Source organism: Onychomys torridus, chromosome 3 (assembly GCF_903995425.1).
Source record: "Onychomys torridus chromosome 3, mOncTor1.1, whole genome shotgun sequence".
NCBI classification, from domain to species: domain Eukaryota; kingdom Metazoa; phylum Chordata; class Mammalia; order Rodentia; family Cricetidae; genus Onychomys; species Onychomys torridus.
The window spans coordinates 126620633-126692721 of NC_050445.1; the positions used below are offsets into that span (position 1 = coordinate 126620633).

Sequence of the window (72089 nt, forward strand, 5' to 3'; positions counted from 1 at the left end):
AGACCAGGCTGGCCTCGAACTCACAGAGATCCACCTGCCTCTGCCTCCCGAGTGCTGGGATTAAAGGCGTGTGCCACCACCGCCCGGCCAGTCTTGGCCTTTTTATGTGTGACACAAGAGGAACATGAAGAAGAAAGCAAGAGGTCTACTCTACATACATGACATGCTTCATTAAGGTCATGGCTGAGCTTGTCCAAATACATGCATCACCCCATACTCACCCCAGAACTTTCTATACTCCATCTAAGGAGGAGTACAGGCTCTGTATTCCCGTAGCTCCCAGTTCCAGAAGCATATGAACAGACAGACCACATCTAGCCCTCTAAGTTGTTCAAACACCAGTAATTCCGTGAGTGTGAGAAGGGACACAGCTGCATGCCTTGAATGCTGTCTTGAAGATGACGGTGGGACTCCTGTTACTGGAAGTCAACCCATGATAGCCTACAGAGGGTCTGTTCCCTGACAGACGGGTATGTGTGTGTGTATGGGGGTGGGGTAAAGTGGGGGTCAGGGCAGGGGTATACTTGAAAGCAAAGCAGAAAATTTCCACTCTAAAATGCTGCAGTGTTGGGGGCGCTGAGAAGATGGTTCATCAGTGAGGTTTTTACTGCATGAACATGGTTGAGCCCCCTCCCCTCCAAAAAACCCATGTGAAAAAAGCCAGGTGTGGTGGTGCACTCGTGTAATCCCAGTGCTGGGAAGGCAAGGATAGGTAGTGTGGTGATATGAATGGCATGCCCCTCCTAAGTCTTGGGCATTTGAATGCCCCTTCCCCAGCTGCTGATGCTGTTTGGGTAGGTCTGGATGGTGTTGCTTTGGTGGAGGAGTATATCACTGCGGGTGGGTCCAGTTCTGTTTCCTGCTTGCAGTTTGGAGAGGAGCCCTCCCTCAGCTGCGGTTCCAGCTGTTCTGCTTGCTCCCTGCTGTGTCGCTCCAGGATGACAGACTCTTAGTCCAAAATAAACCCTTTCTTCTGTAAGTTGCCTTGGTCACGGTGTTTAAAGAGTAATTAAATCAGATGGAGAGATTCCAGGGGCTCATTGGCCTGCCAGTCTGACCTCCTTGGCAATTCTCAAAAATTAAAAGGTGCGTAGCAAGTCCCTGAGGAAACACTCCCTGAGGCTGGCTTCTGATCTCCAAATGTACCTGTGTACACACACACACACACACACACACACACACATGCACAGACACCATGACCATGGCAAATTTTTTATTTTTTTTGGTTTTTGGAGACAGGGTTTCTCTGTGTAGCTTTGGAGCTTATCCTGGAACTCGCTCTGTAGACCAGGCTGGCCTCGAACTCACCTCCCTCTGCCTCCTGAGTGCTGGGATTAAAAGCATGCTCCACTGCTGCCCCGCAGTCCATAGCAACTCTTATAAAGTAAAACATTTAATTGGGGATGGCTTACAGTTCAGATGTTTATTCCATTATCGTCATGGTGGGAAGCATGGCAGCATGCGGGCAGACATGGTGCTGGAGAGGTAGCTGAGTTCTACATCTGGATCCTCAGGCAGCAGGAAGAGACAGTGACACACTTGCCAGGCTTGGGCTTCTGAGACCTCAAAGCCTGTTCCCTAGTGACACACTTCCTCCAACAAAGCCACACCTACTCCAACAAGGCCACACCTCCTAATAGTGCCACTCCCTATGGGACTATGGGGGCATTTTTATTCAAACTATCAAATACATATACACACACATATATGTGGTTGATATTATTACAGGCTCTAGAATAACCTTAGAGAGACACCGGGGCATGTCTGAGGGCTTTTCTAGAGTGGGTTGAGGTAGGAAGAGTCACCTTAACTGTAGGTAAAGCCATCCCACAGGATAGGTCCTGGGATGCATAAAAATAAAAGCTAGTGGGCTGGAGAGATGGCTCAGAGGTTAAGAGCACGGACTGCTCTTCCAGAGGTCCTGAGTTCAATTCCCAGCACCCACATGGTGGCTCACAGCCATCTGTAATGAGATCTGGCGCCCTCTTCTGGCCTGCAGGGATATGTGCAGACAGAACACTGCATACATAATAAATAAATCTTAAAAAAATAAAAGCTAGCTGAGTGGCAGCATTCATCTCTTCTACTTCCTTTCCTGACTGCAAAGGAGTTGGTCTTCTCCTCCCATTATGTGGTCCTGGGGATTGAACTCAGGTCCAGGCTTGGCAGCATACACACCTTTACCTGCTGAGCCATCTCACCAGCCCATACACATCTGGCTTCTTTGCCCTGAGTGTAGGGGTGGGGCTGTGCGGTATCTGAGCTAGAGTGTTTTCAAGTAAGTCCGTAGAACTGTGTGTTGAGAAACAGTCATATATTCAAACAGTATCTTCCAAAGTAGAAGCCAGGAGACAGAGAGAGAGAGAAATACTATTTTGCTCTGCAGTTCTCATGGGCTTCAGCCTACAGTCCTGGAGATGGGATTTTGGGTTGACAGCCTTGACTTGTTCCCTTTCCCCATTCCTGCACTGGGGACGTCTCCCTGGGGGTTGCAGGGCAGGGGAGTGAACAGAGGGGGGCGCCAGACAGCATGCGCGAAGAGGGACCAGGGAAACAAAGGCATGGCAGATGGACACACTTTCTGACACCAAGCCACTAAAAACAAGCTACAGCTTTGGGGACAAGGCAGTGGTGTCTGCATGAGACCGGTCCCCATAGGTTCATTATTTGAATGCTTGGTCCCCTGTTGGCCGAACTGTTTGGGAAGGACTAGGGGCTGTGGCCTTGTTAGGAGGTGTGTCACTTGGAGTGGGCTATGAGGTTCCCAAAGCCCCCTTTCCCAGTTAGCTCTCTACCTCATGTCTGTGGATCAAGGTATGAGCTCTCAGCTACTGCTCCAGCACCATGCCTGCCTGCTCCAACGTTCTTCATCATGATGGTCATGGACTCACCCTCTGGAACCCTGAGCCCCAAATTAAAGCTTTCTTTGAATAAGTTGCCAGAGATTTTCCTAAAGATGAACGAATGATGGAACAAACAAAGTAACTAGATCACAGAGGTTCCTCAAAAGCTTTTATTCTTTACTTTTTTTTTTTTTTTTTTTTTTTTTGACATTGCTTGATATACACAGTCAGGCATTTGAAAAATCTTTTTTTTTTTTTTTTTTTTTTTTTAAATGAGCAAGTTCTAACAATGGGAAGATTTCACTCCAGTGCTTCAGAAATGTGATCATCCATGGAAAGGGCTCGTTCCCCATGGCTCTGGACAACTGAGACTTTGTCACAGTTTCGATGTGCTGCCTCAGACAGTGTCTTAAGTAACACTTAAGTGCTTTGGAAGGGCAGAAAAAATTTTTCTCTTGAAGTTGAAAAGTGTCCTGACAGTGTGGGAAGACATGGCTTCTGCAGCCTGAGGCAACATCACAGTATGCAGCAAACAGTAGCTCACCGACCAGCAACCTCCAGGCTGCTGCTCGCTCTTGTTGGCTGCTATGACTTTTCTGGCAGAAGAAGGAGCGCAGAAAGGGGTTATGAGCTTGTCTAGTGGCTCCCAACTTCCTATGCCTGCCAGTGGTGGTGAGTAAGCCCTCATCCAGGAAGCAGGAAGTTTCTCTGCCATCAGTTCTACCAAATAGAGTAGCAGAATCCAGAATCGGGCATCCAAGGGACAGAGGCCCTCTCCTCCCACCTCGTCACCTACTACTCACTGTGCAGATGACATGCGTAGTTTCTGCAAATTAAAATTACTTCCTTAAAATAATAAAGTATCATTCCATATGATTCTCTTTGAAGTCTTTCCAATCCCATTCTTAAAATTAACTTATAAAAATGTACAAAACCCAACACAGATTCCAAATAAATAGGGCAAAACAGTGGGAAGAGCTAAACCATTTTGTTGTTGGCTTTTTGTTTTTTTGCTTTTGTTTTCTTTTTTAATTAAAAGTTTAAAAACAGCAGCTGCACATCAAAGTAGCTGCAGGCTGAAATGCAAGTGGGGGTTGTTCACCACAGTTCTCTGCATTTCTAATTGAGGTTTGTTGTGCTCAAAATTCACAGTGGATGCCCCCACTGAGGTCCTTCACCACACCCTCCTTGATCAACTTCAGGAGGAAATCGGTCTCTGTGGCCACATTGTGCATGGCTTGTGAGTTCATGGCGCCCATGCACTGACTGTTGAAGTAATGGAGAGGAATCCTGGGTCGACTGAGGTCATATCCAAAGCCTGCCAAGCTGACTTCATCACACAGATGTGTGGCTAAGACAATAGCAATGGCGCCCATCGTGGGAATGTTCTGAAAAGAACACAGACCGATTATTCCATTTATTCATTTTAAAAAATACTTTAATTCTTTGTTAATTTTTATTTTTGTCTAGATAGAATTTCACTACGTAGCTCTGGCTGTCCCAGAACACACAGAGATCTACCTGCCTCAGCCTACCAAGTGCTGGGGTTAAAGGTGTGCGCCACTCTACTCAGCTACTTTAATTTTTGAAATTGTGACAATGACAACAAACCCTCTCACAACCCTTCCCCACTCCCCTGCAAACTCACAGCCTCTTTTTCCTGTCTGCATATGTGTACACATATACACATATATATTCCTAATTATACCCTGCTGGGTCTGTGTGTTACCTGTATGTACGGTGTAAGGATCTATCAGGTCTCTCCATGGTCCTTCCCAGGGCATGGTTTCTAGAACCCATCCCTCTGTGGGACACACCCTCCCTTATTAAATTCTCTTTTCTCCCACATCCCTACTTGTTGCTAATGTCCCACTTAATGTTAACCATTTGCTGTTCCTAGACCATTTTTATATACACAGCAGCTAAGCCAGACCTGAATTAAGGACATTTGTTCTTCCTTGATTTTTAAATTTTAATTAACTAACTTGTCTTTTTATATTTTTAAGGGGTGTGTGTGCGTGCATGTGCACATGCACACATGCCACTGTGCATGCTTGGAGGACAGAGGACAACTTTCATCCCAGTCTGATTTTTTTTTTTTTTTTTTTTAAAGATAGGGTCTTGCCATCTAACCCAAGCTGACTTCTATACCATGACCTCGTGCTTCAGCCTCTGGAGTGCTGGATTACACATGTCACTCTCCCTGGCTATATTTATTCCTTTCAAAATAGATTCAACTAACTCTTGTTTAAGAAGGATTTCCATACAGGTCTTAAAAGTTTTAAAGACATGGGTCAGGCTACAATAAAAGCATGCTCCACACCACCCTCTTCTGGCAGCACATGCTAATTGCAGGTTAACAACCCACACAATGGAAACCTAGAACACAAAGGTTCTCAAGTTAGGCTGGAAAGTAAATCATCTGGGTAATTTTGAAAATCTCCATGTACAGACCACCACACTGATCAATGAAGTCTGAATGTCTGGGGTGGGGCCAGACTGAAAAGCACTTAGAGGTCTGACTTCATTCACCATCATTTGTAAAGTGTTGGTAAATACCAATTCTTAGTATCTTGTAGAGATAAAATATCTACAAAGGTTCTGTATTAATAAAGTGCCTCTTAGTGTCTGGCAGTTGAATGTAGCCAGGGCAAAGATACCTTAATTAACATCTCGGTAACCTAAGTGTCACTATACCAAAGAGTACATCTAGGAAGAAGGCTAATTAAACCACAAGGAGCCCTGGCTCCAAGGGGTGTAATGATAATGGACTTGTCTAGTCAATAAATAGGTTTCCCTACTAGAGATGTTTCTAGGGGTGTAAGATAAGCCCACACAAAACTTAAACATTTTTCTTGTACACAGAGAATAGTTAATTGAGTAGTAACAAAAATACCTTATCTTGGCCCCAGAATCTCAACTGAGGTTCTGAGTACTGAAGGATGTCAAAGGCAGTTTCTTTGATGATAACTGGGTTCAAAATCCTGAAGTGTTTTGCCTGGAGTGGGATTTTTTCTGCCACCTGCTTCCAGAAGAAGAGCCGAACCCAAAATGGCTGAGGAAAGAATGCAAGCAATCACTGGGGATGATTGGTGACATCATCCTGTCACTGGAGGGTGAGAAGGCATTCACTGTGAATCATGCTAAGGTCATGGGCACAACTCCAACTGGCCTTGGACCCTGCACCCTAGTGTGCAGTCATCTATCTAAATGCATGGAAATCCAGTACATCTACCCAATAATGTAACCCTGAAACTTGCAATTTACAAAGGTGGTGCGGACCTGAACAGAAACCACAAAACCAGCTTGTTTGCTTGAGGAAGAAATTCCCCAAGGACGACCTGAGTCTACAGTCTACAGCCACCGTGTTCCCAGGGAAGGCCAGTTAACAGGCTCAATTTAAGGGTGGTAAGTGCTGTGAGTGCCTTGCTGAATGGGTTCTCACCTCACACCCACTTCCCACTGATTTTATTTCCTAGTCCCATAAAATTGCTTAGCAAATGACTATAGGTCACTTCATTTTCCCATTAGAAATTCTATGCAATAGAAAATCCAGAAGGTTACAATAATCCACAGAGAATCAGGTTCTGGACATATAAACTGCTCCATCACGTAGAATGGCCTACTAGTTTTAAAAAATGTGGATTTTAACCATGTATTGCATGTGTGCGGAGGATGATCTCTGGGAATCATTTCTCTCTTTCTACCAGAGCTCCTAGGGATTGAAGCTGGGTTGTCAGGCATGGTGGCAGGCACCTTTACCCTCTGAGTCATCTCCGTGAACCCTATCTTGTTAGTTTTGGAGATAACTACTTGTGATCAGCTTGGTAACTGAGCTCTGAAAATTATTTCACTTTCATGGACAGAACTACAAAGTAGCATTAGTTGATTACTGGAAAGGCCGACAAGAAGAACTTGACCAAGGGGAAGCCTCTGCCCTTCCAGAATGCTTTGGACTTATTTATTCCAATGAGAGGACCCTGCCTGCAGCATTTTGGAGAACATCTTTGGGATGATTATATGTATAATCTTCAGCACAGTTTACATTCATCCAGGAAAATCTCACTTCTTGAACTAACTAAAAGTCATTTAAGTCCATGTCTGGAGAACAAGGTAATCAACTTCAGAATAGAGAGCGTAGTCTAAAGTTGATATTCTCTTAGTAATGACCACCATTTTCTTGTTTTGTTTTGTTTTTGTTTGTTTGTTTGTTTTTGTTTTTCGAGACAGGGTTTCCCTGTGTAGCTTTGCGCCTTTCCTATAACTCACTTGGTAGCCCAGGCTGGCCTTGAACACACAGAGATCCACCTGGCTCTGCCTCCCGAGTGCTGGGATTACAGGCGTGCGCCATCACCGCCTGGCCGACCACCATTTTCACATAAAATTCTTTTTCTAGTTTTGGTCTATTTATTTGTTTGTTTCTAAGACAGGGTCTCATGTAGCCCAGGCTGGCCTCAAACTCTATGTAGATGAGGATGTCCTGGAGTTTATCCCCCTGTTCCACCTCCCAAATGCTGAGATTATAGGTGTATACCCTGTTAGCCAGTTTTATGTGGTCCTGGGGATTGAACCCAGACCTCATGCATGCTAGGCACGCATTCTATAGACTGAGCTACATTTTCAGTTCCATGTGCCAATTCTTAATCAGGTTCTGAAATCAAAGGTGCAGAAGAGTTCTGAGGGGTTCCTACAGAAAGGGAGAATATTTCAAAGACAACACTAAGTATGTATGCTATTGTGTCTATTTAAAAATAAAAGTCCATAGTTGCAATTCAAGATGCTCTCACTTTGTACCAATGCTGGATTTCCAGAAGAATTCTGAATGCTTACCAGGGTTTCATTTTTTACCATTGCTTGAAGCCACTTAAAATCAACACTCTTAAATAAAACGGTAACAAACAAGTCATTGGCGTAGTATTCCACATCCGACAGTGGCGCACCCTCTGGGTAAGTCATCCTTATAGTAGTTTTATTTCCAACATGTTCGGAATAACCTTCGACTGGTGCACTGTTTAACCTAGTCAAACAAAAAAAGAACAATTGACAAAGGAAGTCATCAACCATCTTGTCACACCATATGACATCCCAATACCCTATGCCATGTCCTCCATGAATCAGGACACTGTTGGAGTTGGCGTCCCTCCCAGGGCCTCGGTGCTCTACACACCGCTGTCCTTCAGGGCACTGGCTGAATACAGCCTGAAGCCCATGATGGAACACCAGATCAAACCCTAGACTGTCAACTCAAGCAGTTCTGTCATGCCCTAGTATTTCAAGCTTAGTCAACCCTAACATGGGGCTTTCCTGGACATTACTTCCTTTAAAAATCTCCTGTTTGCTCAGATAATTAAGAGTTATTGCCAGAACTCCAAAGTCTCCTGAGTACTTGGGGTTACAGAGCTATGCCACTGTGCCTGGCTAGTTAACGGTCTTCTGAAATCTCATAAAAGCATCAGACACAGCTGTGTCAGCCTTTCTATCTCATGCTACTTTCTCTTCCAGACCTTAAACACCTAGTCCCCTGGTTATTAAAAGCCAAAGCATGCCACTGGCCGGATGTTTTCTTTCTTCTGTTTTGAAAAGGTAGGGCATCATTGCTATAAATAGATAGTTGTAGATTAGATACAATTTACTAATTTATCATGTTAACTTTCTGATCCTGAGTATTGTTTTCCTATTCTCAAGAGAAGCATACTCAAGTTCTTAGGGTTTGCTATTTGCAACTTTCAAAAAGGGGTCAGCAGAGTAACAGTACAGATGGTACCCGACTTTCAACAGCTCGACTTCAAATCCTTCCATTTTATGATGGTTCAAAGCAATGTGCATTTGACTGAAGCCTAATTCTGAACTTGGGATTTTGGTCTTTTCCTGGGCTTGTAACATTTGTGGTGTGAAACTTTTTAGGGTTCCACAGAGTGATAGCCATGTGGACAATGAGGGGAATGCCTGGCATTCTATACTAAGCTGTCTAGTAGGTTAGGGGTAGTCAGCGCATCCCCACTCTTCCCTTCCCCTTACATGCATGAATGGGTTGATATGGGGAATCTTCCTCAAATGCTCTCCAACTTGAAACAAGCTCTCTCTACTGAAGTTATACTGACCAGTATGGCTAGTTTAGTTAATCAGGCTGTCCATGGGATCCCCTGCCTCTGCCTTCTGAGCCTGGAATTCACAAGCACAGAATTTACAGGTGGGCCATCACACCCGCGTGACATTTACTCAGGTACTGGAGACCTGAACTCCAGTCCCACAGCAAGAGCCTTATGCACTGAGCTACCCTTCTTGCCCGCTTAATGCATTCCTGACTGAAATGTATGCTGGGTGTGCAGATGGAAGCCTCCACAAAAGCTAAGGAACATCTGTATAGATACAGGGAAAATAAGCAAATGGATGAAGTGTGGTCAACCAGGGAATCTGGGAGAAGGTAAATGGGAATTATTTGTACTATTCCCACAAAATTATGAAAATAAAAATGCTTCTTAACCAATCTTTCTAATTAGGCTCCAAGGACCCTTCACTATTCCCGATGCACAGAAACCTCCCTGCCCTTGAAGGCCCCTGGAGTAGAAATCTTGGCATCACCTGACATTAGTTTTCAAACCATTAAAAGGGGTTGTCAATTACTTTTCAATATGTCGCTCAGATCCAGTCCTCTGTGACTGTTTCTACTTTCTGTGTGTGACCCCCAATCACGCATGTCCCACCTTCATCCCTAGGCTCTGTTCCCACTCTCTTGTGGTTAATTTACTGCAGTGTACCAAGGGTCGGAAAAACAGACCCAGGCCTGGAAGACATCGATTCTACTCTAAACAACTTGTTTAAGGAACTAATCAGAGCTGGACAAAGAGACATGTCAATAAAAATACACAAAGCAGTTTCATATTAAAAGGTAAAAAGATGGGAACATTCTAATGTCTGGCAAGAGGGTCACCAAATAATTTATCTTCTTCTAGAGGAGTTTTAAGATATGACTTCAGAAACTAATCATAAATGTAAGTTCAAAATACTCTGTAAGGCAGGGCTAGGGAGATGGCCTAGTGGTCAAGAGTTCTTGCTGTACTTCCAGAGAACCACGATTCAGTTCCTAGCCCCCACATTAGGTGGCTCACAAGAGCCTGTAACTTCTGATGTCCTCTTCTGGCCTCCATGGGCACTTGCATGCATGTGCGTGCGCGCACACACACACATACACACACACAAAAAAACAAAAAACCAAAATCAGTCTTTAGAGAGACAGAAACACAGATGCAAGCACATGTCCAGAGCAACAGTGAGAGGCAGCACAGCAAATCAGCAGTGGCTGCTTACTCTTGCTATGGGGAGCTATTGTTTTCTTCCTAATAATGGGGACATTTGACATTTGCCATTGGAACCCCTTTTTCTTTCCTGCGCTATCATGGACTCCAGGGCCTTGTGTATTGAAAGCAGGCGTTCTTCCATTCAGCTACACCCTAGCCTAAGAAAAGAACTTCTGGGCACAGTGGTGGAGCACACCTTTACTCCCAGCACTTTGAGTTCAGGGCCAGCCTGGTCTACATAGTGAGTTCCAGGACAGTCAGAGCTATCCAGAGACCCTGTCTCAAAAAAACCAAAACCCCAAATTCAAACCAACAAGCAAATGAACAACCCCCTTCAGTAGGCATGTCAGAACTCTAGGATAGCTGTCTACTGCTTGTGTTGAGTTCTGACTACCCTAGAGGCTGTCTATCCTTGCCATCACTGCCTCCCAGGGCTCACTATGCCTAGACCCTGCTCCCGAGCAAGGTGTCCCCCATCATCCTCTCATCCTGTACCATCCTGTAGCCCCTGCCTAACAAACAGTACTGTTTACCAAGCGCTCCCATCCCTCCATACCTCCCTCTTCTGGAAGGCTTAGCAAGAAACTCCAGCCCACAGCATATTCCTTGAATCTAGGATAACCAATAAATAGTTTGGGACACCTGGCCATTTGTGGTTTTGTTTCAAGACCCCAAGAGCTTCCAGGGTTCCTCTCTGTCCCCAGAGCTGCACTGGCCCAGAGTACAAGACCAAAGTCTAGACAAAGGCTGGTTTTGAGAGCAGATACCTTATTACCACGTCAAACCGGTTGAGGGCGTGGCCCAGCTCCAGTCCATGTAGGATGCCCCCATTCCCGATAACCACGCAGCGCTGGCAGTGTTTGGCTCTCAAGTGTTCAGGAAAGTCATGCTCAGGCAGCAAATCCAAGAGGCTCTGGACTTTACTGGAGAACTTCCGGAATCCAAAAGGAGGGTCATACTTGAGCTCGGCTTCATTGGCCCTGGGAACCTTCTGCACAAAAGGCTCCAAGTTCATGCTGTATCTGTGCTCAAATAACCGAGCCATGGCTTTCTTCGCAAAGCTGGGCCTGCATTCGTTCTCTAAGACTTGCTGAGCGTATCTCTGAGCTCTCTGAAAGGGGATGATCAACATGAGCTTTAAAACCTCTCCAACATTAGAAATAACACCGTGGAGACACTCAGGCCTGTGATGCCTGGAGGCTCTCCCTTGTTGATTACCATCTGGTAATACAGAACATTTGCCTTCCAGGGTTAGTTTTTGCTCAGGAACAGGAAGGGACCAGGGGCCACATCACATGACAAGGACAGAAACTGTACAAAGGTATTGATTTCCTTATGCCAGTGAGACAAACCAGTCACATGTAGATGAGCTCTAAGAAGACCGCACTTACCTGCAGTGTGTGCAGTGGTCAGATCCACAGAAGCACAAAGCAGGATCGGGGGACCAGGGGCTGAGGAGATGGAGAGGCCATGCATCTAGCAGGCATGGTGCTTCAGTTTTGCACACTGAAAAGTAGCTCTGGAGGGCCAGCAAGATGGCTCAATAGGTCAAGGTGGCTGCTGACAACCCAAGTTCAGTCTCTGGGACCCACATGATGGAAGGAGAGAGTTTCCCAAAGATGGTCCTCTGACTTCCATACTATGCTATGGTGTACACACACACACACACACACACACACACACACACACACACACACACACAAGTTCTAGAGGTCTGTTTCACCATACTGAATTGAGATTGGTAATGTAGCTCAGTGGTATGTTTACTTGGCCTGTTGCAAGGCTTTGGATTGTTTCTTAACACTCCACTTCAAAGGTTAAGATGGAGTGTTACATAGTTTTTGGCTTGTCTTTTTACCACAACAATAGCAAAGAGCTTCATATTTTCTACCTAGCAGGGTAAGAAACAGTCTTGTTTATCAGTAGGGTTAATCGACTTTGGGCAGTCTGGAAGACAAATGACCTCCAGTGTTATCAGGGAACAAGTATCCTGACACACAGGACTTGCTGGTTCATGTGCATTTCCCCAGAGCTAATGGCTCCTATCAGCAAAGAACAGCTGCTGAAGGTGGAGCCTGAGGACTCCCCACGTGCTGCCCCTGCATCTGCATGCTCTCTGTTTTGTGTTCAGCAGCCCTGCCTGCCTCACCTACCTGCTCCGCTGCAGCTTGCTCTTGTGCGCACAAGAGTGCGTGCAGATGTGGGGCATGAGGTCCTGTATTCCCAGGACACCTATTTCTAGGAATTTCTCTCGTCTTTAAACCTGTCAGTGTATCATAAAGATTCTTAGTGTTGTAGCTTTAAACACTACCTCAGCTGTCTTTTTCCTCAGTCTTATTATTTTTACTCTATTTTTTATTGTACTTTATTCCGTGTGTGTGTGTGTGCGTGTGTGTGTGTGTTGTGTACATGTGTGTGTGTGTTGTGTACGTGTGTGTGCGTGTGTTGTGTACATGTGTGTGTGTGTGTGTGTGTGTGGGTGTGGGTGTGGACAACTCATGGGAGTCAGCTGTCTTCTTCCTCCATGTGGGAATAAGGGATGGCCTGGTTGTCAGGCCTGGCAGCAGCCATGCTTTTTACACATGTGCTTTTTACACATGTGCTTTTTACACATGGAGCCACCTTCCCAGCCATTATCTAATTTTTGTAAAATATATTTTTGAGGGGAACATAATTTCCCTCATTTCAGTAGAAAACATTTAAAATATTTTAAAAGTATAGCCTTGAAGAGTTGCTTAGTGCCTATAAAGGGAACTGACTCCATTTGGAAGAGGGGAACTGACTGATAGTGTCAGCCCCTGTGGCACCTTAAGATAAGGAAGGACACTAGTGAGTTCCCTTTGTGGTTTCAAGGCAGCATAACCAGTAAAATGAATCACTGACCTGGACACTCATGTGCCAAGGCTTGACACAGCAGCAGCCTCTACACCACAGGAAAGGAGTAATACTCCAGAGAACAGTGGCTCACACATGGACTGGCATCTTCCCCTGGGACCAGTTAGCAAGCCAAGCAAGGAGCCTACCGTGATCCTGTGTCCTCACAAATAGCAAGCGGGTGACACTCCACCCGTCGTGAGACCTTAAAGCCAACCTGGAGGAAGCAAAGGGCCCCTACTGTCTTCATTCACCTCCAGACTCTGGGTCTGGTGGCCATACACGGCCATTTTTGGAGCCCCAAATGTCCAGTAAACCCCTAGGATACATGCCCAGCACATGGGTTCACAAATTACCCAGGATGCAAAGGGACATCTGCAAAGTGCCAGGAGACCCAGGGAGGCTTCTCTCTACCTGACGGGAAGGAGGCTGTAAACAAGCTGTAAGCATGTGCACAGTGCTCTCGTGATGCCCCATCTTTTCTTGAGACGTTTCCTTTGAGAGGAGTGAAATTTCATTCCATTCCTTGTCCTGGCAAAGCATTCAGTTTCAGGTTTCAAATTTAATCTGGAATATTGTGAGCAGACCTAAGGCCCAGCTGTCACCCTCTGCTTCACAGCTGGGGCAGGGAATCTGAAGGGGCAAGCAAGCAGGGCTATATGGCCCAGCCCCTGCAAGTCCCTCCTCCCGTTTGTTCCCATTGTTTAAAGCCACACTGAGCTCTGAAGGTGTCCGCAGTCACATGGGTGACTTTTTCTAGCTAGACCACACTTTAGTGTCTCCCCTTCTTTCCCTACACGGGGTTCACAGCTCAGGAAAAAAAAAAAACTCAAAGAAGGAAGAGCTCACTTTAAGGAACTGGGGTGCTTAGTTAGAGGAAGCAGTGGGGAGCCTGGCAGCCAAGTGAGGGAGGGCTGACTGGCAGGCGCCAGCCCCTGGCCTGGGTGGCACCATGCAGGCGACCCTGGGATGCAGAGAGCTGATGTTACTCTTATAAGGTGCAAGATACTGTGTCAAATGTAGGGATGGAAATAAAGGCTTTAGTTCTTTGAAGTCTCCAGGTGGAGCTGTAAGCTCCCAACAATGAAGAAGAGCGACACCGTGAAGGCCCAGCTACTTAGTGATGTGACAATTTGCCATGCAACACCACACATGAAAGTTCACTGAAGGGAATTAAGGTCAAGGTAACTTCCTCAGCAAAAATGCCATGCCATGTCCACTCCTGAAGGATCATCCTTCTTAGAAACATAAGTAAGTGGCATATTTGTGAGTACACGATGAAGCTCCATCCTCATTACCTACTGATTTTATAATTCCAGGAGAGGAGGGAATTTAGGGCAGAGAACTTTGGGTTAACTAAATATGGGAGGGAGCTCCACCAGAGCTCTTGGGATGGTTACTATAGAAATGCTTGTTTCCACATCTGTAATTGCACACTGGCCTCTTCCTCCCTTTGAGGACCAGGTCATCTTGCCTAGTGCCTGGTACAGTCGAGAGCACTGTACAGAAGTTCTCAGGTACAAGTTGCCTGTCTACAGTCTTACTGTGTGATTAAAAGCAGACAAAATTTAAGGACACTCAAGGGAAGGATGCCACAGTGAAACCTCCCTTAGTGAGGCAGTGGATGCCTGGGCTGTGTGTGGAATTAGTTGAGAACTGATCATAAAGGGCTCTGAGGGAACTAACGAGGGTGATGGAACAACCCCAAATGAATTACATGGTGCACATGGTGTAACTCAGAGAATAGCCCAAAGGAATAAGTCCTACTGTGTGCTTTCATAGGCACAGCCTGGTAGGACGGAAAGGCTGGGCAGTTTCAGATCTACTTAACTAGTACTATCATCTTGGTTAAAGCAGTGGACACTGGGTGGAGACTTCAGTTTTCTCACCCTCTGATACATTTTAGGGTGGTCTGTGGAAAGGGGGTGGTCCCAAGGTTGACAGAGATATGTGCAGGGTTCTGCTGCCTCGGCTCAGGGACCAGCTCAGCAGGATGAGCCTGCTGACCGCAAACACACTAAGTGGGGGTCTGCGGAGCTGAGAAGGCTGAGGACTTGGGCCACAATTATTAACTAGACTGCACGGAATGCTGTCCCCTGGGTTATCTGTGGTCTTCAGCTCCCTGAAAGAAGAGTGTGCCAAGTTCACACTGCTCCACCACTCACTCAGACCAAGCCTAAATTAACACAACATGCCAGTTTAGTCTCATATCTTTTAAGTGCAATTTCAATATGAATCACACTTTCAACATGCCTAAGCATCCCTTCAGAGACTACCACTGGTCTTGTGAACAAAAACCACTAACTCCACAGCTCGACAGTTGTTCCCCGCCCCCGCAGAATGACCGTTAGTGTAGCTGGGAACACTAGTATCTGACAGGGCGGGGCAGGGTAGGGTAGCATCCACGTTTCCAGATGTGAGACGTAACCAATGAAGTTAACAGGGTTCACTCTCCTGAGACTATACATGCACGATCATTCAAATGTGCCCATGTGTAAAGCCAGGGGTGTGGTGCACATCCACAATCCCAGTCCATGTTGACAACATATAGCAAACCAGTGCCACCTGCCATGGCTTTGAGGACCTCCTGTTTGTTCCATTTTCCATCTCTTTTCAGGCTGTGCCCCACCCCAAGCCCCATGATATGCTCCACACACCAGAAGAAGGGAGATGTCTTGCCAAGACCTTTCTGAAAAGTGGGGCAATCTGACAGGGTTAAACTGGTTTTTGATGTCGCTGCTGTTTTGTGTTTTCTAGAAAGGTGTGAGCAGTGAGTGGCTGAGCAGGGAAAAATGCTCCATGTGCTCAACCACCTGAGTTCAATCCCTGAAACCCACACGGCGGATGGAAAGAGCCAACTCCTGCATGTTGTCCTATGACCTCTACTTGTGAGCTGTGTCATGTATGCATCCACACACACACACACACATATAAAGAAATGTTTTTATAAAGATGTTAAAAGAGCTACTAAGAGTTTAAGGCTAGCCTGAGATACACAAGAGCCTGCCTTTACTATATGGCATTGGCATAAAAACAGACAGGTGGATCAATGGAACCCAATCAAAGACTCAGATGTAAATACACACACCTATGGACACCTGATTTTTTATTTTATTTTATTTTATTGTATTTTATTTTTGAGACAGGGTTTCTCCGTGTAGTTTTTGGTGCCTGTCCTGGATTGCTCTGTAGGCAATCTGACTCTGCCTCCCAAGTGCTGGGATTGGAGGCGTGCACCACTGCCCACCTCCCCCCACCCCCCGAAACCTGATTTTTGACACAGAAACCAAAATTATACAATGGAAAAAAAAAAGACCAGCACCATTTGAAGCTGGTCTAACTGGATGCCAGCATGTAAAAGAATGCAAATAGATCCATATCTACCAATCTGCACAAAACTCAAGTCCAAGTGTATCAAAGACCTCAACATAAAAATAGATAGATTGAGCCTGATAGAAGAGAAAGTGGAAAACAGCCTTGAATACACTGGCACGGGGACCACTTCCTGAACAGAACACCGACAGCACAGACCCTGAGAGCAACAATTACTGAGGAAGCTTCTAGAAGGCACAGGAAGTGTCAAGAGGAGAAAAAAACAGCCCACAGAAGGGGAAAAGGTCTTCACCAACCCCACATCTGACAGAGGGCTGATCTCCAGAATATATAAAGAACTCAAGAAACTAGACAGCAAAAACCCAATAATCCAATTAAAAACAGAATTCTCAGCAGAGGAATCTCAAATGGCCGAGAAACACTTAAAGAAATGTTCAACATCCTTAGCCATCAGGGAAACACAAATCAAAATAACTCTGAGAGTCCATCTTAAATCTGTCAGAACGGCCATGATCAAAACCAGCTCATGCTGGAGAGGAACAAGGGGAGCACTCCTCCACTTCTGGTGGGAGTGCAAACTTGTACAGCCACTTTGGAGATCAAGATGGCCATTTCTCAGAAAATTGGGAATCAATCTACCTCAAGACCCAGCTAAACCATTCCTGAGCATATCCCCAAGGATGCTCAATCACACCAAAGGACACTTGTACAAGTATGTTCATGGCAGCATTATTCGTAATAGGCAGAACCTGGAAACAACCTAGATGCCCTTCAACCGACGAATGGATAAAGAAAATGTGGTGTATGCACACAATGGAGTACTACTCAGTGGTTAAAAAAAATGACATCATGAGGTTTGCAGGCAAATGGACGGAACTAGAAAAGATCATCCTGAGTGAGGTGACCCAGACCCAGAAAGACAAACATGGTGTGTACTCACTGTGAAGGGGAAACAGAAACGACATTGCCAGTGGATGAGGGGAGGGGGTTTGCATGAGGAGGTAGGGATGGGAACGGGAGGGATCAGATGGGGGAGTAGAGGTGGGGAGTACTGGAAGGGACGACTGGGAAAGTGTGGCATTTTAGGGTGAGATGGAAACTCTCAGGAATCTACAAGGATAACCCTAGTAGTTAAGACTCCTAACAACAGTGGATACATAGCCTGAACTGTCCGTCTCCTGTAACCAGGCAAGACTTCCGGTGGAGGGACTGGAACACCAACCCAGCCATGTATCCTCTGACCTACAATTTGTCCTGCTTACAAGATGTGCTGGGGTAAAGGTGTCGCAGAAATTGTGGGAGTGGCCAACCAATGACTGGTTCAGCCTGAGCCCCATGCCACAAAAGGGAGCCCACCCCTACACCACCTAGAGTGCCAGGACCCAGAGGATGGATAGCCCAGAGACCTAGGATAAAACCGAACACGAATGGCAAGAAAACAAACAAACAAACAACTGGTATATAGCCCAACTGTTACCAGACGTTTCACAACTGATGGAAACAGATGCAGACCCACAGCCAAACATTAGACAGAACTCAAGGAACCCTGCAGAAGAGGGGAAGGATTGATTGACTGTAGGAGCCAGAGGGGTCAAGGGCACCATAAGAAAACCCACAGAATCAACCAATCTGGGTTCCCAGGGGCTCACAGAGACTGAACTAACAACCGGGGAGCCTGCCTGGGACTGACCTAGGTACTCTGCATATATGCTACAGTTGTATATCTTGGTCTTCCTACAAGAATCCTAACAGTGGGGGCAGGACTGTCTCTGACTCTTGCCCTATCCCTTGTACTGGGTTCCCTTGCCCAGCCTTAATATGAGAGGAGGCGCCATGTTTGGTTGATGTCCATGGGAGGCCTGCCCTTTTCTGAAGAGAATTGGTGGAAGAGTGGGTGGGGAGGGGAGTTGGGGGCAGGAACTGGGAGGAAAGGAGGGTGGGGAAACTGGTCAGGATGGAAAAGAAATTACTAAAAAAAAAAAAGAACCTGCCTTTAAAAGTATGTCACAAGTAATGCACTTTGACTCATCCAGCTCTACCACGGCTGTCGCAGGGTGTCGGGGTTAGGCGCACCCAACAGTCCCCTAGTCTCTCTTCCCCAGTGGAAAACCATAGCAAACTTCCTCCTTTACTCTTCCCTGTGTTATTTGAAACTTGACGATTTTATTGTTTGGTTTTTAGAAACAGGGTCTTGCTATCCAGTGCACGGGCTCCAATCCCTGCCTCAGCCTTTAAGGGTTCCTATGCCCAGCTCCAGTGTTAGTTTTCAATTGGAAAGACAACACATTTTGCTAAGTGCAAAAGGCCAGCAACAAAAGATTGTGGGCTGTATTTACATGAAACAGGAAACAGCCTTAAAGGCAGAAAGGGATTCATGGTTGCCTGGGGCAGGGAGTGACTGTTAATGGTCCTGGAGTTTCTTTGGGGGAGATGGCACACATCACCAAGCAGCATAGCTCTGTAAATATATGAAAGACCTGCACCATATGCTGTAAACAGTGAATTTTACGATGTGTGAATTGCATCTCAGTGCAGCGGTTAGAAAGAAAGAGGCTGAGGGGTAACCAGAAAGAGCAGCTCCACCCAGTGCACACAACAGGGGCAGTGCTGGGATGGTGCGAGGTGAAACAAAGCCAGATGAAAGCCAGAAGATGGGCCATGAAGTCTCACAGGTGGGCGAAGGGACCCGTGTGCTCCTGAAGATAACGAGGGGCCAAGAATCTTGAGGGGGAAGAGACACAGTTTTCAGAAATCTACCGTGCAATCTTGCCTGAGGCAAAGATGAAACCGAAACAATCAACATGGAAAGCAGAGGGCCCCTAAGAGCCAGCTCGGCCTTTTCTTAGACTATCAGGAACTGGATGAACTTAATCTCACTCTCAAATAATTTACAGTTCGGACAGACTGATTTTGCACTCCCATGAGTTAATATGAGAGTGAGTGTGGCAAGTGACAGCAGATTTCAAGCCTTTCCTTCTGCAGTCCAATACACTTCTCCATCATTAAAGCCACACTGCAGGTCCCATCATTTGCCCCAAGTCAGTTCTTTCGGGCTAGGCAAGAGTTCCCTCCCTTTTGATGGTGCCTCAGGGATGCAGTCCTGAGCCCTTTTTGGTTTCTATCACAAGTCATTAGGACTCTGAAGAACTTTACAGAGCAAGCTCGGGTGACTATGGGGCTGGAGCGATGACTCAACAGTTAAGAGCACTGTGCTTCCTTCCAGAGGACCTGGGTTTGATTCCCAGCATCTACTGAGAGGCTTACAACCATCTGAGATTCCAGTTTGAGGGATCCAATGCCCTATTCAAATCTCTGTGGGCACTGCACAGTTGTGGTACACAGACAAACATGCAGGCAAAGCATCAATACACATATAATTTTTTTTAAAGTCTAAAAAAAAAAAAGGGCAATAGCTAGAATAATCAGAGCAGGAGCAGGGGTGGTGGTCGGGTGTCAATGTGCTTGCTGCACAAGCCTCAAGACCCATGGGGAAAACCAGGTGTGGTGGTGTGCGCACCCATAAATACACATACGTACACAGCTGTCTGACCTCTAAAAGTGTAGTTTGGTGGGAAATGGTGACTGCAGACAGCTGGGTCTCTACTGCCAACTGACTCCACGAACAGCGTTACAAAAAAGCATCCTACACAGCGTGTTCAGCTTCATGTGAGAGACTCATTCTCTCCTCTACTACAAAGACTCCAGAGCCATCAACTGGCAGGTGGGCAGTCCCTGGCACACGTAATTAAAAGGACAGGAAAATAAGAGCCATGAGAGAGTGGGTAAGCTCAGCAAGGGACCAGAGAAGAGCCCACAGTGACTCAGTAAGCCACACCAAACACCGTTATTTTAGGCCTTTCCCAGGAGACAGAAAACAGACAGGATGTCAAAAAACCCTGATCCAAGAGCACTGGGAAAGGCCTTGGAACTGAATGGGCTTTGGGGAACATCTGCAAGGCCAGAAAGATTGGCAGAGGACGGGGCTCCAAGCAGAGGATCCTGGACACGCGGGACTCCACAGCGGATGTGGAGTACCGATGTGACAAGAGGTGGCAGCAATTGTCGGAGCACAGAGGGACAGCAGGAAAACAAAACCTGTGACTGAACGGGGTTGTGCTCTCAGCGGCTTGTTTATCTACTGGACCATAAAAACCTGGTGATCTGAAGAGTATAGACCAAAAGGAGAAATGAGCGATTCCAAGTCAAACAAGAAAGGAAGTGTCTAACACAGACATACACCGCTCCTGACATTTTCCACTTAGGAAAACTTGGGCCCAAGGGATTCAAGTACCATTGGATTTGGTTTGGTTTAGTTTGACGGGACAAGGCCTTGAACTTGAAGCAGTCTTCCTGCCCTAAATGCTGGGACTACAGAGTGGTCAGGACCCTGGCCTGACTGCTTCATCTCCAATCCCCGGTCATCTCAGCTGTGAGACAGGGAGAGTGACATGCTACACACCCAGAACGATATTGAGGGCTCACTGAGTCGACAGCACAGTGCACCTGTGACATGATTCCTGGCATACACCCAACACTGAACTAGGCTAGCCACACTAGCTACAGGCACTAGATGTGGGCATGGGCAAGCAGGTCAAATCTGCAGGCCACCATCGGTAGAGACAGGATGTTGGATGAGGTAGGACAAGAACACTGTGAGTCACACTACATGCAACACCTGTTCCTATTGGAGCTCACTTCTGCCACACTACCTTGTCTTAAGTCACTTGCCTTGAGCCGTGGGCGGAACACTACTGCTGAATTTAACCACTCAGTTTCCCAGTGAAATTTGTACTTCATGTAACAAACCACTTAGAAACATCGATAACAATTTGAAGAAAAACTGAAATACTATGTGAAAATCTTTAAAACTAAAACCTGTCCTTGTGTTCACAGACAAGCACTAGGGAAATCAGGAATGGTAAACACACAACGTTCTCTTTGACAAAAGAGATGTATACATAACCTGTTTTCTCCCAGAAGGCTGAGAATGGAGGTACTAATAGCTTAGATGACCCCTGCGCTATCTGAATGGCCAGGGGACCCCCAAACTCCTCCAACTGGGACCAGAGGTGGCTAACTGCCCAGAAGACCTATGCACTATTTGAATGACCGATACCATACCAGATTCTCCCTCAGGCCCCTAAGACAACACATGTAGCCGGTCTTTAAAAGCCTTCTTTATGGGAGAAGTGACATGGACTTTGAGAAGAGTTTGTATGTAAGGATGCCTCCTTGGGTCCATGGGATTGTGTTACACTAGGAAACTTTTTTTAGATTGTACTGTCTTAAATATGGCTACAATAAACTGCCAGTGTCAGACTCCACAAGTTTGAGCCAACACCAGCTACTGAGTCGTGTTGAACTGGATTTCCTTCGTGACTCGCTCGGATCACTACTCTGCCGGCTGTGGTGTTTGCGGAGATTCCCCCCAATAACCGAAGCCCAGGAGTGATACATCACATCCACAGAATGTTTTCATCAGCTGTTTTAGGAGAATGATGGGCAGCATCACAACAAGTGAACTCCATGGCACGTGCCTCAACACGTATCCAGCAGAGCCCACTGGTAAATGAAGACCACTGCTGCAGAGCGGAAGGGCCAGGTGTTAGGCTTGATGGGGGTGTCTTTGTTTTCAGAGTGCCGAGACTTTGTTCTAGTCAACTTTAACTGTCTACTGAACCCAGCCTAGAGTTACCAGAGGAAGGAGTCTCACTGAGGGACTGCCCACATCAGACTGGCCTATGAGCAAGTCTATGGGGACCTGTTTTGATTGCTAATTTGATGTTAGAGGGCCCAGCCCACTGTGGGTGGTGCCACTCCCTGGGCAGGTGGTCCTGGCCTGTACAAAGAAATTAGCTGAGCAGGAGTCTGTGCGCGCCAGCAGTGCTCCTCCATGGTTTCTGATACACCTCTTTGGCTGTGAGTGAGTTCCCTGGTTAGAAGGTAATTCTGCATGGAATAGCAAGTAGGTCTATCTTAGAATTCCTGCCTTGATTCCCCTCAATGACAGACTGTAGCCTGAAAAATGAAATAAAGCTTTCCTACTGTAAGCTACTTTTGGTCAGATTATTCTTTACCACAGAAACAGATATGAAACTAGAACACTTCTTGTTCAGATTTTCATTGGCATTTCTATGCCGTACAGCAGAGATGGGATTGCAGCTGAGTTGTGTTTGGAAATGTTTGAATTTGAATCACACGCAATAGCTCACCTTTATGCGGTCAGGGTCCACATAATGCATTCTTTTCATGTCACATTCTTCAGTGGTGTAATTTAACTTGAGGATGTACAGGAGCCACACTCCAAACACAACCAATGTACACCTAGATGGGGGAATCAGGTATAGTAATGCAGTCTGTGATACCCAGAGAAAAACCTAAACTAAGTGCAATCCTAATTCAAATGGAATAAAAGTACAGTCTAAGGCAATGGGTCTTAACCAAGGCATGAACGGCCCTTTCACAGGGGTGGTATAACAGACATCCTGCGCATCAGATATTTACATTATGATTCATAACAGTAGCAAGATTACAGTTATGAAGTAGAAATGAAAATAATTTTATGGCTGGGTCACCACAACCTGAGGAACTGTATTAAACGGTCACAGCATTAGGAAGGTTGAGAACCACTGAGGATAGGTCACTACAGAGTAAAAGGATGGTGTCATTTCACCATGAGATAAATTAGTCATTTATGACTGTCTTGTTGTAGGCAAATACAGAGTCCTCTCTCACCCTTAACTTTTTTTTGCAAGGGCAGAAAATCCAAATAATAAAATCTAAATTACAATGTCGATGATGGAACTGAACAGAGCAGTAACAGATCTCAACTACTGAACTCAGAACCCTGGCTTCCATTGTTTCTTTTCCTGCTTCTTTAAATGCTGCCAGGCCTTTAAAAAAGAAACAATCTAGGTGCAGTGAGAGGTAGATGAAGTTCTCAACGTTCTAAAAAAGGAAACCATCTCACACGGTAGACTAACAGCCACCTGTAACTCCAGTTCTAGGGATCCTCTCCTGGCCTCTGGCACCAGACACATGGTGCACAGACACACTTGCAAGCAAAACATTAAAAACAACAACAACAAAATCAAACAATACATCTACTTGTATTTCTAGAGAATTCTACCAAGAAATGAGTAATCAGAAGGCACTAACAGTTGCCCTTACGCACATCAAAGAGCTCTCTCTCTAGCTCTCATAAATTCACACTAGCTTATCATCATACATGCACACGCACACAGATGGACAGACACACAGTCCTTGGAGGAAACAGAGTGTCTAGTTTTGGTTTTGGGGATCTTGGTGTTCTTTTGTTTTGAGACAGGGTGTCTAAGTGTCCTGGCTGTCTTACAGCTTGCTAGGTTAGACGAGGCTAACCCTGAATTCACAAAGACCCTCCTGCCTCTGCCTTCCCAGTGCTGGGATTAAAGGTGTGCACCCACCACGCCCAGCCAGTTTTAATAAGTGCCCAGTAACGATGGTAAATGAAAGGTGAAGTTGTCTAAGCCACAACTTAAGAGTCACCGCTTAAACAGTCTACATTCTTAAGACTTATTTACTTCTACCTATGTGGATGAGTGTTCGCCCAGATGTAAGTATGTTCACTACATGTGTGCCTGGTCCCCAAGGAGGCCAGGTGAAGGTGTCAGATCTCCTGGAATTGGGGTTACAGGAGGTTACGAGCCATGACATGGGTGACAGAAAACAAACCCAGGTCCACTCAAAGTGCACAAAGTTCTCAGGAGACATCCCTCCAACTCTCTATGGTTTATAAAAAACGAAGTTAAGAAATAATCTTTTGAGGAAAATAACATTTTCTTAAGGCAGAGGCAGTTTTTAAAATAAAGCCCCTAACAAACTTCACTGGCTATAACAGATGCAAAATGCTCAGGAACCAGTCTGAGGATGAGAATGTAAGGAGGGTTGCTGGAGTGTGTTGGACTTCTGGAGTTCTCCCTTGATGCCGCGCATGGAAACCCGGACCACATCTTAATCTCTCCATGGATTGAGCACACGGTTAGGATCCGGTATTGTCTATGAAAAGGGCTTGGCTGAGCAAGGAGAGTGCAAATCTCCATACAAAAAAATTCAACTTATACATACAAGATACAGGTAACATTAACTCCCCAGAGCAGAAGGTGGACATGGAGAAGAGGGAGAAGGCATTTCACCGGGCCCCTTGCTACCTTTCCGATTAATCTCGTGAACTCAGTAGGACTGACTCCTCTCTCTAAACCCGAGTGATGATATGGTATGCACATACTTTCTCTCTCTCTCTCTCTCTCTCTCTCTCTCTCTCTCTCTCTCTCTCTCTCTCACACACACACACACACACACACACACACACACACACCATAAATATAAATATATTTTTAAAAGTAGGGCTGACAGCGATGACTCAGAGGGTAAAGGCACTTGCCATCCAGTCTAACAATCTGAGTTTGATCCCCACAATTCACATAAAGGTAGATAGTGAGAACTGACTCTACAATTTGTCCTCTGACCTTTCAAAGCATACTGCTGAGTATAAACACACACACACACACACACACACACACACACACACACACACACGCTGTAATTTAATCTGAAGGAAGAAGGAAGGAAGATGTCAACTTGGTTTGGCTGGTACCAAGAAACCCATCAAGTTCTTCCTTTGCTAATCCTCCCAGGTGCTGGATATAAGGGTCACCTGGCTTAAACACCTGCCGTCTTCTCTAATGTTCCTTATTTAGTGGTACTTCGTCTTTGGGGTACTTCAATTTGCCATATTTACATTAGCTCACAATAGCTAGGAATGTCTCTTTTGCTAAGCAGAGACATGAAGAAGAGGCATCCAACTTGCTCTCAGGCGTCCAAGCTCAGACACTGATCAGCTGCTAGGAATGGTGTTCCCATCAAAACCATCTATCAAACGCAAGCAGTGCATAAACCCACTCATCTATATACTGAGTCTTTATTCAGCTGTGGTTTAACCTGCTCCTTGGACCAGTGTTTTCCTCTAATAACAGGTACGCACCTCACTGAACACTTCTCCTAACCTTATGCTGTTGACCTGGAGAGGGAGCAGGACCTGGAGGCTATGCTTACTTGAGAATGTCTTTTAGTAACAAGCTGGGTCTTCTCATCTTGTTCTGGGTTCGGGTGTACCATTGCAGGGAGGTCCTTGAGCAATCGCTTCTTAGCTTTACAGAGGTGAACTCACTTGGCATTGCTGGGAGGAGAGAGGGGAAGAGAGAGATGCGTCAGGTGGATTATACATTAAGAGACTTTACAAGTGATACGTCCATGCTTGGAGTGCTACTTGGTGATAAAAGGGATGGATTCCTGATACAACTTGAAAGAAACTAGCTGAGTTACGCTCAGCTGATGTTAAAAGGTTCCACTGTTTCAGGAAGAACAGATAAAAAGGAGTGTGGGACGTGGCACTGTGAAAGGCCTTGAAGCGATGGAAATTCTGGGTCTTGATGTACCCTTGCTGACATGCCTGTTGAGACATGGGGATGTCATGGGGAGGGGGGTGCTAAAAGTACAGAGAATCTATAGATTGTCACATATGAACCTAATATTATTCCAAAATTTAAAATTTTAATTTGGGGTAGGGGTCTGGCAAGATGGCTAAGTAGGTCACGGCAAGTCTGATGACCTGATTTTGATACCCGGGTCACTTGGTAGAAGGAGAGAATCAACATCTGAAAGTTGTCTTCTGCCCTCTGCATGTGCACTCTGTGTGTGTGTGTGTGTGTGTGTGTGTGTGTGTGTGTGTGTGTGTGTGATACACCAAGTGTTTTACTTAGCCATGGATCTCACTGATATTTTCTCCTAATTCTACACTGCTCTCCAAAAGAGGGATGGACACACACACACACACACACACACACACACACACAAAATAAGATTAAAAATGTAATTCTGCAGAAGGCCTTCCTTTAAGCCATGTGCACAGAAATGTTTAGAGGTGACAGAGTAAATGAGAGAGCTGCTTCACAAAACAACTGAACAGGTAGAGGGAAAAGCGAAGGCCACCGGGAAACGGCCGCGACACCGCTAACCTGGAGTCGGCGACAGGTGTGTGGTGCTCACTCTCTGACTTGTCTGTGATGTTTTATGGTTTTAAAATCAAGAAAATGTTTTCAGTTACATTAAAAACACAAGTGTCACATTAAGAGGAACAAAGAAAAGGAGATTACGGCAATTTCGAAAGAAACATTTCCTTTATGTTTCTTTTTTTCATCCCTTTGCCTAAGTATTATCACAAGGAGAAATACAGCAGAAGTTGTGATGGGGAGAAGAAAGCAAAGCAGAAGAGCCAAAAAAGTTAGACTATTGCTTTATGTAACTTCCTGTACTTCCAGTTTATAAGTTTATTTGGTATGGTTAATAATCTGTAAAATCTGTTTTAAAAAAGTTAACTTAAAACTCATAACGAGGGTTGATAGAAACCTATGCATAGGTGATCTTAAAGGAACCATGTGGCATGGTGCCACTCTGGGACATAAGCAACATGTGGTCTGCCGCCATCTTAGCTGCTGTCCCCCACCAGGAAGTAGGCAGCCATGTGGCTGGCAGCCATCTTTGCCAGGGTTTGAGAGGATGGATGCCATGTGACTTCACTGCCATCGTGCTTAAAGATGACCACATGGCATAAACCAACCAAGGAGGCAACAGGTAGGTCTCTAAGATATTTTGGTTTGGGATGGGTTTTTGTATAAAACTTCCTGTCCTGAAAACAAAGCTATAAAAACAAGGTGTATGAAAGATGGGATTTTAAAACAACGCCTCTTTAAAGAGGTATTAAAGCTGCACCTTCATACACTCACATACAAGAACATATCTTGTGCTGGCAGCCAAACTTCGTAGTGTAAGAGTCACCCAGGCCAGGTGGTGGTGGTGGTGGCGCACGCCTTTAATCCCAGCACTTGGGAGGCAGAGGCAGGCGGATCTCTGTGAGTTCGAGGCCAGCCTGGTCTACCAAGTAAGTTCCAGGAAAAGGCGCAAAGCTACACAGAGTAACCCTGTCTCGAAAAACCAAAAAGTCACCCAGGTGGTATTTGTTTTGAAGGAATGGAGAACAGCTGATGCTTACCAGGGCAGGGCTGGAGGTCCTAAAGAGAGCCCAGGGAAGGACCCTAGAAGTTTTGGAGATGGCAGTGCCATGAAAGCCACCACGAACAGCACCTGCTATTAAATGGAGCCAGCTGGGACTTAAAAGACATGCTTTGGATGCTGCTGAAGCTGGAGCCAGAGTGGTGACCCAAGCCCCTTGGAGAAGCCCAGAGGACTGTGGGTGAATCCCAGATGTTGAGCATTGAACTGTCTGCACTGTTGGAGCTTGGTTTTGCCTTGTCCAGAGTGTGGCTGTGCCCTGATTCTTCCCTCTTGAAGGAAAAAGGTACTTTATTTTTTGATATTGTGGGGGGCTCACAGTTGAGAGACTTTAAACTTCTTTAAGAGGAAATTTTGTAGTTTTAAATTTAAAAACTGGACTTGTTTGTCTTGTTCTCTTTTTCGAGACAGGGTTTCTTTCCTGGAACCCAACTTTCCAGGCTGGCCTTGAACTCAGAGATCCTCCTGCCTCTGCCTCCTTAGTGCTGAGATTAAAGGCCTGCACCACCACACCTGGCTAAAACTGGATTTTTTTTAAAAAAGGATCAACTTTTAAAATATATAAATTTATAAGGCTATGGGACATTTTAAGTTTACAAAATGTTTTATATTATTAATATGTGATCTTAAAAAATAAATAAATAAAAGGCTAAAGAGTTAGGGCCGTAACTATGAGCATCAAACACTAAACACCAGAAACTGGGATATTCCCATCGAATGATGCAGCAGGATTATGACCTAAGCAGTATGGCAAAGAATTGAGAGATTGCCTCTCCTTACCCGAGGTCTATTCAATCTAGCAGAGACCGACTTAAGAATATAGGGCTGGAGGCTGAAGAGATGGCTCAGCGGTGAAGAGCGTTGGCTGCTCTTCCAGAGGACCTGAGTGAAAACATGTGGTTTCTTATCTTAGATGAATTAAGTAAATTTACACTCAAGTTTTTTCATTTTTTCTTTTTCTTTTTCCTGCTATTATAAATAACCTCTCCCTGCCGGGCGGTGGTGGCGCACACCTTTAATCCCAGCACTCGGGAGGCAGAGGCAGGCAGATCTCTGTGAGTCTGAGGCCAGCCTGGTCTCCAAAGCAAATTCTAGGAAAGGCGCAAAGCTACACAGAGAAACCCTGTCTGGAAAAACCAAAAAGACAAAAACAAAAACAAAGCAGCAACAACAACAAAAAACCCCTCTCCCTCAAGCCCAGTGCTAACTCGGCAGATATTCTACCAATTCTACACTGAAAATATTTAATACCATAGTGTATTGTTCTACTTGAAGTACATTCAAAAAACAGTGCCAAAGACCTTATTAGGAAACCTTTGATGAGGATAATACTGAAGCCTTAAATGAGAAGCCACAACAGCCAAGACCCTGGCAAGTTTTCCAACACAACTCTCTGGTCAGCCTAGCGAGCAGAAGCAGAGGGCACACGCTGGGAGCAGCACCGTGGGCTGTTCTGGTGGGAGCTTGGAAGGCACACACCCATGGACACACAGACAGTGGAGGCCTGGCTCATGAGCTTGCGAAGGAAATGACTCATCGGGAACAGAGACAGTGGCCATCTGTGTACTATTTGGCCAAGAATCTGGCTTTACTTACCCCATGGAGAACCTGAGGGAAGTTAAATTTGAAGATAATGGTCTGTCTTGGCTGAACTTCCAAGGCGGAATGGTGAATTCTGGCTGCTGCTGAGCAGCACTGAAGTGTTTCCTCAGGGTCAACACATGAAGCTGATACATCTACGGTCCAGTGAAGGCCTGGCTACACCTTAAGCTGACATTAAAACTTGACAGTATCATACCATCCTCCACACAGTACTGGTGTGGAAAGCCTACAAAACCCAAGACCGAGGGAGTCATGGAGAGCAACTGAGGCTAGGCACTCCAGGGCAGGGTCCGATGGGTGTCTAAAGAGGCCATGAAATGTCACTGTGTGAAGCTGTGAAGATGAAGCCCCAGTTTCCATGGAAACCCAGGATATTGATAGGACCGTGATCATCAGTCAAGGAGATCTGTAGGCATGGAGTACAGCCAGCCTCAGGAAGAATCTGTCTGTGCTGAGCAGAAGGGCAGGTGGGGTGGGTAGATCCAAGTCCACTGGAGCCTGGCAAACTTCATCACGGCTCTAGATGCTAGACACAGAGCTGTGGGGTGGTGCCTACCCTGCTGGGTTTTGATTTTGTTTTGGTGGGACTGTTTCATGTCATTCTTCCATTTTGAAATGGAAAGGTTTATTTTGTACCAATATATAGCTTGTTTTTCTATTTTACAGAAAGTCACAGTGAAGAGACTTTGTATTTTCTTTTCCTTTTCTTCTTCTCCTCCCCCCCCCCCCCCAAACAGGGTTTCTCTGTGTAGCCTTGGCTGTCCTGGAACTCGCTCTACTTGCCTCTGCCTCCTGAGTGCTGGGATTAAATATGTGTGCCACCACCACCAGGTTGTGTTTGTATTTCTTAAAAGGGTTGGAATTTTTAAAGACATGGGAGTTGTTCAAGTTGGACTATAGTTTATGAGATTAACACGAGACAGCTGTGGACAAGAGGTAGAAGGTTATGGCTTTAGGGTGATATGTTTTTCATGCCAAGCTGATAAGATAAGGGACTGTTTAGATCACACTGGCCTGTGGGCATGTCTACAGGTGTAGTTGGAGTTTTCTCCAGTCCTGCTCAGCTGCAGCTGCTCACATCCAAGTAAACACTCAGAGATTTATATTAATTCTCTGCTTATCCCACCTATACTATACTTCCTGCCTGGCTACTGGCCAATCAGTGTTTTATTTATCAATCAATCAGAGCAACACATTCACAGCATACAGAAAGACATCCTCAGCATACCAGGATTATCTTGATTATGTTAATTAAGATGGGAAGACCTACCTATGGAATAGCACCATTCTCTAGGCAAGGGATCCTGAACTGAACAAGTGGAGGATGCTGGGTGAGCACAGGATACAAGGGTTTGCTTTCTTCTGCTTGACTATGTGGTCAACAGTCCTAAGCTCCAGCCTTTGTGACTTCTCCAAAATGACAGACTGGAACCTACAAGTGTGGGCTGAAATAACCTCTTTCTGGGTTGGTGAGACGGCTCAGTAGGTAACGCTCTCATCAAGACTGATGACCTTGTTCAGTCCCTAGGACTCACATGGTGGAAGGAAGAAGGACTGACACCCAAAAGTTGACTGGTGACCTCCAGGTGTCAGGATGCATACAAATATAAAGAAATACAGAGTCACCTGGTGGTGGTGGTGGTGGTGCGGCAGCGGCACAGGCACACACTTTTAATCCCAGCACTCAGGAGGTAGAGGCAAGCAGATCTCTGAGTTTGAGGCCAGCCTGGTCTACAGAGCGAATTCCAGGACAGCCAGGTCTACACAGAGAAACCCTATTTAAAAAAAAAAAAAAAAAAGGAAAAAAATACAAAGTCCCTTCACTGTGACTTCTATAAAATAAAAAACAAGCTACATATTGATACAAACCCCCTAATGAATAAGTGAATACAAATAAACTTTCTCTCCTTAGTTGCTTTTATCAGAGTATTTTATCACAATAACAAAAGTGTAATTATGGCATGAACAATTCAACGGCTAGTAGTCAGTTCAATCAGCTTACATTATAGGCGATTACACTCACACCCTACCTGCAGGAACTGCTTATCTACATCCTCCTATAAGACACTGTTCTCTGGCTTTCGTGCTGTATGACATCTTCAGACTTCAATATAACTTGTCTCTTGTCTCCTTCACCTGAATATAGTTTCTCCAGGACTACTCTATTGTCTCTCCTTCTCCTAAGTGCGTGGCTCCCCGGGACACATCAATTTGACCCTATCTTTACTCAGGCTACTGAGCCACAGCCCTACTTTATGGCTTCATTAACTACTTCACATAGAAGAGGCTTATCTTTGAAGGTGTTTTTCTGCCCACATATGGAGAGTGGAACGGATTTTTACGAGCCTACACATCTGATAAGGAAATCATTCTTAGTAGCGCCCTGGTGAAGACGTGATGAAGAGCATGTGCTACTCTTGCACAGGACTCTAGTGTGGTTCCCAGCACTCAGGGCAGATGGTTCACAACTGCCTCTAACTTCAGCTCCAGGAAGCTGACACCTTCTTCCGACCTCAGGCACCTGCATGCAAGTGTGCACACACAACACACACACTCACAGAAGGGGAGAGGGAAGGACAGAGGGAGGGAGAGGGAGGGGGACAGAGGTGGAGGGAGGAAGGTGGGGGATGTAAAAAAAAAAAATCTTAAAAAAAAGTAAGGGGGAAGCTTCTAGTCCATCTGTAGAATATTTCACCTTAAAGAAAATGTAGCTGGGCGGCAGTGGCGCACACCTTTAATCCCAGCACTTGGGAGGCAGAGGTGGATCTGTGAGTTCAAGGCCAGCCTGGTCTACAGAGTGAGATCCAGGACAGGCACCAAAACTACACAGAGAAACCCTGTCTTGGGAGAAAAAAAAAAAAAAAAAAGAAAGGAAGGAAGGAAGGAAGGAAGGAAGGAAGGAAGGAAGAAAATGTAGCCAAAATTTATTGAAGGCCAACTATGTTATATGTACCACAAAAGGCAGCTGGAAACAGAAGGGAGCAGTGATATTACCCAACATCACTGTCTATACTTCCATCAGATGGAAAGAGAATGTCTAAAAGTAAAACTTTCTTAATCAATGATGCACAAGTAAAAGTAAATTATTGATATTAATACCATATTGCTATAATCTGTTATTATTCATATGTTACTTGACCAGTCAAGTTACAGGAAACTTAAAGATTACATGCTGTGTAATTCTAATTATGCACATATATTTTGTTTGTTCGGTGTTTTTGTAAACAGAGTCTCCCTACATAGCCCTGGCTGTCCTGGAACTCACTATGTAGACCAGGCTGGTCTTATACTCAAAGATATCTATCTGCCTCGGCCTCCTGAGTTCTGGGATTAAAGTCATGTGCCACCATGCCTGGCATTATATATATATATATCTATATATCTATATATCTATATATCTATCTATCTATCTATCTAAATAAAATGTATTTTAAAAATTACATCAGGGGACAGCTTGAAGAAAGGAATCGGTTCCCTCTTTGCATCATGTGGGTCCTGGAGATCAAGCTGAGGTCACCAGGCATGGTAACAAGTGCCTTTACCCACTGAGCCATCTCACTGGGGGCTGACCGGGCTGCTGGCAGGAGAAAGTGAACATGGTTACACAAAGGCCATGGGAGGAAGCTGCAGATCCTAGGGGTGGCTCGGGGAACCTAGAGAAGTGATGACTCTGTGGGGACGATCACCAGTTACAGGTTACCCCCCCAAAAAAAACTTCCATGAAACTAAGACTCAGCCACTACAGACAAGAGCAGATAGATGCTCCCAAGCAGTAAAAATGAAATGGCCAACCGAGCCTACGGATAATCCCTGGTGTGAAAGTAGACAGGGCACCCATAGACTGGGAAGGATAAGCCTACTCTGCTCTGACCAAATCCTATAACACCTACTCACTGGATTGCTATCTGGATTTCACTTTCCCAAGGGCACAGCTGGGTAAATAGAGGTACTGGAAAAAAAAAAAAAAAATCAACCCATCCTTCTCCCTCTCCACTGCCTGGGGAGAGCAGAGCTCAGAACAGCAGGTGGACCACATGTACATGAGGGCTTAAATAATGAGGGCCTGCCAGAGCAATACTGTTCCAAATGGCATCTGAAGTGGATAAATCAGTGAGTAAATCCACATGACTGGAGTGGGCTGTCCAGAAAGGGGAGCAATGCACATGGAGCTCATGGCCATGGTGGTGGGTGGGAGGGTTACGAGCAATGGATTTCACAAGAGATGAGGAATTAGCCCAGTGGGCTACACTCCCAGTGACTCTGTGGCAAGCTCCAGAGACTCTATCTGTGTTGGCACAGGTGAATGAGGAACCCAGGGGACAGGCTGAGGTGGACCAAGAGGAAGAGGAGGCAGTGGCAGACGGGCTAAGGAGTTATGAAAGGAGGGTGGAGAGGAAAGAACACATCAAGGATCTGGGTCCCACAACACGAGGTAGACACGAATGTCACGTTTTGTGTGGTTTAGGACAGTGATGAGCCTGAGATGACTAGATGCCGGTGCCCAGGAAGCGGCGGAAATTTGGGTCTGTGGTTTGACAGAGCTACTGCCCCGACAGCCAGCCTGCTTGTCAGCCTTCCTCCCACAGATCCGGTGAACTAAGCTGCAAAGCGTCTACCACACGGAACACACAAAAGACTGACTTCTTTTCCTGTTTGCCCAGGTAAAATTCAGATCCTTCAGTAAAGAAGGAAATAGGTAAGTCTAGAACAGATAAGGGCCTAGGACCAGTCAGATAAGGAAGATAAGGGATGAGATAAGATTCTTCAAGAGACAAAATCCCAGTGTGGAAGAACAGTGCTCAGATTTAACTTGGAAACATCTACCTTGGAGGGTGGGAGAGAAGGAAAAAGAAGTATTAAGAAAATCTATGCTGGGCATGCTAGGTCATACATGCAATCCTAGCAATCAGGAGGCAGAGGCAGGGGAATTACCAGCATTGGGCACAGGTGAGAATCTGTCACAAACAAAAAAAAGAAGGGAGGTGGATAAAATCTGTGACTTCGCAGGCTGCAAATAATTCTGGACCTCTCATCATTTAAGCTGAATACTAGTTCTTGGACAAAACGTTCTTTAAATTGCTAAACCCCAGAGGAGGGTAACCACAGAAACACTGATGTAGCCGCGGGAAAGACGAATTTGTCAGTTTCACGGGCCCTGCCAGGCACAAAGGAAGGACAGAGACAAAACACGCCCTGCCAAGAAAGTAACATGATCTGGAGGACAGCGGGTGGGGGGGTGCTGCCCAGAGAGGGGGCTGCCCGGCAGCGGCGGTGGCGTCTGCCGATTGGCAGAGCAGTCTGAGGGCTGTCAGTGGGGAGGCATGGCATCCAGGAGCACTGCTGCCCAGGCTGCCAAGGAGGCCAGTGAACTCTAAACCAAACTCCTCCAGCCTTACCCCCATGAGGGACAGAGATATTTCCTGTTTGCTTCAACTCCATATGGAGGCCCACAGAGGACACTAGGCTGAGTGGAATGAGCTGGACTCAGAAAGACAAATCCGACATGGTCTTACTTACACGTGCAATTAAAAACTCAAAGCTGCAGATCAGACAGCTCAACAGCAGTTACCACAGGCTGGTTGGGGCAGAAACAGGAAGCTGATGAAGAGTGCAGAGTGGACAAGTATAGCTCTCTAAGGTAACATGCGAGGGCTAACACTAAGAATATGAACTGGGAGTGGGGCACATGCCTGGGACCCAGCGCTGGGGAGGACTGCTGCTGAGCATGAGGCAGGCCTGGGCTAAACAGAGTTCAAGGCCAGCCTGGGCTTGTCCTAAAAAGCCCAAATGAAAACAAACTAAAAAAGAAGACAAAGTGTATGAGGGACTCCTATTGGATAAGTGTATTTCAGGTGCTTTAATCACAGAAAATACTGTGAGATGACAGGTCCATTACTTTGTTTAACTACAGTGGCCACTTTCTTATGTTTATTTATCACAGAACATGTTGCAAACTTCATGGAGCCTAATAAAATCACTCAGGAGCACACCCATGCATGGCCTAGGAGGGCCTTGACTTCTAACTTCTCTTCCATTCTAGAAGTCAACCTACCCTGCCTTGCTCAAGTGACTTCCATCCCCACCCAATAGGTAGCTAACGACAGGCTAGCTTTAGCAGTCACACACACACACACACACACACACACACACAATTACACATACACACACACAAACACACACATATTACACACACGCACGCACGCAAGCAAGCTTACTTAGAATCCTAGTAACAATACAGAGACAAGGTATTCAATTGGTCTTTTCAAACGTGGTGCAGACATGTTCGGCTCCGCAGTTTGTGGGGAGGGGCAGTCCCATTCATCATTGGACTTTCAGCAGTATCCTGGCATCACCAAGTATCAGCAGCATCTCTAAACCACCCTCTTGCTCCTCCTGTGTGTCGATAAAAAATGTCTCTTGTGGGGCTGGAGACAGGGCTCCACTGTTAGGAGTGCAGAGGACCCGGGTTTGGTTCCCAACACACATGTGAGACGACTCACAACCACCTGTTACTCCAGTTCCAGGGGTCCTGACGTATTCAGGCCTCCATGGGCACCTGCACAAATTTGGTACACAGAGACTCACGTAGGCAAACACACATACACATAAAATTAAGTAAGTAGATAATCTTATTTAAAATGTTTCTTGGGTGATGGCACACACCTTTAATCCCGGCACTCAGGAGGCAGAGACGGGGGATCTCTTGTGAGATGGAGTTCCAGGACAGGCTCCAAAGCTAGAGAAACCCTGTCTGACGGGGGGGGGGGGGGGGGGGGGGGGGGGGTGGGGTGGGGATGTCTTTTGGGCAGCAGGATGGCTCACTAGTTTCCCTTGTTGCCCTCAGTGAATCTTGTCTGAGAGTCGTCCAAGGATACAAAGGCCGAAGCAAAACTTGGTTCAGAAAACCCAGAAAACTGTGGTGCCCCATGAATCAAGGTTCTTTCAAGTTGTTTATCTGACATTTGGCACCCAGTTCAGGACTTAAAGAAGGACAAAGGATCAGCTTAAGAACTGGAAGGAAAGCGCTCTCAGGTTTTGAGGACTCCAGGATTGGCAGGGTCATGGGGAATTTAAACTCTCCATCTCAGGAGAATAAAATGTACAGTTGCTAAAATGCTGTAACTGCATAGTTTTTAAAAACAGAAATAGAATGGCTCCTGAAACAGGAAATAAATCAAGTAAAAAGACCTTTTTCAACAGAGAAAAGACAAAGAAAGAAAATAAAAAGGGGAATCTTTGCAGTAGAGAGGAGGGACGGAAAGGAAGTAAAAGGAAATTTTCTGATATAAAAGAGAGAAATGCTTGATCAAGAAAAAAGGGTTTTCCCAGTAAAAAGGGGGAAAATATTGAAACTAGGCCTAAAGATTAAAAGGCCCCAGAAAAATAAAGGAAAGAAAAAGCTGCTTCTCACCAGAAATAGAAGAAAGAGCTCTTTTTTCAATGTAAGAAATCGAGGATAGCTAAAACTCTGAGCTCTTTCTGGAGGCCAGCACAGAGCGGCGGCATCTGAATCACAAAGAATCTGCAGCCTGAGCAAGCAAGCCCAGAGCTTAGAATTGTGTGGTCTGTTTGCTTTGTTTTAAATGTGTTTTTTGTTGTTGTTGTTTTTACTTTTCCCTCTGAGTGGGAATAACTCAATATTAAAGATCCCTTCATGGGAAATGTTTTCTGTTTTTCCCTAATGGTGGGATTAACTCATTATTATTAGTCCCTTCATGGGAGAAAGAGGGAGTTTAAATGGGCCCAACTTCTGGTGAAGAACTGTTGTGGTCGGGACATGGAATGCTGAGTCGATGCTGTTTAAATTTCCAGAGGTATTAATCATTCATTGAATAGAGGATGTTCTCTTCTTTTGATTGTCTAATAAATGTTTGGATGAATGATTGATTTTCATGGTAGATAAACTAAAGGAACAGGATTCATAATTTAAACTATATATTAGGTATGCTCCTGTCTGTGGTTCATTACTGAGAATTTGGCTCTGCTCTTTAGGTTGCTTTCTAGAAATCCTTGGTTAAGTTCTTAAAAATGTAGCACCTGAAACAAATTGGGTTAGCTTATTAAATAATGTGGTTACTAGGGTAAAAACTCATAGAAAATACTGTCTTACTGATAAAGAGCTTTCAAAATTATTTTTCCACTAAATAAAATACAGGTAAATTGTTTGATCCACACTGTTAATATTGGTAAGTTGCATTAGTGTGTTACTTGGGGTCTATAAAAAAGGATCTTCTTAAGATTTTATAAAAATACTCCAGAGTATTGCCTAAAGTTACTGCTTTAAATCCTATAGAGATTGTCTTTAATGCTTTTATAGATGGCTTATGTAAAAAATACTATACAGATAAAGGCTCAACTGTTATTACTCCCATATTTAAAAGGCAAAGTAGCTCCAGTGAGCAGGACAGGAGGTTTTTAGAAGTACTGGAAAACAAGGTATTTTGGCAAACGGTCATTAATGATGAAAGGCTTAAATTAAAGGTAAAATTAAATGGGATTGAGACTGAATGATTGATTACTGGATTCTGATGCTGATGTATCTATAATTTCACAAGAATCCTGGGATCCCAACTGGCCTCTACAAGAAGTCTCCACTCAATTTGCAGGCATGGGAACCTTATCTCAAGTAAAACAGAATGCAGAATGGATTAAATGTACAAGGGCCTGAAGGACAGGCAGGAATGTTGAAGCCTTATGTGGCTGATATAGTCATGAATTTGTGGGGGAAAAGATCTGTTACAACAATAGGGAGATCAAATTAATATTCCTACAATTTCAAAAACAGCTTGTAAATGATGTTTAAAATGTGGTACATTCCTGGGAAAGGTACTGGAAAGAATTAAAAGGGAAAGTCACAGGCTAAAGAAATCATAAAAAACTATCCTGTTCTTTTTATAATTAAGTTCCTTTACCTGCAGGATCTAATCCTAAAGGTACACAAAGAAATATAATTTGGCAAATAGAAGTATTTCATTCAGTAGATTTTGGAAAATTAAAAATGTTCATCATTGATACTTACTCTGGGTTCCAATGGACATCTGTCTTAAGTCCTAAGACAGCAGATTCTATAATATTCATGTATTAAAAACAATGGCTATAATGAGAATGATAACACCCCAGCTTATGTTTTCAGCAAAATGAAACAATTTTTGCATGTTACAACATAAAACACATTATCAGTATAGCATACAATCCTACGGACAAGCAATTGTTGAAAGATCTAATCACACTCTAAAAGAGATACTTGATAATCAGAAGGGGGATATGAAGACCCCTAGAGACAGACAGGCAGAAGGAGGTGCATCTCTGAGTTCCAGGACAGCCAGGGCTGCACAGAGAAACCCTGTGCATAATGCCCTACCAACTAAAAATTTTTAAATGCTAATGAAACAGAAACAATAATGAGTTATGGAAAGAATTGCTGAATTGATTCAGGCTATATGTTATAAATGTTTTAACATCAAAATAGTCCAGGCAAAGTGTTAAGTTAGGGTTGAGGGTATGCTTATATTTCCACAGGAGATAATAAATTGGGGATCCCATCAAATTGATAAAATTCCCAGCATGAGCAAGAGACATCTCCAAGATGCTGCAGATGCAGAGATGCCAAAGTTGAGACAGGAGACCTTTGCAACAAACAACTAATGCTCTCACCTGGGGACAGCCTAAGAGTTGTTGTGACAAAGGAGAGAAGATACTTCCCAGGACTCACAAGCCTCTAAATCCTACAAACTTATGTCTTGTCATGCTTTCTGTGATCACAGTGCAGGTAAAAGGGATGAATCATAATTATTGGGCTTTTATTCCCAATCCTCCAATTAACATAGCAGTAAGTTGGGGAGATAATGAATCTTCTTGGCTACCTGGTCCTTATGACAACAGAGGCCCTGCTCAGCCACGGGAGGAGGATAAAGTGATCGACAATTACACTGTTGGAGTACAAGGAATTCCTATTTGCATGGGAAATGGAATTCAATGCCTAAATATAACCTCCCAAGTATGGCTATCCATAGTCAACACTACCCAAGATTATTGTAATAACTTTTATATGCTTTATGAATCTGGTTTTAAAGGACAGGAGATTAATGCTACTAGTTCCATAAATCTACCATTCTGTGAGATGAGGGTTACCAACAAGGAATGTGACTGAACAACAGTGTAAGTGAGAAACCTTGAGTGCTAATTAGTATCTCCTAAGGAGACATCACTGACTCACCCTTACAGCTCCCCTCAAGGAAAACATTCTCACTCAGAGTTAAGATGGAAATGGTATAATTTAAATGGAACTGTGGAAATCAATGCTTCTGTTAATGAACCTATTTGGTGGCCATGGAGTTGGAGTGGCAAGTCCTCTCCTAAAATTTGGCAATACAACTCAGACTAACTTGTAGAAATTGGCAAGTGCGTTCCACCCTCTTAAGGCATAGGAAGGAAAATTAAACATTAAGGGTGATAATTTTTGTCTTTTAGACTAAACCAAAGCCATCCTTTTATGGCATGTGTACCATATCCTTACTTGCTATTAAAGGGGCCTGTACAGCTGGGCGGTGGAGGTGCATGCCTTTAATCCCAGCACTCAGGAGGTAGAACCAGGCGGATCTCTGTGAGTTCGAGGCCAGTGTGGTTTACAGATCGAGATCCAGGACAGGCACCAAAACTACACAGAGAAACCTTATCTGGGGGGGGGGGAAGGGGGAGGGGAGGCTGTACAATGGCACCCTGATAATTACAGCATCACTTGTGAATGCTGTACCCTTCATACCTGTGTTAATTCTAATATGTTTTTGAACTTGACCTTTGAAAGTTTATATATTCTTAGAGCAAGGCCAACAATCTGGACACCAATGAAGCTGTCAAGGCCATGGTGAGACTCCCCTGTGATGACCCTGGTACAGAAGCTCACTGAAAGACTATTAAAAAGAACACGTCGAATGGTTGGACTGGTTGTTGCAGTTATTACGGGAATTATTGCATTACAGCCACAGCAGCAGAAAGAAATCCAGACTGACGAATTCATTAGAGACTGGCACAGACATTCAGAAGAACTTTGGGCTGAACTAAAGAAGATTGATAATGAGCGAGGAAATGAGTTAGCCGAGTTAAGGCAAGCTGTTGTATTGTTAGGGGATCAGTTAGAAATTTTGAAGGAGCAGATAAAATTAAAAAGTGATTGGAATGTTTCTTCTTACCCTTACTCGTGTGTACATGAAGATAAATCTTAAGGTTTAATGAAAGCAAATATGACTGGAATAAGGTTAAGACGCATTTGCTGGGTCACCCTAATTCTTCTCAAATGGTTTGTGATTTACAGAAAGAAATTAAAGACTTTTTTTTTTTTTTTTTTTACAAAAAAGTTACCTGACACAACAGGAACGGACATTATGGAAAGCCTACCAGATAATTAATCCTCATTAATCCTGTGACTCACTTCAATTTCTTATCTAGCAGGTTGTGTCCTTGTTCTAGCAATAGTAACTTTATTGGCTTTAAAATGTATCCTGGTCTACTTACATGACTGTAAGACAGACAGAAAAAGGGCTGTATTTACTATGGAGGCTGCATAACCTTCAAGAGAACTGATTTTGTATAAAGAAAGGGGGACCCGTGGCTGCACTCCCACTGGGCTACACCCGGCCTGGCTGCGGAGTAGCCCTACCCCAGTCCATCTTTAGGTTAGCAGAAACCTCTGGTTTCTCTCGTTGCCCTCAGTGAATCTTGTCTGAGAGTCTCCCAAGGATACAAAGGCTGGAGCAAAACTTGGTTCAGGAAACCCAGGAAACTGTGGTGCTTGATGATGAATTGAGGAATTTGCACTTGGCATTGTATTTTGGGGAGCTTCTTTAAAGTTGTCTTGAGCATATAAAAATCAACTGGCTAAACTGTAAATATAGAGAAAAATAAAAATGCCTGGGTGAGGGAAATGCTTCAGTCCTTAGAGACTGGGTCCCGCTGCAGCCTCGAAAGGCACCTTCTTAACGTGCCTCTGAGCCTTCTTTCCATGGATTCGTGTGAACCCACACACCCGTGCTGAGACACTTGGGGACAACTCCCAGATCCACAAGACTTATTATGTTGAGTACTTCACCCATCTTACACTCTCTCATCTCAACACCCAAGAGGGGACCACCCCAACCATGTCACCCTCTCCCATTTCCACAGAGTAGGCAGGGTCTCACCTGACTGTCACAAGCATGCAAAGCATGCAGTTTCCTCACAATATCAAAACCACAGAAAGTGCTAGTCGCTGAGGCTTCCCCCAACCATCTCCCAGTAGGTATGTGCATACATAAACCTGTGTCCCTTTCTCTAGTATCTCAGCCAGGGTTTTGAAAGACCTTATAAAAGAACCACTTGAGTCTGTAAAATATGTGAATTCCTAACAATCAGGGTTTTGCAAGACCTTATAAAAGAACCACTTAAGTCTGTAAAATATGTGCATTCATAACACTTCACTCCCAGAATGCAACACCTGTCGAGATGAGAAGAAACCCCTTTTCAAGCAAGTCCTCTCATGTTATGTGGTCGGAGCACTTGAAACGAAATCCTCCTGTTCAGCAAGCTTTTCCCAGCAGAGATAAACACATGGAGCGACAGGTTTCAGCCGAAAGACGGTCAAGATTCTTCTACAGAATGAGCCAAGATAGAAGGGTCTGTCTTCCATGACAAACAATACCACTGATCTGAGAATATGTACCCTACTTGTTTTGGCTAATTAACCCTTCATGATTCTGAGGGATGTTTTTAATCCACACCCACTGGAATTCCTCTGATGTGAAGGAGGTGGTGTCATTACCATCACTCAAATCTCTGCTTCCACAAGTCTAAAAACATTAAGGCGATGAATTCTGAATGCTTGGAATAGTCTCTAAAGCATTCATTCAAAACGAGAACTTGACTAATGAGCACAGGTGTTGCCTATCCAAGATTTTACCAAGAAGCAGTTACTCCCTCAGGGTCTGGCTCCAGTGCCTTCCTTGATTAAGGCCCTTGACAAACGGCTTTTCACCCATTCACCTGCTCACCTGCTTGACTTCATGGCACTAGAGACTGCCATTGGCAAACATCAGTCTATCGGCTGCTCTCCACACTTACACAGGGGATCCCTAGAGTGAGGGTTCTGTCCATTTTGTTCACTCTTTTAACCCAGCATCCTAAAACAGTGCCACTGTACAAAAGGCACTTAACAAGCACTTACTGACGGTCGGTGCATTCACTCATGAGTCAGCCCCTTCCATCAGCTTGCAACTGGATCCACACTTAAAGTGCACCCAAATTCACCTGTGATCTCAGGCCAAATAAACCACAACTAGATGTTTCTTTTCCTTTCTTCCTTTTTAAAAAATGTAATACTGTTTATTTAACTTCAAAAATATTTCAGCATTCTAAACATACAAAAAATAAATAAAAGAATGTTGAAAACTGCATCTAGGTGCACAGGGTTCTTAAACTTCGTTGACACAGTAGTTCTTTGCTTTGCTGACAAGGAGGACTTCCACAGTTTATTTCAAAACAGTTTAAAATCTACTGCACTTAACTAAAGAAAAAAATTCAAACACTTCTCATGTCAGCTGATCCCGCCCCCTTCCACAACTAAGAATGTCAGCAGACTGTTATGCCACAAAAAAAATCAAGACAATCTGAAGCTAAATGGTATGATACCCACGGCAGAATCAACAGATCCAGCCTCACAGTGCATGCCCTTAGCTAGAGCCCCCTCCAAAAGGCATCTTCCCCTCACAGCGTCCACACCAAACAAGAAATCTGTCTGGGTTGTTTTGTTCTCTTTACAAACTATGGATATGTAGAGTTGACAACTCAGGCTTTCTAGCCAATAACCACACAGTCAACACTACCTTATTCACTGCAAACAAAATGCCAGGAACATCTTCAAATGCCTTGTCACACTGACAGCAAAGCACAGAGTGAGGAGAACATGAGAGTGCCTTTTCATTTTGAAAATGTTTGGAGCTCTGGACAACTCTGATACCGTTTCAGGGCGCTCCGGACACTCACGGCTATTTCATGTAAACCACTGACACTGTGAGAAACCACAATATGATCATGATCAATTTTGTAATTAAACATGGCTCAAATAAGAGATGCGTCAGTCACAACACTCTCCTTCTTTAAGGTATTCACAAGGAGACAGTGTTTATTCATTTTCTGTCACCTTCTTTCCAGACAACTTCAGCAGGACCCTTGGTGCCACTGAACTTCTTAGACTTACAGTTGGCACTATCTTCTCACACTTTTCCTTCAGCTCTTCAGCCTTGGTAACGTAAGGCTACTTTTCACTAAGCTGGTCTGCATCTCATGCAGCTTTTCTGCCACATCTCCAATGGAGATGCCAGGATTTGTGGATTTGATCTTGGGGCGGGACTCAGAGCAGAATAAGAAAAACGCAGTGGTCTTTTGCGGGCATTGGGGTCCTCCTCCTAGCCTCCATTAGCTGGTCCATAATCTTTCATTTCCCAATCACACTGTCTGCCACTGCCACTTTATCAAACTTCAGTTTCTCTTTGCTGGACACTGTCTTCCACCTCTCAGGGCACTTTTTGGAAATTGCACAATCGACTGGAACCTCTGAGTTTTTCTTCTCACGTTCTTCTCTGTATATGTACAGAAAGAGGGCACAAGCAGACATCTTGTGTTGGTTAAAGCAGCGGTGGCGCTCGTGACTGGCCAGCACTCATGGCGGCCATGCCGACGGAGGAGAGTGCTGGAGGAGAGTCACGAGCCATGGTTACCTTTAGAGCTTTATTGAGAGAGAGGGAGGGAGAGAGGGAGAGAGACCGAACCAGAGAAACAGAGAGACCTCGTGGCGGAGGGAAGAGAGGGGAAAGAGAAAAGGAAGACACAGAGGGCCCACCCACTTTCTAGGCTGGGCCGTCCAGAATCCTTACATCTTGCCTTTTGGTTTCTTGGGGTCACCTTTAGCCCTCCTGACTAGATTTAGTTCTCTAGTCTCACTAGATGTTTCTTAAGTATCCAGGTTGTACAAACTAGACTGCTTGAGTGAGTGTGTGCTGAGGGAGGGGCAGGTAAACAAGTCAGCAACTGTCCCACGTACCAGTAGAGGTATGCCTGAGAGAAAAAGCAACTGGATGTCTTTGATGCCACCACCCTAAGAAAACAGGAAGATTAAAATACTCAACTATCTGTCATTTGATATGGGCCAAATTACCACTGGATTAAGTGTACTAATCTGAAAAAAAAAAAAAAAAAGAAAGAAAAAAAAGGTTGAACAACTACTTTCTATTTCTCCTCTCCTCCTGGGACCTTAGAACCCTCACTCATTTAACTTTTCAAAGTAAGAACAGTAGATAGCTTGGCTAGTTAGATGGGCACAAAAATGTTGGGGCCATGGAGGGAGAGAATGAAAACAAGAATAAATGGAAGAAGTTAGACTAAAGATCACCCAAAAAGAAAGAGCAGGAGAATTTTTTTTTTTTTTTTTTTTTTTTTTTTTTTTTTTTAAGATCAAGCACACACAGAGAGAATGCAACCATATTTACCATGGGCTGGGCTTGAGGCCAGAGAGCCATGAAGGGTGGGGGAGGGGAAGGCTCTGACAAGTTAGAACTGGGAAGAAAAGGTAGAAAAGAGGAACCAAATGCACATCACAACTCTCCTTCCTCTGTGCCCTGGAGCTGGGCAGTTTCAGAGGAACTATGCAGAGGCCCATGAGCCCACCACCCACAAACCCGTTACAAGCCCCAACTTGGAAACCTTCCAAGAACTGGCCCCCACCACTACCTCTCCACAGAGGAAGCTGGCTGGAGTACAAAAGGGTTGCGTGTGTGTGTGTGTGTGTGTGTGTGTGTGTGTGTGTGTGTGTGTGTTGGGGGAGTAGCACAAACTGGAATCAGCCTGGAGGGGGTGAAGGATGGGAGAAGTTAGGGGGAAGAGTAAATATCATCAAAATACACTGGATGCCTGAATGAAATTCTCAAAAATAAAAATATTCTACAAGTATGAGATTTCTATGGAAAGGTACAACTTGGAGTTCTCTCAAGGCATGGGGGGGCTGCTTTTTGCTTTGTAGGTCTTGTTTTGAGACGGTATCTCCCCATTAGTCCAGACTCAAATTCAGGATCCTGTGTGATGGAATTACAAGTGTATGCCACAGTGCCAATATGGGCAGGCCCACCTTTAATGGGCAAATGCTGGGGCTTGTACCTTAGCTGCTATTGAGGGCTGACCACAGCATCCTACAGTGCACACACAGATCCTGTGTCTGGGTTTAAGCACACTTCAAAGTATGCATGGAAACTTCTCTCACAGGACTGTGGTAGGTTTAGTTTAAATCAGGAAATGGGACCATAGGGGCGGTCAGAGCTGGTTGACCAGATGACCCTCAGGCCAGCCACAAACCAGGAAACCTCTTAGAATAGCAGCAGTAGCAGACAAGGCAGAAAGAACTCTCAAGCAGAGACTTGGTCTCCATTCTGTTCCCTGTAGAGGCCAGGAGATGCTGAGATGCATTCAGCAGTAGAGAAAATGAGCAGCAGTAGCCACAGATGATGCAGCCATGCCACAGCTTCTGTTGCCATGGTGTCAGAGCACCTTGAGCTGGAGTCTGTAGAGACGTCCACTTTGTTTCCTGAAACAACTTTATACTTAGAGAACAATATAAAGTGTTCTCGTCTATCCTTCTCCCAGATACCCCCCCATGGTTACCATGTGTACTGCTGCTCTGTTAGTATATAATATGCACAATTTATTGAAACACCTGAAAGCAAGTTGGAGACATCGTGACACCTAGAAACAAAGGCATTCCTTACATAAGCACAGTAGAATGGTCAGTATCAGAACATGAACAGATTCTAAACTAGACTCTAATAGGAAGGCCTTGGGAAGATTCCTCTAGTAGTTCCAAGTGATAGCTTATAAACAAAAACAGCAACAAAATTTTTTCTTTTTCCTTTTCCAGGACACAGTCCAGGATCACATGTGAGGCCCAATTGTCAAGTCTCTTTGACTCTCTTTAATCTAAAACAGTTCTGTTATCTTTTATGACCTTGACATTTTTTGAAAAGGACAGGCCAAGTGTTTTATAGAATGTTCCCTAGTTGGAGTTCATCTGATGTTTCTTCACAATTAGATTCAAGTTATGCATGGGGCCCAGAGTAGCACAGTGGGAGGCTACATTTTTCTCTCAGCATTTTCTCAGCAGGTGCCTGGTGTTGAACTGGCCTGGCACTGGTGACATCTCATGTGAACACCTTGTTAAGGTGGCATGAGTCAGAATACACTCTCAAGTTGCTACCTTTATGAATTAATAAGTGACTAGATGGGAGATACCTAGTATCTTAGTCACTTTTCTGTTGCTCTGAAGAGGCACCATGACCAAGGCAACTTAAAAAGATAAAAAAGCATGTAGTTGCTTATAGTTTCAGAAAATGAGACCATGACCATCATTGTGGGAAGCATGGCAGCAGGCAGGCAGGCATGGTACTAGAGCAGTAGCTAAGAGCTTACATCCTGATCCTCAAGTAGAAAGTAGAGAGAAAGAAACTGAGCCTGGCATGGGCTTTTGAAATCTCCAAGCATATTTCCCCTAGTGACACACCACCTCCACTAAGGCCACACCTCCTTAATCCTTCCTAAACAGTTCCACTGGCTAGGGACTAAGCATGTATTCAAATATGGCCTGTGGGGGCCATTCTTATTCAAACCACCACACCTAGGAACTAAGTAAAGTTCCTGTTTTTTCATCAAATCTTCCTGTTTCAGTAGCCACTGGAGGAGAACAGGATAAACAGTATGGCAGGTAACGTTATATTCACATTTCAAGGATATGGCTTGTCAGAGCACAGGGGGTGAAAATGAACTGGCATCTGGGTCTCCTACCAGATTTACTTCAAGAAACCTCAACTCATGCTCACTCTTAGTGAGTAAGAAAACTAGGCAGGAGCTGGAGAGATTGCTCAGTGGTTAAGAGCTCTTGCTGCTCTTGTAGAGGACTCTGGTTCAGTTTCCAGCACCCACATGGCCACCTATAATGCCAGTTACAGGAGATCTGAGGCCCTCTTCTGGTTTCTGTGAGGACCAGGCATGCCCATGGTGAACACACATACATGCAGGCAAACACTCATACAATAGAATTTAAAATCAACAAAAGAAAGAAAACTTGGACTACAGTGTATACTGTGTTACACTATAGCTTCCACATACGAATGGATGGGGAGATGAGTGGGATCGGGATGCATCACGATCCACAAAGAATGAATAAAAAGTTAAAAAGGGAGGGAGGGAGGGAGGGAGGGAGGGAGGGAAGGAAGGAAGGAAGGAAGGAAGGAAACTACATACCACCTAGATAGGCTATGGGACTATACTAATTGTTGCATGTCTGTTAAGAGACTTCCTAAGAAGTCTAGAAACAAGAAGAGATGCAGAACCCAGGGAGCAGACATCAAGAGTCACACCAATGCCTGGTTTTTGTTTTAATGAGCAATGCCAAGAGGGCTCAATCCATGATTCTGCCTCCCCCTCTGGCATGATGGTGGCTAGGGACTCTAATCTGCTTTATCCAGGAAGTATTTTTAAAATCTTTTAAAAAATATTTTTTATTCCTAATATTTTTTAAAAAAATATTCTTCCGTTTTGACATTTCAGCCTATTGTGTGTGTGTGTGTGTGTGTGTGTGTGTGTGTATGTGTGTGTGTGTGTGTGTGTGTGAGAGAGAGAGAGAGAGAGAGATTGAGATTGTGTGAACATGCTCGTGCTCTCAAGAGGCCAGAGAAGGACATAAGGTGTCTCCCTCTATTGTCCATCTGTTATTAGACTGCAGTAACCTGTTTTTTAATCAGGTGCATGGCATCTGAACTCAGGCCCTCAAGCCCTCTTCCCCACTGAGTCATCCCCCCAGCCTCGAACTCTTGTTCTTACAAAGACAAAAACGTCAGAGAATATTTGACAGTGGGAAGATTAGCAAGCTGTCCTACATTCCTGGGGTGCCCATCGCCAAGGTTCTTATCTAGCCTCTCAGCCTCTATCTCATGTGCATTTTACGTGGACAGGGTTGAGTTGTCTCTATTAGGCTTCTTTGACTGAAAGTCCACTATGGCTGAATCACCATAACAAAGGGCTAGAGTGGCTAACTTCTCAACTGCCCCAAAGATGGCGAACAAGTAGAATCCTTCCTTACAGGAGAGAAGTTAATGTGTAACACAGGCTGCCTTTGGGTGTTAGGGCTTAAATTTCTCATATAACCTAAGTTGAGAAGGGCTGGTCTGCATGGGTATGGGATTTGTTTTGTTCCATTAACAATTCTCCTACTTCTCATTATTATTTTTTTAATTTTGTAAATAATTTTTTAAATCCCTGGGGTTCACGAACTCCATGCCCAGATTTAAAATCCTTTAAATAAACATTCAATAAGCAAATGTTATATACCAGGAACTGAGAATAGGAAAATAAACGGAGCATAATCCCTTCACTCTTTCAATGAATAATCAACCAGGAACTCCCCAAATGTTCAAAGCACCAACAATGAGACAGTATGGCTGATGGGTAAGGAGCCACAAGTCCAACACAGGAAATCAGGGAGGCCTCCCAGAGGAGGTGGTGAGTGAGTGGGTGCTCCAAGGGTGAGGAGGAGTTCAGAGTGTGTTCTAGATCTAAGAAGAACATGCTGACTGCCGAGAGGGGTGCTGAGGCTGGACACCAGGGCATCTAAGGGACAGCGGCCATAGGAGTCAACTAAGAAGATTCCAGGACATCCCCTCAGCAGGCGGGCGGTGAGAGCAACCTCAGCAGGGCAAGGCTGAGGAACTGGGCGCTCAAGAGGTCGCTGAGCGCATGGTGTGAGGCGTGTTGGAACGGCTGAGACAAAGCCAGGAAGGCAAGACGGAGGCAAAGCAGGAGCTATCAGGGAGTAAGATGCTTCAGGACTTGGTGACTGAGCTGGGAGGGGCAGTTCTTAAAGTAATAGAGCATGCGAGACGGTTCTGAGGCTGGCATTAGCTCGCAAGACAATTCCGTGGCAAAAGTAGGGACGGAGGGAGCAAGAGAAGATGCTGGGAGGAAAGCTGTCCATAGGCCTTCTTCCTTGTGGGTCCCCTTAACAAAGGCCTTACTTACTTAGATGAGCGCTCTCGGTTTGGGGAACCAACATGACCACATTATCAGCCTCAAAGAATCTTTTATGGTAAATAATAAGTCCGTGGCAACCCCTGCCTGTCCTAAACATAGCAAACTCCAGAAGCGAAGTTTTTTTAATGGAAGATTTCCCTATAAAAGGAAAAGATAAGTTGGTAGGCTTAATAAATCATACTTCATAAGAGAAAATGAGAGCCAGAAGAACAGACAGTTCGAAAGAACAACTGGGAGGCCAGCACAAATAAAAGTCCGCCATCAGGACCTTCCTTCCTGGCATGCTGAGTACAGTGGAAAGCAGAGGAGACAATGGGCGGGCACTCTGCGATGCACCCCAGAAAGAAAGGGCAGGTTCTGAAAATGGAAGGTAGGACCATAACATTATCAAACAGGCCCTTAGATAGACTCCGCAGGGAGCCGGGCTGATGGGGACAGGTGCTGGGGGGTGGGGTTGTGAGGCTCTGACCTAACCAAGGCCAATAAAAACTGTGTGTTATCCTACAGGTGCAGAACTCATCAGCTGAAGCCCCAAATCAGGAAGCCGCACTACTAAGGTGGGGCACAGTGCAGGGTCCGACGGGACCTGGCAACTGAAGGACGGAAGGGGACGAGGACAAACGGAGTCCAGGCCAGGCTGAACTCAGATCACGCTGAGCATCTTCCTATTGCTGAAGCTAGCAGTGCATATGCAAGTCTGTGAGAGAAATGGCCAAAGCACAGGCCTTTCACATCCCATCACACACCCTTTCATTTCATTTACTTATTTTATTTTTTGTTTTCCGAGACAGGTCTCTCTACTATCCTCGAAATCACTATGCAGCCCAGGCTGGCCTTGAACTCACAGAGATCTGCCTGTCTCTGCCTCCAGATTAAAGGTGTGTGCCGCCATGCCTGGCCAGGAACCTTTTTACCTTGAACCACTGTTTTAGGCAAGATTTTCTTACTGTGGTGTCTTGAATGAAAATGGCCCAAGGAGGAGGCACTATTGGGAGGTCCCGATGCTCCAGCCAGGCCCAGTGTCTCCCTCTCCCTGCTGATCCAGATTTTCCCTGTCTGCCTGGGAGCCACCAGGCTTCCTGCCATGGTGATAACAGACTAAACCTGTGAAACTGTAAGCCAGCCCCATGAGACATTTTCCTCATTAAGAGTTGCCATGGACATGATGTCCCTTCAGAGCAATAGAAACCCTAACTGAGAAACTTACGTTTGACGGTTTCATGTCTTTTTTTTTTTTTTTTTTGAACTGAGGATCAAACCCAGGGCCTTGTGCTTGCTAGGCAAGCGCTCTACCACTCAGCTAAATCCCCAACCCCAATTTTAGTCATTTTATACCTATTTTTTCTCCCCTTCCCTCTCCTGCTGGAGCCCTTCTTCCACCTCCAGGCCCTCTTTTGTGTGTGGCTCACTGAGTTTAATTAGTGTTTCTTGCCCCAGCAAAGGCAACTTACTAGTGGCAACGCCACTGAAGAAAATGACAGCCTGTTCCCAACCCCCTAACTACCAACAGTTCCTCAGGGAGAGAATTTATCCCCCACCCAGGATAAAATGTTGAGGGGCCCAATCTTGTTTGGCAAAAGATTTTAAGGCAGCATTTGGGCAGATTCCCAAACAGACATACCAGGTTTCAATCACACATGGAGTCCATATCCCACTCCATATCCGGTCACACAGCAAGAAGTAACACAGACACATCCTTTCCTTCAGAAGGCCTTACAATCCCACCTCAAAACCAACCAGGAGCAAAGACAAAGAACAAACCAGTACATCTGTCTCCAAGGTCTTCCCTCTCATGGTGCTGCCCACTGGGGTGAAGTGTTACAAGAGCTTCTAGAGATGTGGGAGCAGAGAACCTTCACAGGGGCTTCCCTGAAGAAGGAATGCTTCCCTGCCACTGTCTGAATAGGAACTGGAGTGGGATGGGCGGGGGTGGGATGGGGCAGAGGTTGGGGGTAGATGTCAGTGTAGGGACAGCAGGAGCTGGTAGAAGTCTGTGAATGGTCCAGCCCAGGAGGGATGGTATGCTGAACCTGATGGAGAAATGAGCTGTCTCTACCATGGGTGTTGAAATTATACTGGAGGAAAAAAAGAGATTTCATTTTCTAAGTGGAACTGGATGTTGAAGGAAACCTCCCGAGGCTGGCCATTACTCATGAGGCAATACCAGAATGAAGGATGCCCTGGAGACCCAGGGGAACAGCAATGAGGCACCTGGAGGGGTAGAAACCTGGGCAGGACCACCTCAGCCACCTCAAAGCAATGTCATGAATTCTGACAGGACCCCTTCTGAGGGATGGGAATACACTATTTGCTGCAAAGATGTGGGAGCAGTGGCTCCATCTACAACCTCCAGGCCTAGATCTGAATCCTAGCTCCACACTCTGAAACAATACCCTCCTTTGTAAGATGGGAGGGACAGTGGTACCAAACAGGGCTATGGTGAAATCAGCTGAGCTACGGAACAGAGAAACTAGTTCTCATGTTTTACAGTACAGGGCGCAGCGGGGATTTGAAGGCTTAGTATGACTAACAGACTATAAAGTAGTCATTAATGGATTCCATACGGCTGGAAGCTGTATCACTTGGTGCATGTAAGTTTAGAAGTTGGTATCTTCCAGAGAAATGGAAACTTGAATCTATCTGCTTCTTTTTATTATTTTGATTGTGAGTATGTGTGGGTGCACACGTGCCACGGTGTACATTTGGAGGTCACGCATGTGGAGAGCTCTTTATTGTGAGTTTTCTGGGTGTCAAACTCGAGTTGTTAGACTAGGCAGAAGTGGCCTTTGCCCACTGAGCCATCTTGTCAGCACCTTAGTTTTATTTTTTAATTTTGTGTGTACACACATGTGGGTGTGTGCATGCGAGTGCACCTGTGGGTGTGTGGGGCTGGAAGAGGGCATTGCATACCCTGCAGCCAGAATTATTATAGGCAGCTGTGGGCTGTCCAACACGGGTGATAGAAATGGAGTTCCGGTTCTCTGTAAGGACAGCATGCTCTCTCACCACTAAGCCACCTCTCTAGTCCCTGCCAGTTTCTTTTTACTTTTTAAAGGGAGGCTACTAGAAAATTTTAAATTACAGGTATGGCTCAGGTTCTGTCCACTGGAGAGCACCAAATCAGAAGGAAGGTGAAGCGGCAGCCGGGCCGGCGGATAAGCCCCAGCTGACCAAGATCATGATTGCAGAAAACGGCAAGCAAAGAGAAGGAAAGACCGGAGGCCACTCTGTCCTCCTGCAGGAATCTCGATAAAGAGAGGAAAACAGAAAAGAAGTGAGGCACACCAGGGAAGAGGATGGGAGTGCAGAGGCCGGAGAGAAGACAGCCAGGGAGGTCACTCTCTCCGTCTAACAGAAAACAGACTCTGCTCGGTTAATATCTATAAGCCTGCCATATGAAAAGGGCAGCGTGACAGAACCGAGTGCAGTAGCACATGGCTGTGGTCCCAGCACTTGGAAGGGGAGGCAGGAGCCAAAATTCAAAGCCAGACTGGGGTTTATGAGCCCTTACCTGGAAACAAACAAAAACTAAACTAAAAAATGTAAGTAAATATATAAACAAATAATTTTAAAAGTGGCTGCAACATTGAAAAAGCGCAAGTATTATTCATAAAGTAGACCTTTTGAATGCTGTTTGCTGAGCCAATCAAACTTAATCACACGATCTTAAATTATAATCCCAGATGTTATTAAGTCTGAAGAGGAAAAAAGAGATTCCCAGTATAGGTGTTGGTTTATAACCCCAAAAAAACTTACTCCTGGGTATTTTTTCTCTGCTGCAACTGAGTACAAAAATGCTTTGTATAGCTCATAAGCTCAAGTAAGAAAAAGGCTTTCCCTACAGGTAAACAGGAATGTAGTGGTTGGGTGGAGGTCTGTTTGCAGCAGGATGGGGGGGGGGGACTAAGATCAAACTAGAGACACTCTTACCATCAAGAGGATCATGGAGCTCAGCCTGCCCTGTGCTCACAACAGAGGAGAACCTGGAGCCTGCCAGGTGGCTCTTCCTGAGGCCATGCAGAGCAGGACCAGGCAGAAACTTATCCTACTGTAAAAACAACTCTGGCACCATCACCTGGAAACGGTGACCTTCATCATTGTTAATTCTAGGACTAGAATAAAATAGCTTTGCCTGGGGATCACCCAAGTGAGTAATAAACCTGTAACCAGTACTCCTACTGCTCAGCGCAGAGTCTCAGAAATGCACGCACACTTTGTCAGTGCTAGGCACCAGAGCACTTACAGCAGAGCTCTCTGGGGCAGACAAACACTAGAGGCTGTCTCCACATTCAACAACTGGTCACAAGTGCACTCAACTCACCCCCACGATCACCATCAGCAGAGACAGCGGGCATGCTATGACCATGGGCAGCACCGGGAGGCCTCTGTCACCTAGTGCTTTCAAAAGGAGACACACACTGTAGGTTTCCACTTATGCACGGCGGTGTGCAGGCAGGCCGGCTGGCCAGGGTTAGTGCTGAGAGGCAGAGACTGCATACGGCACAGGTCCTGGTTCTGTTCTGTTCCCTGACCTGAAGGTGGCACATGTTCAGTACAGAAATTTTTTCGGTAATTCACTTTAGGTCAGTCTATCTTCCCCAAACCTACAAGTTTCTAAGATGTGGTCCTAAGAGAACAGTTAGTTCTCTCCTTCCACTGGGTAGGTTCTAAGACTTCACTCAGGATCACTGGGCAGCAAGCACTGCAGGCCACTGACTCATCTCACTGGCTGTGTGTGTGTGTGTGTGTGTGTGTGTGTGTGTGTGTGTGTGTATTTTCATGTATCAAGACAGGGTCTGTATACCCCAGCTGATCTTGCACTCTTGATCCTCCTGCCCACGTGCTGAGATTAACAAGCCTGCACACCACATGCAGCTGCAAGAACCTGTACTTTATCTGAACAGGAGCAAACCTCGTTTGGTGTGAGCCAGTACCCATCTGAGTTCATTTTTTCCCCTCCTCCTTCACATACCCCACTTGGACCCTCTATGGGGGTGCCTGAGATGGGTTTTTCTTCCAGGAGAGCCCTTGTATCACCACCCATACTTCCGGCTCCTCCCACACACTGGGCCTGTGAGTCACACCCCCTGCAGTGGATGCCTCTGCTAACTTATGCCACCCACACCGATGGGTCCATGCTTCTCCATCCTCAGCAGCTGTTATGTATATTCCTAGCTGTTTCTATGCCAAGCCTTCCCAGCTAGACAAGCCATGCAGAGCATGCCCTTGGAGGGTGACAACCATCCTCCTCCTGGTTCCACGGGCAGCCCTCCTCCGAAGCTAGAAAGGTGTGCAGGATGACTCTATTTCCCACATGTCTTCGTTAGGGATTCTGTTGCTGTAACACCGTGACCAAAAACAAATGGGAAGAAAGTGTTTCATTTCATCTTACAGTTCCATATCACAGGGGGGTGGGGGGTGGGGGGGAGAGATCAGGGCAGGAACTGAAACAGGGCACTAACCTGAAGGCAGGAGCTGATACAGAGGCCATGGAGGCGTGCTGCTTACTGGCTTGCTCTTCACGGCTTGCCCAGCCAGCTTTCTTATACAACCCAGGATCACCTGCCAAGGGGTAGCCCCACCCACAATGAGCTGGGCCCTCTCCTATCAGTCACTAATTAAGAAAATGTCTCACAGGTTTGCCTAGAGGACAGGGGCATCTTTTTCAATTGATGGTCTCTCTACCCAAAAGAAGACTCCAGCTTGTAACAAGTTGACATTAAAAACTCCCCAGCACACCATTAATGTCCCAGTTAGGGGGCAGGAAGAAGCAGAGGAGGCATAGCAGAGAACAGGTGTCTCTTCTCAAGTAGCTCCAACCTTTCACCACTTAACCTATTTTGATGATGCGGGGCAATTAGCAACGTATGTCACACTGAATGAATTTTCAGAATCCGTGAGCTTTTAGGGTTTCCTGCTAGGCCCCCAGCACGCTGTCTCCCAGAAGCCTGGCACTGCTCATCTTACCCTGCTTAAGTCAGGCATGTCGGCCCAGGCCTGTAATCCCAGCACTTCCGCTGCACAGTGAATTCAAGGCCAACCTGAGCTACATGATACCGGGTGTCAAAACCCAAACCAACCAACCAAACAAACAAACAAACAAACCAGCCATTAAAACGCCCAAACATCTCCTTCATTTCTTTTCAAGTCTCAAGGATACACTACCAACACTAATCAGAACCTCCACCTTACAGAAATGACACCAACCACATGGCAGGCATGGGTGTCAAGAGACTCGGCATTCTGACCGGAAGTCTGTATTAATGCTCTCTGTCCAAACACTTGGAAGTGGATGATTCCAGCTCCTCAACTAGAAATGTTAGCCACTCTGAGTTGTTGGGATATGTAATTACACAAATGAAATCAAAACCTGTCCTGTCTGGCCTTTCATTCAACACACATAGACCCCTCTTACCAGCTCCAGCCTGTGTGTCTATCTGCAGTGAGGAGGATTTTGTCATAAAGCAAGGGAAAGCTTGGCTAGACACCAGAGGGCAGAAGATGAGAGCGAGTCTCCTTCCTTTGTGAGTCTAAAACCCATCACAGCCCTTGGCTGAAGGAACCGGCAACCCATCAGTTCCAGAAAAAGCATAACACATAAAGCCGATTTCCCCCCTTTTAAATAAATGACACCTAATTTTGCAAAGGCCGCATGTATGAATTAAGATGGAGAGGTAGAAAAATTTCATTTCCAAGTCAGTTAATGATTCTGCAGAGTTCTCTTCGATAATAGATTTATTTTAAATGGTTAGAACCACAAATCCAATGGCCTGGAAGAGACCTCAGTCAACAGTAGGTTAAGCTTTCCAGTAGAGCAGGAGAGCAAGCCCCTCCACAGGAGAATCAGTGTCTGCCAAGGTCATCCAGCTGGTGTGGGGTAGGGGCAGGAGTTCGCTTTTATTCACTGGGGTCCTACCAAATGTTCTCTTAAAAAAACAAAACAAACAACAACAAAACAAACAAAACAGCGCACAAAGAACGGACCCCCCCCCCCTTGTCAGGTTTAAAATTTCCATGGAACCAAAAAGGTCGCCCCAACATATCTTCTCCGCAGGACTGGCCGCAGAGGGGGCGGGGAAGGTCACCAGCGAATTTTTATCAGCAGAAATCTACCCGCTTGCAGGCACAGGGAAGGATCGGGAGTCACCAGTGACCCTGCAGAGGGTTCCCCAACCAGTCGCGGGGACACTGAGTCAGTTCAGCTCTGCTGGCTCAGAAGGTTCCAGCAATGAATTAAAAACCCCGAAGCAAGCGGCGTGGATAAGGGCCACCCCGGCTAGACCTGCCACGCAGGTCAGGTCGTCCTTACCCGCTGCGCCGCTTCCACACCTGCGCCGGCCGCGGGGGCGCCGATCTAAGGGACCCGGGGCCGCGACCCTCCGCCCGCGGCCCCCTGCAGGCGCGTCCCGCGTCGCAGGGCTGGGCAGGAGTCGCTGGGCCCGGGGTATGAGTGGGCAAAGGCGGACCTCTGCCTGGGTTGCCGTGCCGGCTATGCCGACTGGGGGCTGCGCCACGTACCTCGGCAGGCAGGTGCCGCTGCTTGGCTTCGCGGCTTTTGAGGCCGCCGCTCCGCGCCGCCCGCCGCCTCCGTTCGCATGCTAGGGAGGGAGCGCTGGCTAGCCGCCAGCCACGGGCCCCGCGCCCCAGCCCGCCCCCGGCGCCGCGCTCGCGCCCATTCAGCCCGGGACCGTCCGCTCCCCGGCGCGGATGCGGAGAGGGGGCGGGGCCGAGCGTCACGAGGACTTGGGAGGCCAATCACAGCGCGCGGGGCCCCGCCGTGGCCCCGCCTCCAAGCGGGCAGCCCCCTCCGCCCAGCAGGGCAAGGGGGAGAGGGGGAGCAGGGCGCCTCCAGCCGGCACTCAGCTTGGGCGCCAGGCGGCCAGGGACACGGGTTCCCCGCGCCTGGGGCTCTCTCCAACTGTCTCTAAGCTTGTCTGTGGAAGCCTGCCCGGACACCAAAGGTGGCTTTGGAATCATTGTGGGCTTTTGGCTGAGCATCCAGTTAGGAATCGGAGAGCCAGGGGGATGAAGGGGCTTGACATAGTCACGTGCTTTATTCGCCAGCTGCCCTCTGACAGTTACTGGTCCGCGGTCCCCAGTCCCTCGAGGCAAGGGACAGACTAGATCAGCGGTTCTCAACCAGGGGTCCCCTAAGACCATCGGAAAACACAGATATTTGCATTGCTATTCATAAGCAGTATCAAAATTATAATTATGAAGTAGCAATGAAAATAATTTTATGGTTGGGGTCACCACAACATAAGGAACTATTTTAAAGGGTTGTAGGCTTAGGAAGGTTGAGAACTACTGGGCTAGATGTATGTGTATTGGGCCCTGCCAGGGCTGCCTTATATTGTACCTTTTGTCACGGTGCTAATTACCCAAACTGGCCTAGTTTTAACAGAAGGGGGAAACTGAGGTCCAGGCTGAGGTGGAGGTGAGTAGCTTTTAAGTCACTGGAGGCATTTAGTGGCAGAACTAAGATCAGAACCTGGGCTTGGAGCACTCAAATCTGAAAACTACTGATCCCCTTGCTCCCGTACCTTATTCTGGAAGGGAACTACCATGCAATTCTTCAAAATACATTTAGTGAAACTCAAATTTGGGGTGTTAAAGACTCTTAAAACTGGACTGTATCTCCCCTTTTAGGATATTTCTTCCCATGACCCTCTAGAAAAGCCTACAAGAATGGGATCCAAACCACAAAGTAAATGAGATTATAATGAAGCCAAGTTCTTCTGAGGATGTAGACCCTTTGTTAGTGCACGTGTATAGAGGGAAATGCCCTGGTGCCTTAGTTTTTGTTATGGTGGCACAGCCTGCCTTCCGCCTGGAGAACATTTAACCACAAAGGGGCATTCTGACAGTCTGGAGACACGTCTTCCGAGATTCAGCTTCAGTTCTCTTGGTTACTGCAGATCAAACTCCTTTCTGAGGCTGCTCATGGTCCCATGATAATTCTTACGGCTGTGTGTCCGCTGAGAACGCTGAAGCTCTGTAGTGAAAGCGAGGGCCAGGGTTTTACAACAGCATGTGACCCTGTCCAAACAGGAAGAAGACTTGGGCTAGCTTTTAGAACCCCTTTCTCCCAGCTCCCTCAGGCACGGCGTCTGTCTTTACCAAACAATACCTCTCTCATTTTGAAGAGCAAGATCCAGACCCTGAGCCAAGAGCCCCATCATTTTTCCCTTTTCAACAGCTCGAACAGAGCAGCAGGTTTGGGCACATCCTTGTTCTTTCCCCAGGGTGGCGAGCAGGGCAGGGATGTGGGGGTGAGGGTCGAAGGGAGGGAATGCTATCTGGGTAGTCAATGACAAGAATAAAAACATAGGAAAGAATAGGGTGGGTGGGTTCTGCTTTTATTAGCGATAATAATAATAAATCTGGATGATTTTAAAGTGGACACTGGGAATATTTTACAAGGGGAAAGTGGGAGAAAGCTTGACATGGGACAGTCTAAAGCCAGCGGGTTGGCCAAGGCTGGTCAGACAGGGCAGCTGCCTGGAATGGCGACAGCTGCCAAGAGGATGTGGAGCACCTGCCTGCCTGCCTCACTCTCTTTATACTGGAGACCAGCCTGGGGCCTGCCTATGTGGCCCAACGATCCGCTGTCTCCCTCTATGGAGCCCCACCCTGTTAGCAGTAATGACTGCCTGGGAGCCGGAAGCACCCTGACTTGCAGGGGTAGGTCTAAGTTGGGAGTGATTAAGAATAAGATGTGAACTCGGCCTCCTGTCTTAGCCTCACAGGACATCTGTCTTAGCCTCACAGGACATCTGTTTAAGCTTTCAACTCATTCACCTGGTTCACACTTAATGAAGATAAGATCTGCCTGCCCAAATCCCCAAATAATACACCAGAATCAGTCACTAGATCTCAAAGGTTTACTGGCTGGCCTCAGAGAAGCTTCCAGACGATTGATTAGCATATACGGTAGGACTACTAATAAATCAAGGACAGCAACTTCAGTTGTGTATTTATTTATTTTTTTTCAGTGCTGGAGATCAAATCCAGGGCCTTATGCTGACTAGACCAGCACTCTGCTGACTGACTAGCACCTGCCACTGAGCTATACCTCCAGGCCTATTTTCATTATTTTTAATGAAGTAATGCATATTCTTTCGGGTTTGGAGGGAAGGTGTTGTTGTTTTAGATTTGTTTTTAAACAGGGTCTCATATATGGCTGGCCTGGAACTTCGAAGTAAACCAAACTATCGTTAAACTCACAGAGCTCTGCTTGCCTCTGCCTCCTGAGGCCTAGGCTTAAAGTTATATGCCACCAAACCTGATGAAATAAATATTTTTAAATATCTTCAGTTTTAATTTCTGATTGTGCAACAAGCATGAGGTAAATTCTATATTTAAAAGGTTGTGGAGGGGGTGGTTGTTGTTTTTTGTTTTGGCAGCTGCAGTAATTTCTAGAAATAGAAAGGATTTCCATCACTGGCCACAGGAACCAGAATTACTTAACTTAAAGGAAATCTCCAGAAATGCTTCCATTTCCTGCTAACTGTGAGTAGCCTCAGAGGACGTGGAAAAGCTAGCCAGCCATCTGGACTAGAAGAGCAGAGCTGAAGAAGAAAGGAATGCTGTGGGAACACCGAGTACAAAGATTAGAAAGAAAACGGTTCCTTTTTGACATTTTTGAGTTACTGGATTAAAGCAGTTCAGAAGGCCTCCCTGCCTCCAGACATTCCAGGTAGATGAGGCTTTGGGCTCCTCTGTGGATTGAACTAACCACCTTCACGCCCTCCAAGTGATACAAGTACCCAAGACCTCAGCTCATTCTCCTTCACTTCACATGATGTAAGTCAGCTCTGGAATGAGCCGGGAAGGTGACAGGAAAGGAAGGGAGAACAGAAACGGGGTCAGAACAGTGGCAGATAGGCCTGATAGCGACGCTGTCTCTGTGTGTAACCCTGACTGGCCTGGAACTCACTGTGTAGCCCAGGCAGAGGGAAAGCAGGGACAGGAGGTGCCTCAAACTCTTGGCAATTCTCCTGCCTCAAACTCCCTGGGTGCTAGATTATAGGATCTGCACCACCATAGCCAGCATAGAACATTTTTTTTTAATTCTCTTTGGCTTTTCTGTATTTTTATTTTACATAAGCACACATTGCTTTTACTGGGAGGAACAAGTCAAACATATAGCATTACTTAAAAAAAACCAAAACCAACCAAGGGCACAGCTTCAGAGTGCAGCTCAGATTGGGATAGGACAGGGAACTCTCAGGTTACATGTTAGCAGAGAAGAAAGATCTTCTCTGTGGTGCAGATGGGCCCAGAAAACAAACTCCCTTTCACTCACAGCTTTGCCAAGATTCCAGCCATGAACAGGAATGCGCCAGGGATAGGGAATCATTAATTATGCCTGAATCAAATCAGCTGGGATATTTGCAGTTAAAACACACACACACACACACACACACACACACACACACACACACACACAGAGAGAGAGAGAGAGAGAGAGAGAGAGAGAGAGAGAGAGAGAGAGAGAGAGAGAGAGAGAGAGAGAGAGAGAGAGAGAGAGAGAGAAACAATGGAGGAAAAGAATGTGAAGACTGTGTATTAATACTAGAAAAAGACTTAAGGAGTATATTTGTGGGAGGCCAGCTCCCACCTTTTCAAGGGTTCTTATGATGAGGAGAGAGGAATAAGAAAATATTAGAAAGATAGCGAAGAGGAGAAAGACAGAAACACAGGACAGCTTTGGGAGGACCTGGGTCAATACCCAGTGGCCTTTTCTGTTTATTCAAAAGGTCTTTTTATAACAATGCCAAGGGGTAGGGCAAAAGACCTCCCTTCCCTTGCTAGAATAAAGCACAGCCAAATGTAGACCCTTACCTGGTAACCATGCCTGTGAGTAAATCATCCCCTTATGCAGCCCTGCTGGATAAAGCAAGCTCAGATTCTCAGACCCTGAGTAAGTTCTCACTAGGTAAATCTCTGTGAGTCTCTACATATATATTAAATGATAAATTTTTAAAAAAGAAGTCATTGGGCATGTAGCCCAGTCGCTAGAATACCTGTCTAGGATGTATGAAGCTGTGAATTTAACCCTAGTATGACATAAAGTAGGCATGGTGGTATATACCTACCTACCATCCCATCCTTCAGTATGTAGGGACATCAGGGTCAACTGAAGATCATTTTTGGCTACATATTGAGTTCAAGCCAGCCTGAGATAGACAATATCCTGCCTAAAAGTAAATAAAGAGGATCTGCTGGGTGTGGCCCAGGCCTTTAATCACATCACAGGATGTGAGGAGGCAGAGGCAGGCAGATCTCTATGAGTTCAAGGTCAGCCTGGTCTACATAGTCACTCTGTCTCAAAAACAACAAAAGAGACAGACAGACACAGATTGCATGCAGCTACGTTTGTAGCTGCAACTCAGAAGAGACTGGGGAAATAAAATTAAACACATGTGAGTGTCAGGGCTCTTGAGTCATGAGTCATCTTTTATTCCCTTAAAACAGTCTATTTAATGTTGTTATCATGTTGTTTTTTACAATAAATAAAAGCTTGGAGAGTCACTGGGACAATTCACTGAGGTCTCAGGCTTCTCCAGATGGCCTGTTTCTTTTTGCTGGCCAAATGGCTTTCTTCCCACAACCAGGACAGAGGCGGGGCTTCCCCCTCGTCCGGCACCTTCAAAGCAGTTAGGACTGCTTCTGGTGTGACCATTCTGTAGGAAGGCAGAGAGGCAGAGGGAAGAGGGGACAGGACACTTCTCAGTCCTGACTGACGGTGTGTGTGATGTAAGGGGTGGAAGGAATCCCTTACCCTCTGAGTCTACCTTATCCAGGGATCTGAGGCTAGGCTCACTTCACTGAAGCCGTGCTTTATGGTGTGAATTGATCCCAAGTGACTTCCCCTTCCCTTCCTCAGGCCCCTAGGGGTTGGAGTTCTGTGGCAGACAACACAACCACTGTCTGTTGGAGCACAAAAGAAGTTGGTCCCTTGAGGTTTTTCTAGGAATGTTTCCCGTGAGCCAGATAAAAGTCAGGGAAAGAACTTGCAATAAAAGAGCGTGGAAAAGCTGCAGTGGGCAGAGGGAGGCCTTGGTGGAGGAAGTGCCCCACATGGACCCAGTCCTCTGGCTAGTGTGGGACCAACAGGGTTTGATTCGGGCACATTCAGACCGGTCTTAAAGCCCTCTGTCCGCCCTTCCCTCACCTGTGCATTTGCACACTCCTTTGTAGAGAGCCTGTTGTGTGCCAATCAGTATGCAAAGTCCATTCATGCCTTCGTTCAGTCTATCTTCATGACTCTTTTGAGACACAGCCTTTTTATTATCATTACATTTTTTAAAATTTATTTTACATACCAACCAGTTTCCCCTCCCTCCTCTCCTCCCACTCCCTCCACCCACCTCCTTTCTACCCTCCCCCATCCATTCCCCAGAAAGGGGCAGGCCTCCCATGGGAGTCAACAAGGCATGTCACATCAAGTTGAGGCAAGGACTAAGCTCCTCCCCCTGCATCAAGGCTAAGTGAGGCATCCTACCATAGCAAATAGGTTCCAAAAATCCAGCTCATGAGCCAGGGACAGGTCCTGATCTCAATGCTAGAGACAAACAGACCAAGTTACACAACTGTCACCCACACGCAGAGGGCCTAGGTCAGTCCCATGCAGGCTCCCGAGCTGTCTGTCTCGGGTCAGCTGTCTCTGTGGGTTTCCTGTCATGATCCTGACCCACCCTTGGCTCATACAATTCCTCTTCCCTCTTTTCAACAGGGCTCCCAGAGCTCGGCCCAATGCTTGGCTGGACACACAGCCTTCTGGTCCCCATATTTTAGAGACATTTAGGGCAATGAAAGAAATTGCTGTGTTTACCTGCTTAAGAAGTAGTAAAGTCAAGATTTGAACTCGTGTGCTGAGAAGCTGGTTCAATGAGCAGTGTTGAGTTCGCAGCACCCATGTGAAAAGGCCAAACCTGGCGACGGAAGATAGAATTCCACTGATTGGGAAGAGAAACAGGTAGGTCCCTGAGGCTCATTTTCCAGCCAGCTAAACCTAATGGGTGAGTCCCAATTCACAATGAGAGAATGCATCCAAAAAAAAAAAATATATATATATATATGGTGGTGGCCAGGCATGGTGGTGTATGTACACTTAATCCCAGCACTCAAGCAGAGGCAGGCGGGTCTCTGGGAGTTCGAGTCTAGCCTGGTCTATGAATCGCCAGGGCTGTTAGACCCAGAAAGCTTGTTTCAACAAAACAAAATAAACAAACAAACAAACAAACAAAAAGCAAGGTGGATGGTTCCCGGAATAAGGCCTGAAGTTGACCCCTGTGTGCATGCATACATGCCCACACAGATCCACATACAACATGCACACCTATACTCAGATTTAAAACCACAAGGTCAGACTTCACAGCCTTTCTGAGTCACAGTCCTGAAGGACTGAATTGCTGAACTAAAGAGAAAGACATTTTCAAGCAAGCAAGCTAACAAGCCACACTAACAAAGAGCCACAGTGACAACTGAGGTCTGAAGGGAGTCGGCTAAGAGCATAGGGACACCTCTTGGACTGTTATGGACTAATATGCCATCCCAGTGTGATGTCACTCTGTGCACTTAGAGATGAAGGGGAAGAGCTTTCCTAGTGTTTGTCCAGTTCTGCTTAATGCCCAAGGAAGAGCCAGCCTCAAACAGAAGACTTTACTGACTTAGACATACTTACCTGAGGCTTCTGCATTACACACACACACACACACACACACACACACACACACACACACACACGGTCATCCTTACATCTCTTTTTGGGCCCCTGCCCCAGGTTACATTTTGAACAACTCAGAGACAGGAAACTTTAAGTCTGGCCACTTGGGCAGATGGGGCATTCACACTGGAAAGACATTGCCAGATTTCTTAAACACACCAATGCTCTTCTTTTTGAATAGCTGTTACCCTGAGTCATCTTGCCCACCTGGCAGAATTATGCTTTTCTCACCAAGAACAGTGGAGACTTCATGGCAGACCAGGACTTAATGGTAGCTGTGACCCTGAGCTACCCCTCAAACTGCCTCTTAGAGGCATGTTCCTTGGAGATGGGCCTAGTGGCTGGTCGATCCCAGGGAACACTTAAATCCTAGAGTGGTAAATTTTGCTTGTTGCTAACAGGCCTGGTAAGCAGACTATTTATCTTTGGGGGTATTTTGGAGGCAGTACTCTCTTAGTTGAATTCTACTTTGCATGGTTTAATGAAATTGAATCTGACTTTCGAGAATATGATAAGCATTTTGTCTATTGCTGTATAACAAATGACCATGAATTGACATTAAAACAACAAAAATCTGGGGCTGGGGAGACGGCCTAGTGGTTAAGAGCACTGGCTGCTCTTCTAGAGGACCCAGATTCAGTTCTTACAACCTATATGGTAGCTCACAATGGTCTGTATGTAACTCCAGTTCTGGAGGATCCAATGCCCTCTTCTGGCCTCTGCAGGCACTGCTTATTTGTGGTGCACATATAAATGGAGACAAACACATTCATACACATAAAATAAAAGTAAATATTAAAAAAACAACTGGGCTGGAGAGATGGCTCAGAGGTTAAGAGCACCGACAGCTCTTCCAGAGGTCCTGAGTTCAATTCCCAGCACCCACATGGTGGCTCACATCCATCTGTAATGAGATCTGGCGCCCTCTTCTGTATACATAATAAATAAATAAATCTTTAAAAAACAACAACACAAACTTACTGTCTCACAGCCTAAGTCTGGGTATGGTAACTGGATCTCTATGACTAAAGCCAAGGTGGCGGCCAGGGCTTCAGCTCTTAACTTGGGCTCAGAGTCATCCAAGTTTACAGGTTTTGGAGTAATATATTTTATAGCAGTTACAGGATTGAGGTCTCCTACTTTTCCCTCAGACTGGTAAAGATGATGATGTGCAGACACACTGTGACAATAAGTTTGATTACAGAGACCAGCCCCAATCTTTGATACTTCCTTAAACATCCTTTGGTCAGCTTGGTTAGTTTGTGTTAACCACAGGGATGCTCTTATACTCCCAACTGGGATGGCAGATATTTATGGGAAGGAGCTTCATGTTTCTTGATCTTCAGGACAGAGAACATTCCTGACTTTTAGTAAATAGTGCTGGTAGAAGTCAGTTGTCTTTTTCTTTCATACCTACATCTGGTTCCCGAAGAATCTGATGCTTTGCTCCTCCGTCCACCCCCAGAAGAGCTGGGCTTCTCTTGACTGAAGTAGAGTAGAATGGAGCAGGATTAAAGAGGCCAAGTCCCATGCTCAGTTCCGCTGAGCTCTATGCTGGGGAAGTCTATGCATGCTCAGATACTGACTACTAAATGCTACAGCTGTACGCATACTAAAGGACCCATGGGCAAGCTTGTAGCCAAACCATCCATGATAAGGCAGCTCCATGAATCCTGGAGTAGTGGTTGTGCAGAGTTAGAAGTAAAGCCAAACAGTACCAAGGTAACAACTATAATCAAGGAGCAGATCCCTTGACCTATTTTCCTGGCACTAGACAGGGCTAGAGGTTAACATGAGTCACCCAGTCAACTGCACAGACCCATATTTAGCAAACTGTATTTAGCAATAAGAACTCCACCCATGTCCATCCTATGGACATCTGTGAGGCTGATGTGGATGGTATATGCTCTATTGAGAGTGGAGGCTGAGAGGGAGGAAGAAAGGAGTTAAAAAACAAAAACAAAACCAAAAACCCCAAACAACAACAAAAACCACCAAACCTTCAATCACAAAGACAAGTGATCTCTGATAGCTCAGGAGAAAATGTCATCATCTTCCATGACCATATTACTTGGATCAACAACGGTTAAAAATGACAGGTACAGAAACACAGGCTGATGACATATCTGCTTACTTCCCTTACTGATGGACAGATCTTCTAGGAAATAGTCCATAAAGGGATCTTCCCTGACAACCACATTGGTTTGTCCGTATGCCATGTGGGACCTGCTTGCTAAACAAGGACCATGAGGCAGGTTGTAGGTGCCATGAAGCTTGAGTTGGCTGAGTATTGTGAGGCTGCTACTTGGGCCAAGTTTGCTCCTGATCTTGCTGCTCTTAAACTGTGGTGTGCATCTGACTGTACTGTTAAAAAGTGTTTTCCTGTGGTTGCTGAAGCAGGCAGCTGCTCTCTCTATGACTGTAAGGGGGTGTCTTGATTAACGGGAGCCCTGTAACATAATGTTGGAGAACGTTTTCCTGTCCTACGTTATCAGTCAGCACCAGTCCTTAGTGAGCAATAGCGGGGCTGATGGGAAAATTCGCCAAAGAATCTGATGCAAAGCTAAAAGAGATTGCAACAAGCTTCGTGGCTGGACTTGAAGCATAACCACCCCCTCTCCTGCAGCCACAGTAGACACCGCTTTCGGTCTGTCATTTCTTCTAGTGAAATTAGTCTCAGAGGCTGGAGATGTAGCTCAGCACTTAAGAGCACTGGCTGGGTGCTCTTCAGGAGGAGCCAGGTTCAAGTCCAGAACCCAAATGGTGCTCACAATGGTCTGTTAGCTCAGTCCCTGGGGAATCTGATGCCCTCTTCTGGTTTCTGTAGGCACTGCACACATGTGGTGCACAGGTACACATGCAGGGAAAACACTCATACACAGACAATAATTAATAATTACAAAAATAGATTCTGTTTGTAAAAGATTACTCTCAAATGCCTGATATACAGAAATTACATAATAAAAAGTTTCATATTGTGAAAAATAAATATTTGAATTGAAATATATTGTTGAAAAATATTGAAATAAGGGCAACTTCTCTGAAGATAGCCTGTGACTCATTCTGGTCACCACCCTCCCCCCCCCTTACCCTTACATCACTCTCCTTTCCCCTCATAGGTTAGTTTATCCTAAGGTCAGACTCTGTTTGTGGGGCTTATTTAGAATGCTGAATGAAGCTTATATTGGTTATTATTATATTTACTTATTGTATTTTTATTATATGAAATGTTTGTTATATTTATATTCTTTCTTTCCTTCCTTCATTGCTGGCGATTGAACTCAGGGCCTTGCACATTCTAGGCAAGCACATACTCTATCTTCACTGCTGCAGAGTATGAGTGTATCATGATCCTTTTCAAAATCCCATTGGTAGGCATTTGAGTTGTTTTGAGGCAATCACAAGTAATGCTACTGTGTCATTGCTCCAGTCTTTGGTGGTTGTGATGGGTGGTTTTGCCAGCTCAACCCAATCCGAAATCTCATGGGGCGAGGTACTGAGACAATACCTATCAATGAGGTACTGTCTAGATGAGGTTGGCCTGTGAGGAATTTTCTTAATTGGGTTAACAAACATGGGAGAGACCCACCTTGAACGTGGGCACATTATTTCATGACAGCTCCTGGACTGAATAAGAAGGAGTCCACTGAGCATTAAGCAGGCATGCATGCATGCATTCTATTTTTGCTCTTGACTGTAGATATGACTAGCTGTTCAAGATCCTGCCATCTGACTTCTCCACGAAGATGAGCTGTAGCCTGGAACTGTGAGCTAAATAAATCCTGGGGGGCGGGGGGTCAGGGAATTTTATCACCAGCAACACAGTGGCAATTAGGGTAGTGGCCTGTTCTGCTTTTGGCCTTCAAGAGTGAGAATAGTCTCCCTCTTGTGTACCTGTTTTGGAGTGACTGGAAATCCTATGATCATCTCACTAGATGACGTGTGTGACTTGCCTGAAATCAGCTAGTTTGAACACACTGAAAACAGAAAACGGTCCCTGACATATACTCAGCACGGCTACATGGATTCAGACATTCAGCAGAATTGCAGAACTGGAGAACCTGCCATACCTTGTAGCCTAGAATTCCCCAAGTTTAGACTCCCAAAGGTGCTGTAGCCATTTTCACCCTATCCTCAAACCACCCAGTCCCTTACTTATTTAATATTTTCTCTTCAGTGCCCGACCTGCTATCATTTAAATATCTGCTTTAAGGCCAGCAAAAGGGCTCAGCAGGTAAGAGTGCTTGGCACCAGGCCCGAAGACCTGAGTTTGACCCTAGAAACTCACATGGTAGGGGGAGAGAACAAACTGCCCTGGCAGTTTGTCCTCTGACCTCCACACACACTGAGGCAAGTGTGCACACGCATAAACACACACACTCTCTCTCTCTCTCTCTCTCTCTCTCTCTCTCTCTCTCATACATGCACACTCATGTACACACTGAGATGAGCACATGCATGAACATGAATACACACACTCACAAATTAAAAAAAAAATTTTAAATCTGCTTTAGTCTTATCCTAATCAATAACAGTAGGGAACTTATACTTTACTACGCTACATATAGTCTTTTTATTGTACAAGAAAACAAACACATAATTGGCTATTCAAATTAAGTTGTCAGCCTGAGTGAGAGAATCCCCACAAGGCTCCTTCTGGTCCATGCCCTGCCCTGCTCTGTCTGGGAAGATGAGGTCAACACACAGACAGACGGCCTCAAACAGCTAGCTGCTCTGTCCTTTGGATTGGGCCATGCAGTTGAGAGGCCCAGGGAAGTAGCTATAGTCTGGGGAATTCCTGGCCACCGCCTCCACCCTCCCTTGCCTCCAGCAGAAGCAGCTGCATTCTCTAGTAAGGGTAGGCACTCTCTTCGAGCTAAGAGTTCCCGGGCTCTGCTCTTTCAAGTCTAAGTGATAAGGATTTCCAGCTACTGGGACTCCCAAGCAAGCTCCCTATCACTTGCTGACTCCCAAATCACCAGTCCCTTTACCAAACCCACCCAACTTGCTGCTTCCATGGGACCACCTGTCTTCTGCTGAGAGGAATTCATTAACAACAACATACCACCGAGTATTCTTCGTACCTATGCAGCTCTTAGCAAAGCCAGGGGAGGGAATTTATCCAAGATCTTTCAGCCTGTGAGACCCAGGGCTAGGACCGCCCTCCCTGGTCAAGTATCCCTCGCTGGAGATGCTGCTACACTAAGGTCGGTTTGTTGTTGTCTTGTTTCGTTTGTGTCTCACTCTGTAGCCCAGGCTGGCCTCCAGAGTGCTGGGTCTGCACAAGTGTATCTGGCCAGTTAGAGTTCTGTAAGACAAAGTCCATTTACTAACCCCTCTCCTGTGCCTCCCAGGTTCTCTGGTGCCAAGTGTGACTGCGTTAATGGCCAGTGTCCAAGACTCCTGGATGTCAGGCATGTGCCTCGAGAATTTTCTCTGGCTCATCAAATTTCCACCCTTCTCCTTTGATTCCAGGGAAGGTCTGAAGCCCAATGCAGCGCCTTTTCCTCCATAAGCTGGCTTCTTACTTTTCCCTCTCTGTGCGGAAGTGCCCGCTGCCTCTCCATTCCTCTCTAACTCTGTTAGCCCTGGCTGGAATGGCAGCTACTTGTTTGTATTTTCTTGACCTAATTATGAATCCTCTGATCACACCAAATCCCTCTCCATCTCATCAGTTCAGCCCAAGTCTGTCTTCAGGAGACCTCCACTGCGTCACACTGGAGGAGCTTCATTCTTTAACCCATTGAGATAAGAGCAACGAGGCCTGGTGGCACAGGCCTACAACCCCAGCCACTCAGAAGCCCGAGGAAGGAGGTTCAAAGCCTGCCTGCTCAATTTAGCAAGCCCGTATCTCAAAATAAAAAATTTAAGGTAGGGGATGAGGTAGGCTGGGAATGTGGGACACTAGTAGAGTGCCTGTCTAGTATCTCTTTCTTTTCCTTTTTTCTTTTTTAGTTTTTGTTTTTTCGAGACAGGGTTTCTCTGTGTAGCTTTGGAGGCTGTCCTGGAACTCACTCTGTAGACCAGGCTGGCCTCGAACTCACAGAGATCCACCTGCCTCTGCCTCCCCAGTGCTGCGATTACAGGCCTGAGCCACCACCACCCGGCCTGTCTAGTATCTCATATGCACAAGGCTCTAGGACTGTCCTCCTTGCCCCTCCACCAAATCAGAACATGAAAGATATTCGAATTAGCCACAGATGTGTTGTGGACTATTACTTTAACTAGGCAAAGATGTGTTAACGTTTGTTTATGTTGCATTTGTTTAATTATGTAAAAATGTGTTATATTTGTTTCACCTTGCCTGCCTAGGGCACCTGATTGGTCTAATAAAAAGCTGAACTGGCCAATAGCTGGGCAGAAGAGAGTAAATAGGAGGAGGAAGCTAGGCTCAAGAGAGATAGAAGACATGCCTGGGGCTGGAAGCCAGGCAGCCACCAGCCAGTCAGCCATGGAGACAGCAGGAAAGTGAGATATACAGAAAGAAAGAAAGGTAGAAAGTCCTGAAGCAAAACATAGATGAAGAGAAGCAGGTTAAGTTATAAGAGCTAGTGAGACAAGCATAAGGCCGAACATTCATAACCAATAAAAAGCCTCCCTGTCATGACTTGGGAGCTGGTTGGCGGCCTAAAAGACTATCAGTAACAAATGAATGCCCATCCCGGTAACATTTTGCCATTTTGTTTTCATTTTTGTTGTTTTTTTGAGACAGCACCTTAATATATAGTTTTGGTGGTCTGAAATTTACCATGTAGACAAAACTGGCCTTGATTTTATGGCAATCCCCCTGCCTCTGCCTCCCAAATCCTGGGATTACAGTCATGTTCCATCACACCCAACTCAACAATGTGTGTGTGTGTGTGTGTGTGTGTGTGTGTGTGTGTGTGTGTGTGTGTCTGTGTCTGTGATGGTGGGTGCCATGTACATGCAGAAGCCAGAGACCAAACTCAAATAATGTTCCTCAGGTGCCACTCACCTTGTGGTTGTTTTGTTAAGAAAGGCCTTTCATTGCCCTGAAACTAGCCAAGTAGGCTAGGTTGGCTGGTCAGTGAGTCCCAGGGATCGAGCCTCTTGTCTCTGCCTCGTATTTCTGGGATTACAAATGTGTGCCACTACACCTAACTTCTTTTCACACGGGTTCTGGTGATGAAACTCTGGTCCTCAAGCACTGACTGCACCGTCCCTCTGGCACCAATTCTTATATTTTAATTACAGCATATGCCATGGTCCGAGTCCAAGGCAGGTCTAGGTTTCCCTGAGTCTCTCATTGGCCCCCAGAGAAGCCATCATGCAGCCTAACTCCTCCAGCTGTGATAAGATTAGTGGGGACCTGTATCACCTCTAATGACTTGTAAACCGTTAAGGAGCTGTGCTAGTTTGCTTAGAGCAGGATCAAAAGCAACTTGTGTAAGCCCCCTGGAGCCACAGGAGTGGCTGGGCCCCTCCCCCCAGGACCTCCAACTGCCAGGTTCCACCCACAGAACACTCTAACTGCCCTAACTGCTGGACCCTGTCCTTACTCGACAGATATCAAGCTCAGGACTTGATATCCCACCAATCTCCACCCTGGAAAGCTCCACCCTGAAAAGTTCCACCACCTTCCCAAGAAACTCTCCATAAGCCCTGTATCTTGTTCAGTTTGCTGCTGTTTCTCACCAGCCAGAGGCAGCCACCCTCCTGGTTTTTTCCCTTCCAATAAATCTCTTGTATGAGGTTTGTTGTGCAGTGTGACTTTGTGGTATTCCTTGGCTCCCAGCTGTCAGGATAGGATAGCTTTCCATCTTACAACTTGGGGTGTGGGGGGGAAGGGCTTATTTGGCTTACTCCTTTAGGTAATAGCTCATCACTGGGGGAAGTCAGGCCAGGAACTCAAGCAGGAGCAGAGCAGGAACTATGGAAGGAGGCTGCTTACTGGCTTGCTCTCCCAGGTCTTTCCAGAGGGCCTATGAACTGGGATGAAATAACTACTCACTGTTCCTATTTTCCTGTCTCACCCAGAGCTGACAGAAATGGTGCTGTGTGATGAAACTTTTCCTGAGGAAATGCCACATATATCTATTCATCTCCAGATAAAGAATTCATGACACACCAAAGTACAGATCCCACCAAAGTCCAACTTGGGGAACCACTGAGTTTTATTGGGGTTACTTACATGAATATGGGTGAGAGGCTACTTATAGGAGCAGAAACGACTCAAAG

The 72089-nt window shown here is 45.7% G+C and overlaps 1 protein-coding gene and 1 long non-coding RNA gene across 5 annotated transcripts; one reads left to right on the forward strand and one right to left on the reverse strand.

Annotated features, from left to right (window-relative positions):
• Positions 1-3094: 3094 nt before the first annotated feature.
• On the reverse strand, positions 3095-56869 carry St3gal5 (ST3 beta-galactoside alpha-2,3-sialyltransferase 5). 4 transcript variants are annotated; one of them, XM_036181600.1, is made up of 7 exons: positions 56675-56818; positions 25442-25565; positions 22561-22672; positions 10909-11252; positions 7674-7860; positions 5740-5898; positions 3095-4231 (listed from the first exon to the last, which is right to left on the reverse strand). In XM_036181600.1, the coding sequence occupies exons 1-7, from the start codon at positions 56751-56753 to the stop codon at positions 3983-3985; spliced, it is 1254 nt and encodes a 417-aa protein (XP_036037493.1). In that variant the 5' UTR covers positions 56754-56818; the 3' UTR covers positions 3095-3982. The 4 variants fall into 4 exon arrangements, with proteins under 4 accessions (XP_036037493.1, XP_036037495.1, XP_036037496.1 ...); XM_036181602.1 differs by lacking the exon at positions 56675-56818 and adding an exon at positions 56466-56668; XM_036181603.1 differs by lacking the exon at positions 56675-56818 and adding an exon at positions 28238-28325.
• Positions 36566-40239, forward strand: LOC118579860. The gene is made up of 3 exons (XR_004944511.1): positions 36566-36873; positions 38579-38828; positions 39879-40239. It is a non-coding gene; the product is annotated as an uncharacterized LOC118579860 (long non-coding RNA).
• Positions 56870-72089: the final 15220 nt, after the last annotated feature.

Bases quoted from the DNA above. Each gene is read 5' to 3' on its own strand.
- St3gal5 (XM_036181600.1), bottom strand. From the start codon at position 56,753: ATGCGAACGGAGGCGGCGGGCGGCGCGGAGCGGCGGCCTCAAAAGCCG. The intron at 25,566-56,674 runs GTACGTGGCGCA...CTCTCCTCCCAG, and splicing joins AGCGGCACCTGCCTGCCGAG to CAATGCCAAGTGAGTTCACC. The intron at 11,253-22,560 runs GTGAGCTATTGC...ATCCCCTTTCAG, and splicing joins TGGACCCTGACCGCATAAAG to AGAGCTCAGAGATACGCTCA.